The sequence below is a fragment of the Rhipicephalus sanguineus genome, chromosome 6 (genome assembly GCF_013339695.2).
Source record: "Rhipicephalus sanguineus isolate Rsan-2018 chromosome 6, BIME_Rsan_1.4, whole genome shotgun sequence".
NCBI lineage: Eukaryota > Metazoa > Arthropoda > Arachnida > Ixodida > Ixodidae > Rhipicephalus > Rhipicephalus sanguineus.
In genome coordinates, this window is record NC_051181.1 from 143,958,844 (window position 1) to 144,030,932 (window position 72,089).

General features: G+C 44.9%; 1 protein-coding gene across 5 annotated transcripts; it reads left to right on the top strand.

The window, feature by feature from the left end:
• The first annotated feature begins 3,883 nt into the window (after nucleotides 1-3,883).
• Nucleotides 3,884-48,634, top strand: LOC119396623 (sarcolemmal membrane-associated protein-like). 5 transcript variants are annotated; one of them, XM_049417157.1, is made up of 26 exons: nucleotides 3,884-4,075; nucleotides 16,782-17,162; nucleotides 18,511-18,658; nucleotides 19,537-19,603; nucleotides 20,131-20,212; nucleotides 21,056-21,151; nucleotides 21,985-22,056; nucleotides 22,798-22,875; nucleotides 22,979-23,041; nucleotides 24,136-24,273; nucleotides 25,518-25,616; nucleotides 25,940-25,997; nucleotides 26,194-26,280; nucleotides 27,208-27,281; nucleotides 27,853-27,910; nucleotides 28,004-28,069; nucleotides 28,499-28,627; nucleotides 32,535-32,597; nucleotides 33,697-33,849; nucleotides 35,992-36,117; nucleotides 37,388-37,450; nucleotides 38,331-38,393; nucleotides 41,095-41,239; nucleotides 42,102-42,294; nucleotides 43,585-43,719; nucleotides 44,752-48,634. In XM_049417157.1, exons 1-26 carry the CDS (start codon nucleotides 3,893-3,895, stop codon nucleotides 44,854-44,856), a joined length of 2,925 nt encoding a protein of 974 aa, XP_049273114.1. In that variant the 5' UTR covers nucleotides 3,884-3,892; the 3' UTR covers nucleotides 44,857-48,634. The 5 variants fall into 5 exon arrangements, with proteins under 5 accessions (XP_049273114.1, XP_049273115.1, XP_049273116.1 ...); XM_049417158.1 differs by having other exon boundaries at nucleotides 33,700-33,849; XM_049417159.1 differs by having other exon boundaries at nucleotides 28,499-28,615.
• The last annotated feature ends 23,455 nt before the right edge of the window (nucleotides 48,635-72,089 follow it).

Genomic DNA, 72,089 nt, shown 5'->3' on the forward strand with positions numbered 1-72,089 from the left:
TCGACTGCTGACCCGAAGGTCGCGGGATCGAATCCCGGCCGCGGCGGCAGCATTTCGATGGAGGCGAAATGCGAGAGGCCCGTGTCCAGATAGTCGAAATTTCCGGAGCCGCCTCTCGCAATCGTATCGTGGTTCTGGGACGTGAAATCCCAATGTGGTCGTGCGGGGACCCTGGGACGTACGTGTCCAAATCCCTTGGTCAAGTAAAGTTTTACCTCCTCCTCACAACAATTACTGCTATGTGTTTGATGCGATAAGACTTCACCCATTCCGAATGTATCCCGTTCCACTGACGAAAAGAAACACGGGCAATTCGGTTTCAAAGACAGTGCGAACAAACAAAGCGTCTTAAAGTGTCACGCTGTTAAGTTCGAGGGCGCGGTTTTGATTAGCGGCCACGACGACCGCATTTCGCTACCAAATTTAGGTGCACGTTAACATAGGCGTGCGCACAGGGGGGGGGGGGGGGGACAGGGGGGGCGGCCGCCCCCCCTAATCACCTAAGAGGGGGGTGCAAAATCTGCCCCGTACATTGACCGTTCTAGTCATCTACGAGGGGGGGGGGGGGCGCAAAATCTGCCCCATACATTGACATAGTAGGGTGGCGGGGCGCTGCGATGAACCTTCGCCCCCCCCCCCCTGATGGGGAACCCTGCGCACGCCTATGCACGTTAATGTACCCCAGGTGGTCGAAATTAACCCGGAGTTCCCCGCTAAGGCGTACCTCATAATCATATCGTGGGTTTGGCACGTAGCGTTCCAAAGTGCTAGCCGTCAGGAAAGGACTTTTTTTTTTTTTCAGTTTCCCTGTAATTTATCAGTCTGTTTGCGAGTGTATACCGTGACATTAAAGTCGATCTGTGTACGGATCCCTCGTTAAAACGGTTGTCACGGTGCATGGAGTGATTACGGCAACGGTTTTACGACATTGTTTGATGCTCCAATACATACAGAACGAATGCGATATGCGATCAGTAACAACACGTTGACTTGGGGCGAAGCTGTCAATGAGGGCGAAAAGAAATCAGTGCGACACAGTGGTTTGATGATGGACTCCGCCATCGGTGACACGTTTGTTTACCGAATATGAAACTCGAGGTATGTTGAGCACATTCCAAAAGCGCATCACATCGTGCATCACGGCGGGAAGGGGGTAGGTAGTGTTGGTGCGGTTTGAGGGAGGGGAGGGGGTGCATGTGCCCCTTTCGCACCCTCCTGCTGACGCCCATGGCGGCTGCCGTGTCCGGGAGTCGAAGCCGCGCCGTCGTGCCTACCAGATCATGCACGACGGCCACTAAGCTGCAATTGCAGGTGGGAAAGAGGTGTGTACATAGAAGTGACCTGCTATGCAGTTTATAGGACATGTACCGTGGTCGCATATGTGGTTGACGGGGCTCTCAGCAACAGCGCTGTAATTTAATTTATACTAGAGTTGCTGCGATGGCTCCTTTAGGATCCGTATACATTATAATATCCACTGTGTCGTCTTCACTTAAAGAAAACACGATTTCTCTCGTATTAGTACATATTCCGAAAAGACCGCTGTTGTCGCGAGAAAACGTGCCAAAACGAAATGCAGGTCGCGGCGCCACCTGGAAGTTTCAACACCAGCTCGCTGTGACGTCATTGGTTTTAACAGCGCCTGCTAAGGCCTAAAGGCCTACGTAGTTCTCAATCGGTAAAAATGAAACAGATGATCCACTGAGGGGGCCAGAGACATAGCGTACCAAGTTTCCGGAAATTTCATTTAGCCAATGTGGAATATACCGCCACAGAAACCACCGCCAACTTATCGGCGTATCGCTGCAACGGTGCCGGCGAGTCGCGGCCGCAGCTGATTTCGTTCGCTCAAACCACGGCTGAGGGCCACACGATCGCGGCGCGCGAATGTGATGATGATGATGACCTCTTACTAGTGGCGCTTACCCACAAAGGGGGCTGGGCCAAGAACCTGGCGGCAGGATCTTTGAGGTATACTTATGAGGCTAAAGATAAACGTTGTAATTTTAGACTACAAGAGATAAAAAAAACATAGCTAATACTTGAAAATTCTGCAGAGCACACAGTCAGACTATCAGGTGTGATGTTTGACGGATGTAACAACGGTAGTACTGAAAATAAGTCGATATAAACTAGCATGGTAATCTTTTTGTTCCCTGTATGTAATCAAACACTGCAGAGTGGACCTCCCTGTGGCTATAACCTAATGTAATGCCACCAAATGATAAAATTTGCGGAACATTGATTTGTAATCCTAACTTTTGAAGGGGAGCGACGAGGCATATCTTTTTCTCTGATTAGAATACCGCTGACAGAATAAAAAGAAATGCTCTATTGTCTCTGCTTCACCGCAAAACTGACATGTGATAGTCACGTGTCTATTTTTTTTTTGTATTTCGCGGGTTTTCTTTGCAGCTTGGAAAAAATGGTACACGTGAAACTCGTTATCGCAAATAACGCAATACGGGTTTCTGAAGACGCTCTAGAACTTCGAAAATCCCATTTCTTGCCTCAAGTCAATATTTAGCAATTTAGTTAAATAATCATAATTAACAAATTATTGACTTACAAAACAAAAAGATTGTCTAGTGCACAAGGTGGCTGTCAGCAATATGCAACTGATTTCACTCGCCTGCCTCTAATATTGCATTTTTAATCCCTTGGCCCATGTTAGCAGGGACACCCAGTGCGCGCGTGTGTGTGTGTGTGTGTGTGTGTGTGTGTGTGTGTGTGTGTGTGTATATATATATATATATATATATATATATATATATATATATATATATATATATATATATATCACAGGGTTCCTTATGCATTCGCCTAAGACGACCCCAAGGCGAAAGACGTCGTCTTTTTCTTCTTAGTCGATGCATTAGTCTTGCTCGCCCACCTCCGCAAGCTTTCTACACCCACAAAAGGGTACGACGTTGGGCTAGTTGGTGTTGCATGTTTCAAGTAAATGGCAGCGCGTAAAACGAGGACGAAGAGAGAACGAACGACAGCAGCCTAACATCCAACGTGGTTTCGCACTGCCTCCAGGATCGGAGGCATGGCAAGCTTTTCTGCACCTCACCTGGTTTTGCCCTGCCTCCGTGATCGGCTCCCCCTTTGACCAAGTCTTTGTCATGTGCTGACGTCAACATATGGCGTCACGAATCGATGACGTCATCACGTGATGAGATCTCTTGCATAACTCGTGTTGACGCCGACGCCGCGGGACGCTAACGTCGACGGTCAATTTTCGCGTTTAATGAGACATATAAGGCCTTCGCCTTAATATTAAAAAAAAGATCACATTTGTGGGCATTTCATTGTTACACCCAATCTGTATATCATCATCATCATCATAGTGGTTGTATAATCTCATCTTCGCCGTGTGTCATCATCGTGGGTGCACTGCATGTACCTGTTCGCTGCCGAGTCTATGGGAATCCGTGACGTCACGCTTACGTTCATGAGCATGTTCATGAGTGGAAAATTAGGCACGAAAGATAAAAATGAAACTTTGACCTTCATTTTCTCTTTTATAAATAAACCTATGATGGTGCAATAAACGAGAGTTGTTTTAAAAAATAATGGATTAGTCTAATCTGATTCATTGTTTCACTTTAGTGTGCCTTTAAGGTGGGCTGGGCAAACCTTTGCAGTGGGTAACAGCCACTACTTGAAGAACGAGCACGCACGCGACCGAGCGAACAGCCGCGGGCCATTCAGAATTACCAGATCAGGCTTCGCTGGACCAAAAGGATGGCACAGTTGGCTATCTCCGAGATACGTTATAACCACCTGGCACAATCGCTACTCGCACGTGGGTCGTCGGAGACGTGATTCATATTATGTCACGCAGGTGATGCAGCGATAGTGACTGGCTGTGTGGACACGTTGGCGCATGGCAATGGACGACGTCGACGTTACGGTGCCGTTCATCACGGCCAACGCACTGGAGTCCTACTCGCCGGGCATGCAAGAGCTCCTCTCCAAGAAGTACGGCAGTTACGTCCGCTGGCAGAAACGACTGAAGTACCTCGCGAAGTATCCCGGAGCTGAGATGCCAGTGGCGCTTCCACCCCGTGTAAGAACCTTTTCTTTTTGTTTTTGTTTTCTTCTGCTGCGCTAGTAGATCGGCTACATGAATTCCGACATACGGAAGTTTCATCTTTCCCAAGCATGGGCGTTGGCAGGAGTACAACCCCCCCCCCCCCTTCTTTCCAAGCCAACATCCTGCCTACGCCCATTTTCCCAAGCTAGCTGAACCCGAAGAAGGTCGCGGGATCAAATCCTGACCGCGGCGGCCGCGTTTCGATGAAGGCGAAATGCTAGAGGCCCGATTGCTGAGATTCAGGTGCCGTTAAAGAAACCCAGGTGGTCGAAATTTTCCGGAGTCCTCTACTACGGCGTCTTTCATAATCATATCCGGGTTTTGGGACGTAAAACCCCAACAATTAATATTATTAAGCTAGCTTAAGCCACATTCGCCTGTTGGATTCGACGGTAATATCGTTCGCTAGAGAGGAATCGAAATGGAACTTGCCCGATGCATCGTACAGCTAACGCCCACCAATCAATTGGTGCGCCTTAGTCCGACATAAGATGCTATGAAATTTCACTTATGCGTGATGTGGCAAATAAACTCGAGAAATGTGCATCACCGTTAGTGGAACAGAAAACGAAACACTGTTATAAATCAATCGGGGGGTATTTAGTTCTTAATCACTCTAGTAAGAACACCGCTCCAACTTGATCGGCGTGACATAACACGTCTTTCCTCAGGAACACATATTTAGTTCTTAATCGCTCTAGTAAGAAACCGCTTCAACTTGATCCGCGTGACATAACACGTCTTTCCTCAGTAAGACATTTTTCTTTATACTTTTAAACATCAATTCAATTTGCGCAAGTTGCTCAAGTCTTGGTTGATACTCCTCAGTCAGTACTGGATCGCATTGAGTTTTCGTTGCAGCCAGTTTTGTCTTTAGTTTAATAAGGGGGCTGCAAATTTGTTCATCGGTTCCTTTAAAAAGAAGGGGGGGCGGGGGGGAAGTTATATGCTGCAGCCAAGATCAGAAGCGTAGCCAGGAATTTTTCGGAGGGAGGGGGGGGGGGGGGCGTTCAGCCATCTTTTTTGTATGTTGGTGCATGCGTTTGTATGTGTGCGTGTATAATACACATGCAAAACCGAACATTTTCGGGGGGAGGGATGTGGATTTGCACCCCCCCCCCCTGGCTACGCCCCTGCACTATAGGATTGCGCATTTGTACGACGCTGCGTTTTCGTACGCCGCAATGCTCCGCTGCTTGGAACACGAGAACACTTACTCTCTATACGTATACAGTCATCAACGAAGAATTCACATGTAATTACTATTTTCTTTCTCACTCCGAACGCGCTTTTCAATTAAAGCATTTTTCTTCTTATACTTTGTCGAAACCTGTCAGGCGTCGGTCGCTTTGCGAGAGGGCAATGATGCATCACATTTGTCAAGGCATTCAACCCCTCGCTAAGAACACATGTGCAATCTATCCGCCAAGCGATTCCCTATATCGTTAGGCTGAGTCAAGCATACCTCTACATTCTGCCCGCTCATTTTAGTAATTGTACTTTGATCTTTTGCTGCCGGCAGCTGCTGTTGTGTAATCTATCCCGGCTGAACCCCCCCCCCCCTGGCTTTTTTGTTTTGTTTATATTTTGTTTATCTTTACCGGCATGTTGTCAGGTTACTCGAATTCCACGCAGACGTTATCACACTTATCTGGCATGCTGGTAATTACATTGTATTGTAAGATAGTCGGTAAAACATAGCGTTATAGCTTCACGAAAAAAAAAAAAAAAGGAAGCATGGCATTTCAGGTGCCGGTGCTGATGCGCAAATTCGTATACGTGTAGGAAGATGACGCAGTCCAAACTACATGAATGCATACAGCAAAAGGTTGCCGATCTGGTTTAAGAACCTCAGTAATTTTTCCTGCGGCAGCAGCATGCGCTACAACGCAATTTGTACACTTATTTAATGCGCACTGTTTTGTGCCGTCCGCTAATAGTTGCGCAATTTCAATGCGCCGCCATAAGGATCATAGGCGCCGCTTAGGAGGACTGACGTTTGAACTTTCGGTGTATCGCAGGGAACTGACAAGTGAAAAGTGACAGAATTCCATGGACAAGCAAATATATATATTCTTGAAGTCCTTTTTCAGGGACCTAAACCACTTAAGTTTAGTATACGTTCAGGGATAGCGTACCGCTTGTGAAAACGCATCGTGATCGCTCATAAATAGTATTTCGCTATGTCATTATTTGTGACAATTTGCCACTAGGACTTGCAAAAAGGGGGGAGTCCTAGGGGCACGTGCTATGAAGGAAGCTTCAGCGTAGACGGAGGATCGAGGTTGCAAGGAGAGCAGAATTCTCCGAAATGTCGATACATAAAGCTACATGCCTTCTGCGGCGTACATAGTGGCCGTCAGAAGCTATGTGCCCAATTTTTCTTCAGTGCAACGTCCTATGTGAAACCTTCAACTTTACATTGGGAGCTGAGACAGAAAAGATAGAGGACAGATAAGTTGAGAACCTTATCAGTGAGCACGTAAATACGCGCTGTAGCATTCAAGACAGCGCATTATCAACGATTCCTATCCTTCACTGACTAAACCGACAAACTGTCAGTCCAGTTTCCACCGGTGCATTGCTCAACAAAAGAGAAAAGAGGTCCCTCAAGAACGATCGCTCAGTGGCCTCCAAGATGTAAATTATAAAGTGCCAATCTCGGATTCCGCGCGCTTTCCAGACATTCAGCAGGTGACGCCCCCTTCGCTAGCGCCGTTTCCTGTTTCTCGCCGGGCGGGCGAGAGTACCAAGCGAGCACCTTTGGCAAGTACTCTCATCGGGTTTCCGCAGAGGTTTTTCGACTTTTTATCTCGTTCTACTCCTTCCTTCTCCGCCTTTTTAGCCCCGATTATCGGATCCCCGAGAAACCTGTGCGCGTATGTGTGTGTGCTGGCCGCCCGTCCCGCCGCCGTCCGTTTTCTACCTGTTTCTTTTTCTGCTCTTGCTGCGGCTGCCTATTCTCGAACCGGGCAAATGACGTTTTACGCTGGGCGCTACCGTCCGATTCTCCCATATGACTGCTTTTTATAGAAAGTGCTGGCCCCTACGTGAACGAGGTAGGCCTGCCTCGCCGACGCTCATGTGCTAAGTGTGCGTGAAACGAAACGTTACGCACCCGGCCTCGTCCACTACTAGACCGCGGAGACCGTGAGTGGCCGACGTTCGGCCTCCGAAACGATCGTCCAGCTAGCGAAAGAAGACCGCCTCTCACATCGGCAGCAGCAGGGCTCCGAAGTTCTGCTGGCTCGTCGCAATGGAAACAAGCCGGACGGCGCTGTTCGTGTGCTTCGTTTGAAACTCTACCTTCGCTGTGGCTGCAGTTTCCGCGGCAGTAATTTTGCAAGATGTCTTTCGTCCGTGCCGTGACCATGGCTTTGCCGTGCGTTTGCCCACTTACTTGCTGCTGTGCGGTCTACAAATGACTTTGCGTGTGTCGCAGGGTTAATGGTTGTCTACCGAAAGGATTCCGCCAAGGTAAGCAAATTAAATGGCATCTCGAGTGCAGCGACCGAACGCGATTTGGGAGAATTTGTAGAGATCTCGCTTCGAGATAGGCCCGTCGTGAGCGTCGCCAGCACGAATTCGTTTAGATAGATGGCCTAATCGGAAGTGTAAAGCAAAACTTTTCTGTTTTTTTAACCTCGAAATTACTGTCGCAGTATCCACGGCGGCAGAACCGATTCTAGTTGCTTGGGTGGAGCGCTGTCAAGAGCCGATGTGCAAATAGAGCCGAACCGGGCAATGAACCGTGGCTTGCGGAAGGCTTGGCACTCCCTGCGGCCATCGAGTGCGTAGCGCGGTGCGGTTTCGTAAACTTTTCTTCCATCTCGGCATTCGTTGCGTTTTAGTGAACTCGTTGAGCTTGCATAATTGCGAACTGGGACCGATGCCTGCTGCTTTGCGGTCGCGAAGCGTCATTTACTTCAAGGGCGTGTGGTATGTGCATGCAGCCTTGACGTGCGTTTGACTCCGTTTGGCTCACTACTTGTGTTGGGACAAGCAGTGACGCGCGTATCCGCCCAACCACAAATGCTGCTGCTTGGAGACCATAATACGGATGCGGTAGTCTTGACAGCCGGCTCCGTACCGAACCGTAGCGGTGGTTGCCCGGCTACGCTGCTTGCTGCGTCGCTGACATGTAGCCTTTCCGGAGACGATGTATACTTGAAACGCGTATGACTCGAACCAGACAGCGTCATTGAGTGCTTCGACGCAGGGCGTATCATGCACATCAAGGTGACACCAGCGTGCACTCATATCGGCGATTTTCCCGTCTTGTCTCTCTAGCTTTCTATTTTTGCCTTAACCATTGCCGAGGGTGGTTCAGCGTCTGGTGATCTCAGTTGTCTGCACCGCCCACGGTGTTGTAGAAACGTGAGCATTTTGTTGGTGGCTGTTGCACTATCTTCAGTTTAAGCAGTACAACACCAAACACTTCACCATTCGCATATTTGCTCATTAGTCCCTGTGCATTCCTGAAGAACGTGCCCCAATTTGTGGTGGACAACACTGTATAATGGTAGCATCATTGCGTCTATAAGAAAGCGAAAACTTTATGAAGGAAGTGGGAAAGCGGTTTCTTTTTCCCGGTGTCAGCCTTTAAGGGGCACCATTATGTGCACATCAGCTGCATTAGTTGCATGTACTTGGGGTGTGCTTTTATGGCTTGTATAACCATGTTATAAGACGAAGTGTGCTGCAACTTGTGATGACTTGTGATGGCTTGATTCTCCTGAAAGCAGCAACTGTTCACAGTAAGCGACTGACTGCATGGCACCTTTTGCAATGCTTACCTTCCATTGTAAGAAGCATTTCACCTTGTAATCTCGCAAGCACTAGGGTTTAAGGTAAAATTCATTCAGAAAAGCTTTCTTTGCATGTAGCTACGTACTCTGAAGGAAACAAATTGGGAAAGAAGAGAGACATAAAACTGAAATGACTGACACTTTACTTGCAACAGGTATTTCTAATTTAATTAGACATCCTTTCTAAAACCATTCTCCACGCGTTAACTGCAGCATGCATGTCGAGTGTTCATGGATTGAAATGCGACAATTTAGTGCTAAGTAATGCATGTACTTTGTTTCGGTCATCTTCATTCTGTGTCATATTGCCAATTCGAGCAGTTTCATTAGAGCCAAGAATAACAGATAGCTAAGCTAGTTGGTAGGTGTTCATGTTAAAAAGACAGGGCATACAAACAGGGACACAAGAGAGAAGTCAAGGCACCACAAACAAGAGTTGTTAGTCGTCGTTTGTTACATCTTGACTTCTCTCTTGTGTCTGTGTTTGCATGCCCCGACTTTTTAACATGAATCAGAGCCAATATTACCTTTAGTAGGCCAGATTCGTAGCTGTAGGTTGTGGTTATGTTTGAGCAGTTGCACATACCTGTTGTTATGCTAAAAGTTTTGATGTCGTGCTTCTTTTTACATGCTTTCGACACATTTTACTGTACATTCTTGTGACACATTAACAAAGATTTGAAGTACTCAAGCATGTAAATGCTTTTTTTTTTTGCATATCATTTTCAGAATGCATTCTGTCACAAACAAATGGCTTCTTGCCAGAATGAGATTTTCAAAGTGTGTAGTGTGGGATGCTCCTTACTGTCTTAATTTTACTGTTCCCAGTGGATTTGTTGTCAAGCTGCAATGCAAGTCTACAGTGATGAAACTGTGTGCATCCATACTAAAATAAATCCAGTATGTGCAGGTGTGATGGACGAAGCTCACTTTGCACAACCTGAAGATTGAAGTTTATTTTTGCCTACATTAGTGGAAAGTACTACAGTTTACCGGTTAACTAGGCTTGTTTTTAAAACATAATGCAACAAATGGTTCAAACACAGTACTGAGGCTCCAGAAACTGACAACCCATGTACATTTTCACTTCAGTCCTGTATTCGCACTGTTTGCTGCGTTAGTCTCATAGTTCAGCTGTTCTGTCTAAAAAATGTCTGGTGAGGTGGCTTATCATTATTTGAATGATGCTTGTTATTTAAGCCGCCTCGGTGGTTTAGTGGTTATGGTGCTCGGCTGCTGACCCAACAGACGTGGTTTCAATCCTGGTTGCGGCGGTCACATATCAATGAAGGTGAAATGCTAGTGGCCCATGTACTGTGCGATTTCAGTTCACATTAAAGAACCCCAGGGGGTTAAAATTATCTGAAGCCCTGTGCCTAGGTGTCTCTCGTAGCCTGAGTCACTTTCCCCGCAGGAGCGTCTGCGTAAGCAGGCGTTTGGTGTGTAGCGACACCACGGACCCGAGCTAACGGGGGGGTTTCGACCCCCTCCCACGCCTAGCCGTGCGTGGCATTGCCGTGTCCGGGGAAAAGGGGATCCTGGGGGTTGAGCCGACGCCGGGTGATTGGACCTTTAAGGCCCCCCGGCAGAGGCAACACACCCCTTTGGCCCCAGCTTCACGTAGACGGCACCCCTGGGCTGACCCACCCAGGGGAAATCGGCTGTCGCCTTTTCCTATCCCCCTCTCTGATCTTTCACTTTCCACCTTCTTTCCTCGCTGTCCTGTCTTCTAATCTCTTCTGTTACTTCCCCATTTTCGTAGGCGGCTCGGGTTAACCGTGTATATGTGTCCTCTCTTGGACATAATATATTAGGTTATAGCGGCATTGTACGGCTGGCGTCTGCAGCCTTACATGTTAAGTGCTGCAGCGTCCCCTAGTTGGACTCCATGGTGGGTGGCCGCCACTGCTGCCGAAATACAGATACTTACTATGGAAACACCTGCATTTCCACGTCTACTCGATCGTTACCCTCAAAGGAGGGTACGCACCGACGAGCTAACCTCCTTTTGCCGACCTCAAACAACCTATCCGAAATTCCACGTCATTCACAGTGAAAACTCAGAGAAGCAAGCCAGATCCATTTCCCCGTTTGTCGTAGCAAAGTCATTGACAGAAGTCTTTGGACCGGGCTATAAGGTGACCAAAATGGCCCGTGGAGACCTTCTGCTGGAGCTTCCCGAAAGACAACAATATGAAAAACTTGGCAGCCTTGTCACATTCGGCAACACTCCAATATCTGTCTCCCAACATAGATCAATGAACAGCTCACGTGGAGTCGTGTCAGAAACAGACCTTCTTGAATTGTCCGAAGATGAACTGTTAGAAGGATGGAAAGATCAAAACGTGACCAGTGTAAAACGTATCACCATCAGACGTGATAACAAAGAAATTCCCACCAAACATCTAGTACTAACTTTTGCATCAAGCACTCTACCACAAGCCATTGAAACTGGGTACATCAAACTAGCCGTCCGTCCGTACATACCAAATCCAAGGCGATGTTTCAAATGCCAGCGATTCGGCCACGGTTCGCAGAACTGCCGTGGTCAGCAAACATGCGCAAGATGTGGAGGACAAGGCCACCCCTCTGACAATTGCACGAGCACACTTCACTGCATCAATTGTGACGGCGACCATGCAGCCTACTCGCGGTCCTGTCCGAACTGGAAAAAAGAAAAGGACATTATCACTCTCAAAGTCAAAGAAAACATCTCATTTAAGGAAGCCCGTAAAAGGTGCTCGCCTTTTCACACTACACCCTACGCTGATGCGGCGCGCCGGGGGGCAACGTCGCACCGGCCTCCGCCACTCCTTCGGCCTGCGCAGGGCGCGCCGTTGGCTGTGGCGCCTGCCCCTAAGGCGGCAGTAGCTCCGACTACTCCGCCAACTCGCGAACAGGGACCGGCGACCTCAGGGTCGTCGGATCTCAAGGCCTCGTCTCACCAGGCGAGGCCCGAAACCCGAACTGCCAGCTCGCGCGTGCGGGCATCCAGTGCCTCGCAAGATGCAATGGACACGACGTCGGCACCCCTGGTGCCGAAAGACCGGCGTAGCTCCCTGGAGCGAGCTAAGAAAATAAAAAAAACCGATAACGGGGCCCAACGACGGCCCTGCTACTTAAGTTCTAACTTTCCGCCTAAACATGAGCCACTTCATTTTCGTACACACAGCACTATCTTACCTTCAATATGGAAACACAAATCATACAATGGAACGTCAGAGGACTCCTTAGAAATCTCGACGATATCCAAGAACTATTACACAAACATACACCAAAAGTGCTGTGTGTACAAGAAACACACTTACAATCAAAACACACCAACTTTCTACGCAGTCACATTATTTTCAGAAAGGACCGGGATGACGCCGTGGCATCATCCGGTGGTGTAGCTGTTATAGTTAATCAGGGAGTAGCGTGCACACATTTACCACTCAAAACATCCCTGGAGGCAGTGGCTGTTCGAGCGGTTCTGTTGAACAAACTCGTCACCATTTGCTCTCTATACATACCCCCACACTACCACCTTCAAAAACATGAATTTCAGTCCTTGATAGATGAACTTCCGGAACCTTATCTGGTACTTGGCGACTTTAATGCACATAGTGGCCTATGGGGTGACTCTCGCTGCGACGCGCGAGGTCGTCTCATTGAACAGTTCCTTTTCTCTTCCGGAGCGTGTCTCTTCAATCAAAAACAGCCAACATATTATAGCCTCGCCAACAATACCTATTCGTCCATAGATCTCAGCATTACATCCCCATCGCTTCTACCCTTACTCAATTGGAAAGTTATTATTAATCCTTACGGAAGTGACCACTTCCCGATAGTTCTGAGTGCACCAATAAATAATGAATATCTTCCACAGGTTCCCAAATGGAACCTTGACAAAGCCGATTGGGAACAGTTTTGTAAAATGGCTCTCTTGAGCTGGACCGACATGTGTGCTTTAAGTATAGAAGAAGCTGTAGAATACTTTACTGCTTTTTTGATTGATGCTGCAATTAAGTGTATCCCACAAACATCTGGACTGCCCGGCAAAAGACGTGTGCCGTGGTGGAACACTGAGTGCAGAAATGCGCGCAAAAAACAAAATAAAGCATGGAGGCTGCTTCGGGACTCTCCCACAGCCGAGAATCTAGACAATTTCAAGAACGTAAAGTCCCAAGGCAGGAGAACGCGCCGACAGGCAAGAAGGGAAAGTTGGCAGAAGTTTTTATCGGGCATTAATTCATATACACAGGAGGCCAAAGTCTGGAACATGGTTAGCAGGGTAGCAGGCAGACAAGCACATTCACTTCCTCTAGTAAACACAGAAGGCGACAGCTTGGAAGATCAGGCGAACTTCCTAGGTGCACACTTCGAACAGGTGTCGAGCTCGTCACACTACACGGAAGCTTTCCAACGACACAAAACAAAAATCGAAAAACAGAAACTAGAGCGCAAATCCACAAAACACGAGGAAGCATACAATGAACACTTCGGCTTAGCTGAGCTACAGGCATCGCTGAACTCATGCAATAAATCCGCCCCAGGTTCCGACCGTGTTGTATATGAAATGTTGAAACACCTGCCTTCTGAAACCCAAAAAACCCTCCTTTCCCTGTACAATGCTGTTTGGTTTTCCGGCGAGATTCCCTCGGCCTGGAAAGAAGCCATCATAATTCCGATTCTGAAGCAGGGTAAGGACCCATCCTCAGTTTCCAGTTACAGGCCAATAGCCCTAACAAGTTGTCTGTGCAAGGTTTTTGAAAAAATGATAAATCGGCGACTCCTACATTTCCTCGAAGCAAACAAATCACTTGACCCATACCAGTGCGGTTTTCGAGAGGGTAGATCTACCTCTGACCACCTTATCCGTATCGAGGCACAAATTCGCGACGCTTTTGTCCACAAGCAATTTTTTCTTTCGGTGTTCCTCGATATGGAGAAGGCTTACGACACCACATGGCGCTTTGGAATATTAAGAGACCTGTCCCACTTAGGTGTACGTGGAAGAATGTTAGATATAATAGAAAGTTACTTGTCCAATCGAACATTCCGTGTTCGAGTGGGCAATGTACTCTCCCGAACATTTGTCTAAGAAACGGGAGTTCCGCAAGGTGGGGTACTGAGTTGTACACTTTTTATTGTCAAAATGAATTCCTTGCGCCTGTCAATCCCGCGTAACATATTTTATTCCACGTATGTCGACGACGTGCAGATCGGTTATAAATCTTGCAACCTTTCAATGTGCGAGCGGCAGGTGCAACTTGGTTTGAACAAGGTAACCAAATGGGCAGAGGAGAACGGGTTCAACCTTAACCCGCAAAAAAGCACTTGTGTATTATTCTCAAGAAAGAGAGGCGTCCATCCGGATCCGGACATTGAGCTGCACGGTCAGCGGCTACTTGTGAGAACAGAGCACAAATTCCTAGGCGTAATCCTAGACACGAAACTTACCTTCATACCACACATAAAGTATATTAAGAACAAATGCATAAAAACTATGAATATTCTGAAAGTATTGTCACGCACTACGTGGGGTAGTGACAAGAAGTGCCTGTTGAATCTCTATAAAAGCCTCATACGCACACGTCTAGATTATGGAGCGGTAATTTATCAGTCTGCGACACCGAGCGCGTTGAAGATGCTTGACCCTGTCCACCACTCGGGCATTCGTCTTTCTACGGGTGCTTTTCGCACCAGCCCCGTGGAAAGCCTCTACGTCGAAGCAAACGAGTGGTCGCTCCACCTGCAGCGATCCTACATGTCTTTTTTATATTACCTCAAAGTGAACGCAGACAAGGAACACCCATCACACCCTACAATTAATGATTTATCTAGTTCTGCCCTTTTTGACCACCGTCCTTCGGTGAGACAGCCCTACTCGCTTCGCGTGAGGGGCTTAGCCGAGGAAATGGGTGTGCCACTTTTCGAACACTCTCTAATGGCTCCCGCTCCACAACTACCACCGTGGCGGTGGCAGCTCATAGATTGCGATGTATCTTTCGTGGAAGTAACGAAACACGCGCCTATTGCACATATCCGTACATACTTCCTCAAACTACAGCACAAATACACTTGTCCAGAATTCTTTACAGACGCCTCAAAGTCCAATACCTCTGTGTCTTACGCAGCCGTTGGTCCATCCTTTTCCGATTCCGGTATTCTGCACCCTAATTCAAGTATCTTCACAGCAGAAGCTTACGCGATACTTGTAGCCGTTAAACACATTAAGGAATTGAAATTAATACGTGCAGTCATATACACGGATTCTCTGAGCGTCGTAAAAGCATTGAAAACTTTGCAAAAACATAAAAACCCTGTCCTGGTGTCGCTTTACTCCCTTTTATGCACGCTACACACACTCAAACAACATGTTGTAGTGTGCTGGGTGCCAGGGCACCGCGAGATCGGGGGAAATGTTTTGGCGGACCAACTAGCTGCCTCTGCCCACGACAACGTTGCCACCAATACATCAAATGCTGTCCCTGCACTAGACCTTAAACCCCTCGTAAAGCAAAAGCTCAGGGCTTACTGGCAGCGCTCGTGGGACAGACAAACTCAAAACAAGCTACATGTTATTAAGCCGAATCTTGGAATTTGGCCACCAGTATCCAAGTCACGGCACACACAAGTAACACTTACGAGGCTACAAATAGGACACACCCACAGTACACATGCATACCTCTTGTCCGGTGGTGATCCACCTGTGTGTGATAGGTGCGGTGAGCCACTCACTGTACTACACATTTTAATACAATGCAAGGAATTAGATGCTATAAGAAGAAAGCATTTTCCATTTCCCTACCGGCATCAAATACCATTGCATCCATCCATGTTCATAGGTAGGGAACCGCTTTTTAAATACGAATCATTGTTCGCGTTTTTAAGAGATGTAAATAGTTTTCACGTCATCTTCTCTGGCAACCCGTAGCACGACCTCTGAGAAGAGGTTGATGCTGCGGTGACTACATTAAAACAGCACCTGCCTCGCGGCCCTTGGACACAAGGGCTGTTGCCGAGGCATTCGTGCTCTGGCCATTGCTGTATAGTCCCATTATCACGACCCCTTGTCATTCATTCTCACTGCATACATCACGTCACTCTCATAATTTTAATACCTATATGTTTTACCCGCCCTAGGGTGTGGAATTTTAGGCCCCTATACAGCCGCGTAACAACATCATAGCTCACATCTCTTTCAAAGCATTGTTATTTTTTTGACATTTTTCATGGCGCTCTTTGGCCAAGCATGGCCCTTGCGCCATTAAATCCCACATATCATCATAGCCTGAGTCACTTTGGAACGTTAAGCCCCATAAACCAACGAACCAACCAGTGACCAGTAAACTGTACCTACATACCTGGCTTCTGCTTGGCTCCCATATCAGTGCATGGCTTATAATCTTGTCTTGCAGTTGTTCTCAGTAAGAGAACCATTAAATGGCATTGTTATTCTAGCAGCACATTCCAAGTCACTATTCCAGTAAGGGTTTTTACATGATGCATCCTAAATTAAGTTACCTTTTGAAGTTTCATCCTCCATTAAAACAATCTACTCCAGGGTGCAGTAGGCACTTTCTCATCATTTAGAAGTAGCAGTTGATTGGAAAAACCTAAGGCATTGCTCTAATTGTTTTAGCTGTTTTATCCGTAGTGTGGCTTTATTCTAACTATTCGAAAGAAAGTCATTTCATGGCAACAAGGAAAAAAAGTTGCCCGGGAATATAAAAGGATGGACGAATTTCGGGGGGGGGGGGGGGGGGGCCCGGCCCCCCGGGCCCCCTCCCCTTGCCTACGTGCCTGCGGTATTGTTTATACCAAGCAATACTATAATGCTGTATGAACCAGCAGCTGAGTAATAATATGCTCACTCACTCACACAGGTGGAGACCGAGATAGCAGCCGCCACGGCTACGCCGGCTGAAAACGGGTCGGTGACGGCGTCGGATGAGGCCGATACCATGAAGGCTGGTGTCCTGCCCGGGGACGTGACTCCGCCCACGGTAGTGGGTAACGGGGCACCCCCGCAGCAGGCACCAGTGTTTTCGCCGGCGGATGTGCCGCCACCCAAGCCCGGGGTTCCCCGAGCCATCCTCACTTGCCGGCCCAACTCGCACCCGTTCCCCGAGCGAGTGCTCAGCCTGGACCAGCCTGCCAAGGTTGGTCGGTCAGTGGCCCGGTGCCGACAGGCACCAAACAACGCCATCTTTGACTGCAAGGTTCTCTCGCGAAACCATGCTCTGCTCTGGTATGAAAACGGAAAAGTGAGTACCACAACTTCTCAGCATTCCAATTTTGTAAAGCTGTGTATATTGTCACGTGGTCGGGACAGTGAAGGAAGCAGTCGGGCTGTTAAAGACTTAACTCTTTATTGGGTGAACTTTCCCAGGAAATGAAAAATGAAAGTACAAGCAGAACACGCTGTACACTGATAGTGGCAATCGCAGCCATATCGCTGGTAAAGCACATGGGCATTCATACACGTGGCATTGAAGATTCCAGCCTTATCACTGGTGCTGTGTTAGATCCGGAATAAACTCTACTGTTGGCATTGTGCTCTCAAGCTTATCAGAACATTCTAAAATAATCTGGAATGTTCGATATCGTGGCGTGTGCAAAGATATAGGTAACGCATATAACGTGCCGATTACATGAAAATAAAAAAGTGTGCGTGGCAATATATAGATGGCTTGCATGGCACGTCAGACATGCAGCGTCTCACCATGTTGGTGCTCCAACGTGGTGTCTACAGCATGATGCCACTTTGTCATTTTTAATTCCACGGAACACTGCTGGCGTGTGTGCAAGAACTTGCTGCAGAAGCACCACACCTGACCACAACAGATGCAACTGTCCGGCATTGCTGGTTACTCAACATGGCAGCTAATCTGTGAAAGCCATCTACAACATTTCATTATTCTTGAATCTTCGATGCCCATAGGTATTTCTCAGCCTAGATGTTCACATTTATTGTTTGCCTGATTTCTGCATAGCATTATTCATTTTCCTTGGGATGTTTCAGCTTTTCTTTGTGGTAGTTGGTGTCATCTTATCTGATCTGACTTATCTTACCTAATCTTGTCTAATCTGAAAATTAAGTATGAACAGTAAGGCATCATGTACAACCTTCTTGCACGTCCAAACGATTGCTCAGAATCTGCTGTGCTCGTCCACCAGTAGAAATATCTTGTCCTGGTGCCATCATTCTATATGTAGCCTGTTGCTGCAATAGACAGCCTCCACTGCCTTTGTTTTGATATTCTAGCAGATGTTAATTAAGAGGAAATAATGGACCTCGGCAGGTCACGTCAAGAGATGAACAGATAACAGATGGTTGGCTAGAACGTCTGAACGCATACAAACAGATGGGAAGTGCAGCCGAGGACGGCAAAGTGTGGGGTATCGACCAAATCAACAAATTTGGAGTCGTGAAGTGGAATTGGCTCACAGAGGACGGGTGGGTTGGAGATCAATGAGAAAGGCCTTGGTCCTGCAGTGGACAGAAGACAAACTGATAGTGACTATGATGATGGAATATTGTTGCAGTTGTCTGTGGACACAAAGCTTCGTCTCGCCAGATTAAAGTGCTGCTTTATTTTTTTGCGATTTCAGTTTTATCTGCAAGACACCAAGAGTAGCAATGGCACGTTTGTCAACAACCAGCGCCTAAGCAAAGGTTCCGAGGAATCACCAGCCCAGGAAGTCTGCTCCGGTGACATTGTACAGTTCGGTGTAGATGTGGTGGAGAACTCCAGGAAAGGTTAGTCGTCTTTTGAATCAAGTTTCTTAAAAACAAGAAATAGTTTTCCATATTTAATACTCTAACAATGCAGGGTTGCATGTCGTGCAAGACTTGTGAGGCTTATCAAGTTTGTCTTTGTGATAGTACATGAATTTTTTTCATACGTAGTATACAACTTTCATACATAATATACGTACGCATGTAGTGCGAAGACAAGATGACCGCTGGGTATTAAGCGTAACAGATTGGATTCCAAGAGAATGCAAGCATGCAATGAGGAGGCAGAAAATTGGTTTGTCATTTGAGATAAAGAAGTTCGCGGGGATGACGTGACCGCAGTAAGCACAGGACTGGGTTAATTGGCGAAACATAGGAGAGGCCTTTGCCCTTCAGTGAATGTAGTCAGGCTGATACAACTTTCGGCAGTCCCGCTTATGTTGCAACAGAAGTTACTCTGCAGTTCATGCCTTTTATACAGACAGTCTCAAACGGCTTCTGTGTATGTGCATTGAAGATATTTAATGAAACTATGCCTAGGTTGATGAGACAGTCGTGATTTGATAGAGGATTTTTAGCATAAATTTACTATCATCACTTTTGCTATCTGTCATCCGTGGATGGATGTCTATATAAGGCAGTGATGGCTCAAGCAACTCAGCACAATTATGACTGTTAGTAGGCACTGTTCTGCAGATTTTGTTTGATTTGACAGGAAGCTTAGTAAATTTGGGTTACCTTTGTGAGTAGCCACTCTTCTAATATTGATGCTTAAAAAGGTGGGAAATTGCTTCAGCTGGTATGTATTGATTCATGTGCACTGCACTTAGTTTTGATTTGCTTAGATTACTCTTACGTGTTCATTTCGGCTGCTTCGAATAAATATTCTTGCTTTACAGTGACCCATGGGTGCATTGTGGCAACACTCCGGCTTTTCCTGCCTGACGGGAAAGAAGCCAAAGCCAGGTATAGCCACATTGCTTACGTGCACGCATAATTTTTCTTGTAGTGCCTGTTTCCTGGCATCCTCCGAGTCTAGAAATTTGTATCAATCGATAAAGTTGAGGAACCTTTTGATCTGCAGTTCTAAGCAGGTTTTACAAATTGTCTTCAATGTGCTGTTGTTTTAAAAAGTGCACATCCAGACTATTTATTTGGGCATCTGCTTTGCCTCTTCTGTCCTCATCATTGCCCATCCTGTTTATTCCTTCTTTCAATTCTCTCATTGCAGAGTAGCTGGCTAGAGTAATGCAATTCAGGCCAACCTGTCCGTCCTTTGAGATTTCTCTTGCTCTTATCTGCGTACTGTAATGTGCAATGTGTTTGTTGGCATTGTTTTTCACTTTGTGTTCTGCTTTTACCTTGTTACGATGGCATATTGCAATTTTCCATTCTGCTTTCACGGCTTTGCTCATCTCTTTACCTATGTTTCAAGCTGCATGTCCTACAGATGGCGTTCGTAATATTTTTCTATACTTTTCTTTTGTTGCCAGCCCTTCTACAGCACTTATTCCTGCTGGAGCAGGTACCTCAATCACAACTCAGGAACTGTATCAACTGTCCCAGTGTATTCAGGTAGGTTAGTTAATCCAGAAGAACACACTTTTACAGGGGCGTAGCCAAGGGGGGGGTTGGGGGGGTTCAAACCCCCCCCGAAATTTTTCAGTTTTGCTTGCGTATATAGGCACGCACACATACAAACACACGCACGAACATACATAAAGTATGGTTGAACCCCCCCCGAAAAAAATTTCTGGCTACGCCCCTGCACTTTTAGGCCATTTGGTCTGATATATCACTCATGGATAGGTACGGTGCGCTGGTACTTTCAAGACTTGAATATAGTACCACAGCCGTTTGTGCCCGTTGTTTGTAATGGCCGACCAAAACGATATTTTTGATCACATAAGGAAAGTTTGCTTTCATATTGTGCAGACATAAAGTGGCCTCTGTGAAAAATTTTTACTTTTTAAATGCATGTGGTTGCAAGCCCTTTCAAGACCCTTGTTCACAATGGTCACAAATGGTCATTTCAGAAGTTGCGTACCGTAGCACTGGAAGCCGGCCAACTAGTCTGTCGTGTGCCCCCTTTTATCTCAACACCGTGCATTCCTTATTGTGCAGCAAAACAATAAACAAATATAGCATAAATGCTTCCTTCTTTCTTGCAGGCAAGCGACATTAAATTCTTGGCCTGCACTGTCTAATGGCCTGCGCCTCTTTTCAGTCTTCTTGCATCTTTCGTCATTGGCTAGAACAATGTTGTGCTATCGTTATTGCTGTGATTGGCTACTCCACATGACAAATATAAAATGAATAATGGAAAATGGAACAGGTTGTTTCAAGGTTTGAACTGTGATGACTTCATTTTGTTTAGGTCCTTGTGTCATCTTTGTTTTTTCTTTATTTGCTCATTAGGAAGCACTTCACAGGGAGCAGATTATCCAGAACAAGATAGCCACACTTCAGCGAGTTGTCACCAGCACACAAGAAGCCAGCGAGAACAATTGGAAGGTGCGGAGGCAGTATTTTTCTTTGCTTCTATGGGCGCATCCCTTTCTGTAAGATATTCATAGTCCTTAAGAGTCGTTTTGTAACCAATGAAACCAACAGACAAGCCAAGGAACGCATAGAGGACATTATTTGTTGTCTTTGATTATGAACCTTGATAATGATTATGACCTAAATTGAAAGGAATTAAAATGGATGAAAAAGCAGCCTTTCTGTCAGTGGGATCCGAACCCACAACCTTCAGATTACACATCCGATGCTCTACCAATTCAGCTATGATGTGGGGCGCTCTTTGTCCAATTTGTTAGGTATTTATGTGCGTTTAGTGCTTGTGTTAGCAAGTGCCACTCGTAGTCAAGGCACCACTTGCTATGAGTGGCACTGCCTTGGTCATTGAACAAGATTTTGTGCACATTATTCTCACATGACATACTTTTGAAAATGTCCCAAAGATAGAAAAAGAAAAAGCTTTTAACAGAGCATTTGTGATTTCTTCACACACTTTCAACTTTACCTAAGCATAACTCTGGATGGGCTCCAGATTCCCCCAAATTTCATTGTGCTTGCTTGCACTAGTGTTTACCTCAACAAATTTTCATTGGTTCTTGTTGTAGATATTTTGAAATGGGAATTCTTCATTGCATTCTGTCTTGCCGTAAAACCATTACGATGAAGGGTGATGGAATCAAAACTGAACTTAGTCTCTCAAACTGCCTTTTTTTGTTATCTTTACCTACTTATAACTACTTCATTAGAGCTCATATTTTAACGAGTAGCTTTGCAAGTCTTTTTACTAGATCACTGTGATCCAGAAGTTTTTCCTTTCGATGTTGCAGGCCATGATTGAAGAAGACCGGCTCCTGAACAGGATTGAAACGCTTGAAGCACAGCTACAAACATGTGCTAAGGTGAGACATCCAAACATTTGCTATGTTACTAGGTATAACTCAAGCAGAGCTACTCTTTATTAGCAGTTGTGGCAGCAGAGTTGTGCATACAGGCAATACCATACTTTTATTGGGGTTAAACGTTCAGTTGCTGCTTTCACAGCTGTTAAGTGTAGCCCAAATCTTCATAACATCAGTCACTGTATAATGGTGAGCTGAAAGCGGGGCCGTACCCAGGAATTTTTTTCGGGGGATGCTTGTGTGTAAAACGGCTAACTTTGGCAACTGGTGGTCGCTGTGAAGGCGTGCAAGTATATTTTAGTGTCACCCAAAAAGTTCAAGCATGAAAATATTTCGAGGTGTGTCAGAACCCCCTATACCCCCCTTAGTTACGGCCCTGGCTGAAAGTTAAAAGCTTCTGCATCATTTACAAAGTTGAAAGTGCTAACCGGTGGCCAGAGTAGTGCATCTTTAACTAGTTCTGGATTATACTGAACGAAATGCTAGAGGCCCTTGTACGTAGATATAGGTGCACGTTAAAGAAGCCCACGTGGTCGAAATTCCCGGAGCCCTCCACTTTGGCGTCTCTTCATAATCGTATCGTGATTTTGGGATGTAAAACCCAAACAATTATTATTATTATTACTGGTATACTATTGAGTGTTCGTATGATTATTGGATGATATTTATTGGGGGTCTTGCACAGGGGGCTAAGAAGTACCACACATGATTTGACCACGTGTACGGTTCTTGCCTTTTCAGTCAGCTACTGATGATAAGTTAAGAGAAGAGATAGCTCGGCTACAGAAGGAGCGAGAGAGGTATGAAGACACGGCAAAGGTAAAGCATCCTTCCTTCCTTCCTTCCTTTCTTTCATGGAACTTCGTTTGCACAGTGACTGCAGCCGGGAAGGATCATGCTTAACCGAATTGCTTTCTCGCAGGAGTCCTTGAAGAAGGCGTTACAAGAAAAGCTTGAAGCCCTTCGACGTGTACAGGAGCTGGAGGTAATTTACTGTACTATGAAAGTTGAGCTGCTTTCTTTGAATGTGCAGTACAACCTTTTGATAGCATAAATAGCTGGGCGGGTTTTTTGTCTGAACGGTTCATTTCGCGCTATAGCATTGCACTGTAAAGCACCAAGATGCGGGCTCAATTCCCGGCCATGACAGCCGGATTTTGATGGGGGGGGGCAAAACGCTAAAGCACCTGCATGCTTTGACGTAGGTGCACCTTCAAAGAGGCCTGGGGGGCCAAGATTAATTCGAAGTCCCTCTTCAAGGCACGCCTCATAATCATATTGTGGCTTTTACTCTTAAAACAATTTTTTTTTTATTAACCTCAACACATCCTGTTTTGAAATGTTTGAAGATATGATTTTGGAGGGAAGTTCATATGCTTGCTGTGGAAGATTGAATGAGATTTAACTGTGAAGCCTTCCTGATACTTGGAAGTTGATCAGATTCGAGCTTACTGCTATTGTTGAGTAACATCGAGCAATTTTCTTTGCAACAGATTTCAGTGAACCATAGGAGCTAGTACAGTCAAACTTCGATATATTGAATCTGAAGGAGATTACAAAAGATTTCTATATATATATAGGTAATCTGATGTATAAAACATTTTATATATTGAAAATATATACAAGGGGATTTTACAACAGTTCGATATAATTCGTTATGTGTGGGTTCAATATATCTGGAATCGGCTGTATAACAGAAGAATTATGTTCAATGTTTATTTGTATAAGATGGTTGACGGTTGTCCATAGGGTAGGAGTGCTGTTTGTGCTTCAGTGGAAGAACTGCTTCTGCGATAGCCTTATTTCACACATCTTTAAATCAGTGCAGTGGATTTTTTGAAAGGACCTTCAATGTCTCTCCATCACAGCAGGTTCACTTCTTGAGTGCGTAGAGCCTATGGGCAATGAAGAAAGTCCGTCGGGGCTCTATTCAGCCTACCCGAGTAAACGTGTTGACACTTGACAGATATAGCCCCAAAATGAAGTCCTCTGCTTCAAGGATAGAAACATGCTATTTTTTTATCTTGTTCCTTTCCTCGTAACCAAGCACATGGAAACGTGTGTACTTTGTCTTTGCAGTATACTGCCTCCAATACTGAGGACGAGTGTGCGCGACTGCGAGAAGTCTATGAAGCAGCTCAGAAAGAGATTGGTGCCCTGGCAACCCGCACTGATAAGCATCAAAAGGAAATAGCGCAGCTGCAGACCCAGCTCAAGGTTGGTAACCTTGATGGAGGGCTCACGGTCTAGTTTTTTTAGTGTTGAATGCAACTTGACGGAGCTGCAAGACACCATATATCTTTGCATGTGACCATATGTTGTGAGCCATCTCATTATTACTACAGCCTTACACCATTTGAACATACACTCAAACCTCATTATAACAAAGTTGCATCTGCCACAAAAATAACTTCGTTATAGCCGAAAATTCGTTATAAACGTTTATTTGTAACACTGTAGCTATTACAAGACTATTCTTCATTTACTTCGTTATAACCGGTAATTCGTTATATCCGTGTTCGTTATAACGAGGTTTGAGTGTATGTCTGCCATTGCTGAAAGCCATTTTTCTCTAGTTCTGTCTTCCTCAGCTGATTAACTCATTTGTTATCAAAGTTGTCAGAATTAGTTTGGGTCTTGCAGTCATAAATTTCACTGTCTAAACTAAACAACTAGATAACCAAGGGTACACTTCTACATGGTCTTGGCAAGTATAACAACTTATAAAACCTGTTGGTGGTCGTATTATGAATTTGTTAGCTTGTGTTATATGTTTACTTATTGTGCAAAACCAAAAGTGTTGAGAGGGCATTATGGTGGCTGGTGGGGTACAATTGGTATAACAGTCGGGACAATATTGGAACTACTCTAGAGTCTCGATAATACGATTCCGTAAAATACGTTTTTTGGCCTAATACATTTTGCTTTTTATTCCTGGCAAACATCCCTTAGAAATAATGCATTTTCATGCATTTAATATGGCCGCATTTTTGCCTAAGATTGGATAATACGACCGCGAAAGTGTATGTTGACCAATATATCTAGAAATCTGTTTATTTTTTAGTATCGTAGCTCAAACCGCATTCAAGAAGCCATGATCTGCACATTTCCAATCCGCTGAGTTCATGGTAGCGAAGGTGTTGCGGCAAAAAGATTGCTGCTAAATGATCTTTTCGCCTATTTTTGCATAATAGTACATTTTATTTTCTAGTTCCCATGAAATATGTATGTATCAATGAGATACCACTGTAGTACACCGCAAATACTCTTCAAATAATATTCAAATACAACCTTAAAGACAAGTACTAACAAGGCACTCATTTCACTTTTAAAAGCTGGGCTATGCTTATCTTACAGTGTGCATTTCCTGCATTCTCTTTTTCTTAAATGTAAAGTTTTTTTTGTAACTTGTAAGTTAAAATGCCACTACATGTACAAAAATGAATTGTGTGGCTATGCAGGAAGCCGAGGAGTTAAATCAGGCCATGACCGAGGAGAAAACTGCTCTGGAGAATCAAATCCAGGAACTTCAGAAAGCTGAACAGGTTCTTGCAGCAAAAGTGAGTCTTGCACTGCAATGTCCTGTTTTAATAAACACCACAAGAAATACATGCACTAAGTGCATGAGCACTGTTTCAATTGTCATACTAGAGCCATTGCTTGCTATGAACAGTGGAACTATAACTTTGTTCACCTGCATTTTACATTTGTACATTGCTTGCTGTTGGGTGTGTCTGGTAAAAATATATATACAGTGTACTTTAGTAGTTTGTATATCGGACCTGGCCTCCTTGCTAGCTGTTGCATAGCATTCAGGTCAGTATTTGACGTGCAGCTTCCGTTCATCACACAGAGCCTGTCCTATGTTCTCACCTTTTTTCAGATCGAGTCTCTTCGAGCAGACAATGATTTTGCGAAGGAACAATTATCAGCCATGAAAGGTTTGTTCCTAAAGGCTTTTTTCTCCAGCTCATGAAATGTACCTTTCCTAAAACCTTGCAATGTTAGCAGCATCAAATCATCTGTTCACGCAGGGAATTTGAATGGGGTGTTATCCCAAGAATCGCACTGTTGCGTTGTTCTGTTAGGCACTCCATAGCACTAATCTAATTGTGCTTTTTTCTTTCTATGTCACAGCTCGCTTTGATCAAGTGAAGAAAGCGCAGTACATTGAAGATGGCTTGGAAACATTGAATTCCAAGGAAAACATGCCGAACCACGATGGTGCGTTCCTGAAAATGCCCACCTATTGTGGGGCCTTTCATATATTATTTGCAGCTTACATGCCCTAGCAAAGTTAACTCTTTCGCTGTCACTGAAGTACCGGTACGTTTATGAGTTTCCCCCATGCAGTGTCACTGACGTACCGCTACGTTCTCCATTGTGCGTCGAAGCAGAAAGCTGGCGTGTTTCTCCTGGTTGTGCCATCTGTCGAATCTTTTAGAAGCTCACACTTTCACCCCGTGCTATGTTGGTACGTGTATTGAAGAATACAGAGCGACCGCACCGACCCTTCTTTGCTGGGGTAGGGGAGGGGAGAGGGAAGTATGGTCGCTCCACTGGCGCTACTCTCGGGCTGAGCGACCATGCGGTGCGCATGCGAGTACGAGCACAAGGGTGCGACGACGGGTACAAGGGTTGTTCTGCCATCTGCAGCAGCTCTCTCCTGAGCTGTGTCAACATCAGATACTGATGTTGACACAGTGGAGCCGATATCCTGGAAGCGTGCACGGCAAACCCAAAATATGCGGAAGAAAGGTGATTTTTCACCCACGCTGTCTCCTTTCGACACGCCACGTTCCGGACTGTCCGCGAGCACAACTGTTCAGACGGGTGTCCAAGAGGTTGATTATTTCAAGCTTCCCTGGTATTCCCGGAACCAAGCAGACACTGGGGATGCATCATGGCCACAATCGCCCGGCAGTGAAACGGTTAATTCTTGCTCGTGTTTGAGTTCACGAGTTTTGTGAGACTTTAGGAAAAAATGTAGTTAGTACATGAAATTGGATATTTGGGATAGTATTGAATTAAAGATCTTGAATGTTGCTTCTTAGAAAACACCTCTATCTTCAGGCTTTTTTTTTCATATACGGCATTGTATGTGTGTGTTAAAAATGTACCTTCATGACATCTTTTTTTTTTTCTTTTCAGACTCTAAGGAGTCTGGAGGAGAAGTGTTCTTTGAAAAGAGCCTTGCTGATGAAAGCATGAAAGGTGATTGCTTTGTCAGCTTTCATGTAAAGTGCCTAAAGACCTAGCTTAAAGGAACTGTCTTTGTTTTTGTTTTGTATAGGGAGATCACAGATCGCCTCGGTGGATATGAATTACTAGCTCATGCCGCTAGCCATCTGTTATAGTACTTTGATGTATTTGCCACGTTACTTTTCATGCATGCAGCAATAACTACCACAATATTATGCATCTCTTGGAATTGAGGATTGAAGCGCCATTCGGATTGATTGCTTGCACCCTTTACTGCACTTAGTTTCAGAAGTCGCGCTACACCTGACCATTTGCAGTTCGTTTTTCCACCTTGTTTACAACTTGCCACCGCAGGCATGGCGTTCTTTGATCTCATCTGCCACTTGCGCCAATTAACATTTCATATCGTCATCGTTGGTTCAGCAGGTGCAGATTCTGCCTCGTATGAAAATCTGCATCCATAGGTCATTTGCTCAATAGGCAATTGATAGTGTTTGATTCTCCCCCAAAACTGATATTTTTTGCGATTCTAGCTTTGGCTGATGGCCATATGTGAACAGCGCTTCCCGTTTTACATTTCAGAATCTCCAACAGCAACCGGAGAAAGAGTCTGAGCTGTCAGGAAGCAAAGAGCTGGAAATCAGTTTGAGCTGTAAGCATTGGGTCAATTTTAATAAGCTCCTACAGTGAATTCACGTTGATTGAAATTTACATGCTGCATATTTATTCTTCTTTGCCTTGTTAGCCACTTTGGAGACAGCGATAATTGAAAAAGAAATTACTCAACGTGTGCTGTCAAATGAGCTCCAAGGTAAGTTTCAATTCGCATAGATTATAGAGCCTTCATGGGCCTGTGCCGGAGCATATCTTTAGTGGATGGGCAGCTGTCTTGTGAGCCAAGTCAGCAGTCTGTCAAATCAAACATAAGATTTCAGTGGATATATTGAACAAAATATTAAGTATGACTACTTTGCATCACACAAATTTTGGTTGTGTTGAGTCCGTTGCTCAAACGATGTTAACATGAAAGGTGGCTTCTTTTTCGTTTTTTTTTAACTTGCAAAAAGTAGACATAATTATGATTCCTTTAGCAACCAGCATGAAAAATTCTGATGACCTCCTCATCTCCATCAGGTGCTAGATGAGCAATCAAATTTTACTTTTAATGACATGTTAATATACTTGCCTAAAACCTGTCATAATGGTAATCTTATCAGTGCATGCACTTTTGTTTTTTCAGCTAAGGTTTGTGAACTGGAGGAGCAGTTGGAACAGCTGCATAGCTTGGAGGACAAAGGAAGGGATGAGAATCAGCGTAATGTTGAGGAACTGCAGGCCGAAATTGCTCAACTTCGGGGTGAGTTCTTCGGTGTGTATATCTTTGCTAGCATGCACTTAGCACAACTGTTTGCATGGTTGATGTTGTCACGTGGTTGTCATTGTGATTGTAGTACGTATGTAGTCATGATTGCTTGTACAGTTGCCTGCTTTGTGGAAGTATCTAGTGTTGTAACCAACTGCCATAATTCTTACTCAACTTTTGTATTCTCATCCCTTGGAACTATTGGAAGCTATTAGCTCTAAGGAGGTGTTGGGTATTATGAGATATTACCACTATTTGTCTTCACTATTCGTGAAGGATCATGTTATAGGACTTTCCAACTTGCAGGTTGCAATGCTGAGGGAAATAAGGGAAATTGTGTTACGCTTTGTGCAAGGTTGGAAAGCAAGTCGAGAGTATGAGTACATAAAGATTGAATGAATATCATTGATGGGCAAAGTTTGTTGTGACGGTGCTTCAAACTAAAAACTGAAAATTTATTGGCCAAGCTACTTGGCAAACTACTCTTAATGAGTCTACTTTGATCAATCGGGCATATGTTCCTGTGTTTTAATCACTGCTTTTGTACCATCCTTGGGATCTATGTGGTCTCAAATACTGAAATCTAGAGACGTCTGACATTTAAAATGCCAGAACTACGACGTGAGTGTTGCATTGTTGTAGTAGTAGTTGCAGAGCTTGTGAAGCATTGTAGTAGTGGAGTCATAGATTGTCATTGCAACAATCTTCTTCCTGTTGTTTGTGGCACTGCAAACTTTTCCCACTGCATGGGCTATGACTAATTTTTACTAGAAAGTTTATAGTACCATTGACTATGTGCTTCACATTGGTACCATTACTAAAAAAACATACTAGATGGTTTGCCTAAAAGGACCAGACATTAGTAGTAATGCTCAATAGCACATGTAATATTATTCTGAAAATGAACAAAGCCATAAGATCACTTTCTAATGAAGCTAGAGGATTCAGGCAGTCATAACATAGACATCATAACATAGACAGCAGTCGTAACGAACAGTGATGCAATTGTGGCATTCCTTGAAATACTACTGCCTTTTGGCACACTGCACTAACCTCTCAGTACGTGACAGCACTTAGTGATTTACTGTCTGGAGGAGACAGTTGCAAGCTTATATGTTGCACGTATTGCTAGTTGGTGTTCATTTATATAGGCACATCTGTGGGCTTCAGCACCTGGCATGCACAAAGCACATATGTACCATGTTTTTGCATGGTGTTTGCATCATTTAGTTACCCGACTTATGTCCTGTGCAACTTTCACAAATTGTTTTTGTAGGCGCCCTGACCTGTTCCCTTTTGTGAAGTCTTTGCACGTTTATGGGTTGAGCCTGACTCTTGCATGCATATAGTACTTGGCAAACATTGTCACAAGTGCTGTTGGGGATGCGCCGTTTTGACGTGCAAGCAGTAACAGAGTCGTATCACTGCGCAATCTGCTGGTGGCTTGTCTGATTTTGAGACAGCAGGAGAGTGTGTGTGCTTCACTGACACTTCTTTGATACGCTTGCTCAAAATTTGACATGGTTTCCCGATTCAGTGTACGCTTCAGATGTTACACATCTAAGGCCACAGGACAGTTATGCCTTGTAAAATTCTAACAAAAGCTAGAGAACATATATATTTCTCCGATAGTACGTTTTGGCACATGGCCACACCCTTCTGCACTCCTATTTGGTAAGCCATCAGTAGATAGCAAAGTTAAATTGCTCTCTGCTAATGTGTTTTGGAGACTTTTACCTGTGACAGAGCGGAACTGTGATTAGGCAACTTAGATTAAATGCTAAAATCTTTAGTCTGAAGACCTGATAACATTTTAATGAGAATTGTACTTATTTACCTCGTGTGAATATGCAATGCAGAACTTCCAGCTCTACTTGAATGTGAATGTTTTGAATTTCACAGTTGTGCAGTGTAGCTGGTTAAACACTAACAGAATAGCTAAAAATGTGAATACCCCCAAGTTGATAGTTTTCCTGCAGCCTTTTGCACTTTGTGCATCTACGTAGTACTCATTTTTGCCTTCAGTTGTAAGCATGTAAGAAGCAGTTTGTATGCAATCAGGCACTATACAATCTGGACATCTATAGTGCACTTATATTCAGTGATTACTGAGCCTCCTTTAGTTAGAGGAAGATAAACTTGGTCCAGTTTAGCACGTTCAGAGCATCACTAACAAAATGAAACACTGAAAAAAAAAAAATTTGCAGAGTTCATTGGCAAATATTTGGTCTTTTGTTTTTGCGTGTTTGCATTGTCCTAGACATGCCTTCATAAGTCACCTAAAACTTGGGTCACTGAATAAGTGAGGCATGCTTAATCATGGTTCCACTTAAAATGCACTAATCTTTATAGCTACTAATACTACTTGCAGTTATTGAGATCATAGTGCTGAAGAGACAAGGATAAGAGAGACGACAAGGGTGGTCGTCCTTGTTGTCCTCGTTTGTTGAGTGCTATTGTCTCAATAGCTGCTCCTAACCAACTAGTCCAGCAATCCGTACTAACAGTTATGCTTTGTTTGCGTCTGCATGGATTGTGCTTGTCATTCCCTCGTGCCTGTTTAACCCGTACTTGTTTGTTTTGTGATATGTCACACGACCTAACCCCACTGACACTGCTGCTGCTGTTGTGGGTGGCGGGCATGCCGCACCGTGTGTGCCAACTCCCTTCCTCCCCCTGTAGACACTCGTGAGCTCACAGGCCTCTACGAAAGACAGCAGTCGTGCATGTTGATTCTCATGCAAGGTTAGGCTGATCACTGGTACATATTTTACGCTTGACTTTGCACTCTTCCCTGTGGCTTTGCCTTTCTCACTGCAATGTCTCGATCTAAGCGTAGATGCTTCGTTCTAATGTAACTTAATTAGAACAACACATGCAGTTTGTACAAGGCTTTGGTGTTGAGGTTGTCTACCAACTTTGATCTAGCAGTTGAGGATGCCGTTTTCTCGCACAATTTTCAGGCATGCAGCTAATACCTCTTTTGAGATTACTGTAACACACTTTAGGATACGAGGAGTGACGCATAACGCGTCTAAAAACTGTTGCATTGGGCACGTATCACACAGCCATCTTAAGAATGCTTTCTCATGGCAGTGGTTTATCCCTGTCAAGTAGCTTACATTGTCTGCTGAAATGTTATAAAAATATCTTTAAGTACATAGCTGTAATGTGTAAAATAAATCTTTGAATACTCGTAGTGCATAAATTAAGTGGGCTTTCTGTGTGTTAATTTATAGATACATGTCTGCTGAAGTAGTAGTTTATACTATAGTAGATATGCTTTTTTTTACCTTTCTGCAAAAACTTGGCACAATTTGTCAAAGATATGTTCAACAAAGAGCAATGAATGCCCAAGTAGGTCTGACTATTTAGTACTGAAAAATAAACTCCTACTTTGTTCTGTGCATTTTTGTTGTGCCATGCTTTGTTCTAAACTTGCATTTGTTGCTTCTTTTGTACAATGTGCACGGATTTATATTAATATAATGCAAATTTGCATTTCATGCCTGTAATTTTGCTGCGTTAATGCATGATGCATGCAAAGCCATTTCTGCATTCGGGCTGTGGACCAGCACCTATAGGAAAATGTGGTTTCCTGGCATTACTACCCTATCTCTATTGCACTTTTGAGAAGTTGCAGGATTCGCACTTTCCTAAATTAACTTTAAATATAAATGTACTTCATTTGTTTGAGGGCAGTGTCAAGCGAGCCATATCATAAAACATCTAAGGTATCTTGCTAAAATTAGTTCTACATTACTAAGCACGCATTTGTACAATTAACTTGCCGCCAGAATTTTTCGTGGAATGCTTCTTGTGCTTTGCCTTTTGAATCACTGCACATTTGAGTTTCGTTTTGGAGGTCTTGTTTTCTAAGATTTACTTTTTTTGGGCCTTCTGCACTGCACAGAACTATTGACTGAATCTCGTGAGAAGATAAACGCTGCACAGCTTGAGCTCGCTGCTATGAAAGGTGTGTACAATTGTGAGGCTGCCTTGCTCTGACTGTTGTGAATGTTTTCGTTAAGACCAAGTGTGACAACAGCCAGTAATGCTCACTTTATGGACACGCTGGCTGAATAGCATGTCTTTAACACTTGCCTAATGTAAACCGGCATGTGCTACTGGGAAAGTTGCATACGTAGGGTGTGTTCCTGTAGTATTCTCCATTTTTGCAACAGCAGAGTGTATAGTTTCCATGCAAAGTCTCGTTTCAATTCTGGAAAAGCCATCAAAGTTAGCCACATGAAGATGGCATTAAATTCAAGGCCACTGCAGGCTATCTTGTTGTCGAAAAAGTCTGCATCTAAGAATCCTTCCTGAAAGTTCAAGCATGTGTATTAGGTTGGCACATGCACGGTTGAAATGTGCAGATTAAATTGTTATTGTTCCGATGTACTTACTTGTTTTCCCAACATTAAGTGGCACCATGTCGTGGAAACGCACCCCACTGATTGTTCTGAAATCTGCATTTCTAGCTATGAGACTGTCTTTTTTTTTTTGCTAGTGATTACTGTGATGCACCTATACTCATTGAAAAATCGAGCTGGCCGTCAAAACACTGCGAGTTGCAGCATTGCAGATAAGCCGAATAGATGTCATTAAGACTTCGTTGGCTTCTGCCTGTCCCTTTCTTTTTTTCACTGCAGTTTACTGTTGGGAATAGGCACATGCATTGATGTATAGAAAAGGAATTGCTGATAGAAGTAAAGCAGAATCTGTAGACCGGTGTCAGAGTAGTGTAAAAGTATGTTGAAAGCTGAAATTGTTAAGATCACTGCTGTGGCCCTAGTATGAGAGCTGAAGGGGGGATAAAACAGAACGAGAGAAATATGCCCTTCAGAAGCAATCCTCTCTGCTAATTGGGTGTCATTTTACATCTTGCTTCTGGAGAACACACAGGTGATCTGCATATGCCTTCTAGACAGATTAGCCATTTCTTTGGTTCGCAGTTAACGTCATAGTGCAACTGCACGCAGTCTGTTCCTATTGTTTAGTCCTTACAAATGTAAATTCTTTCGAACAATGACACCGGTACTGAGTGGAGTACGGGTGTGTGATCATTTCTGAAGCAGAAGCACAGCAGGCTGCGAAGACGAGGCAGGCTGGCACGGAAGAGCAGCCGCCTGCGGAGCCGTCCGAGGAGATGTCTGCTCTTATGGCTCAACTGACTGCAGCACGCAAGCAGGTTCAGGACCAGGTGTGCCAGATTGCCAGGCTGCAGGGTACGTTTACAAATCTTAGTAATGCAATCTGCTGCAGCGGTCAACATGAGGTTTTCACTTTTTCTATCCACTACGACTGCATTTCAAAGTGGTCAGAATGTGAAAATTCTTGCGTACTTGGCTGTGGGTACACATTAAAGAACATCACACACTACCAGGATCAAACCCGAGCCCATCCCCTGTGGAAGCCACTTCCACAGTTTTGAGTTGTTAGATGGCAGTCTATGCTAATTCTTTTTGTGTCGCACATGAGGTATGTAACTGTTGTGAACCGCTTCTTCAGTTAAACATTATTACTTTCATAGCTGCTTCTATCCATGGCCATTTAGTTTGGCCTGCTGAAGCTTGTTTAAAGTCAAACTGCAATAAATTTTAGGACTTACGTTAGCGGTCTATACTCGGCGACAACTTATCTTGGCATTGGAGCGAAGGCTGCGGAGGCGGGGTATCCGCAAATTTGTGTTACTACGCAAGTAGTTCGGCATCTTGCAGCCGACTTCAGTTCCAGTTTCGGTTTCGCTTGCTCGCATCGCTAGAGCGTTTAGCACCACGTATACATGCAGAATGGGAACATCAGTGTGCGTAGATGCATCTACCTACTGTACTGTATATTGTGACAGGGTTGTTACGTTGACGAAGGCAGCAGTGGGTGTGTCGAAGATGAAACTCTTTATTTGGCCAAACTTGTGGGCGGGAAACGAGTCAGTCAGAGCGTCGTTTGTCAATAATTCTGACAAGTCGTAAAGCGTTTCAGCTTTTATACATGTTCTATCGAATGTTCCAGTGTTATCGCTGGTGGCCACGTAATCTCTGACTATTCGCGTACCGCGCGCAAGCTTAACGGAACATCGCAAGCGCACACCGCAACCTGAATACGGGGTTTGCTCGATTGTAACGCGATCACGATTGTAACGCGAGGGGCGACTTTAGTAGCATAAATTTGGAGATAAAGCTCGCATTGTATTCGAATAAATACGGAATGCAAGCATCATGATGCCGCTGAATTGGGTTTAGATTTAAAGAGAGCGCACGCTTAATTAAAAAGAGACTGACGCAGATTGTTTCATCAAGCTTCGCTGGTCACACACCTTCACAGAGCGTAGTTTCTCGGCCGTAGGTATTTCATTGCGCATGAAGTAGCTGTGCACTTAGCGCCGCAATGCTGCCAACGCAAACGTTTAATAGCACAGCCGCCGCGTCTTGCCGGTGATGCGCTTCTCAGTTTGGCCCGAGAAATTCAATTTCTTGCGCTTTGGGGAGGCAAGTGGGGCACGCAGAGCTTCAGCCTTGATACGCTTAACTGTTCGCTCACTCACTCCGGTGAGCTCGGCGACAGTCCGGCACACTGCACTTGTAGAGAAGTCACGCTGACGGCGCCTCACTCCAGCGATGACATTGCAGATAACTTGCGTGGTCTGGTTTGATAGCCACTTTCTGTCACATTTAGAGTACAGCTTCTTCGGAGAACGAAACGGCGAGTTTGCGGCCGCACACGGTTCAGTCCAACGGTTCAGGTGGCATCGCGGACGCCATGTTTACTGAGACTCTGAGAGAGCAGGCGTGAGGAAAATGTGGTGTAGGCGTGATGAAAACGTGGTGCTGTCCAAGAAATAAAAAAGACAGAAACAAACTTGAAGTTTACAATAACATTTTTTCACGAATGGCTTCCCATACTCGTTCTCTTTTTATAATGGAGAAATCTTTATTTATTCGAGCTAGGTAACTTTTCGAATTAGAAAATAAATATAGGTACTATTTCTTGGCGCGCGCGCATGCAGGCACTTTGGCTCTGTAGCTTCCACAGTGGTGCCAAGAAAAGTTGTCGCCGAGTATAGTTCATGTGAATGTAATCCAAATATGGAGAGGCCTCTGCGCAAAATGCTAAATTAGAAATGGGATGCATCATGAACGGTTTGCTAAAATAAGTGTTTTCGATGCCATATATGAATAATGAGAGATTTTGCAATTATGCCATCCCTACGGCTTTGCCAAGATTTGTTTGTTAGAATTATACCATAATTTCCAAATAAACTAGCCTGAACAAGGTTTTGTTGCAGTAGGCCTCCTCGAGGGCTTTGGTGATGACATTAATTGAAGGTATATGCACCTCAATGCCATTTCTTTGTTGGTGACTCTTTGCAGGGGAGCTGTCGCAGTCTGAACAGTCGCTTTGTGAGCTGCGAGAGCAGTTCAACATCCAGCGACAACAGCTAGCTGAACACGAGCGGCACAGGCGCTTGGGTCAAGAAGAGCTTAGCAGCTTGGAAAGTGAGTTATGGTGTTGATCGCTGTTGTAGCAGTTGCTATATCGTCCTTGACACTTACATTGTAGTTACTCATTTTGCTTCCTGTTTTTCCTTTGTTAAAAATATTCTTGCCAAGAGCAGCCTTGGCATTAACTGTGTCATGGCAGCATCTGAGCCAGTCCCACAAGAGGCAATTTTTTTTTTTTAATGGACAAAGTATGATCTAAAGCTGGCCTTACTAGATATCTAAACTACGTAGCAATGGATGGGCTTTAGTTTCATCGTAGTGGCAATTTGTAACTTAATGCTAATGAAAACCACGGGGCTGCAATCAGGTGCAAGGTTATACATACTATATGAAGTAGCAAATTAGTTCATCTTTTATTCAGTACGGTAATAGTAACTGCAAAAATAGTATGGAAGTGAAACACGTGTAGCCCCATTTTAGAGTTTCTGTCGTGGCTTTTTGCGACGTCATGAATTCCATCATGAAATATTACACTAGGGACTGCCGAAGAGACTGTGAATTCTTGGACACTGCACAGTGGTGTCTCAGTAGTGCAGTTGGGGTGCGCACGAAATTTGCCATTGGCGTCGTCAGGGAAACTCTGCCCTGAAACATTTCTGCCTTGGTAGAACACATTGGGGTCTTTTAGCAGTATCGCTTTACCCTATGGTAAGTACGGAAATTTGCAATACGGAATTCGGAATTCCGTACTTATTGGAATTCCGTACTTACCGTTCGATAAGTATGGAATCGTGCCAACCATGACCATCGGTGTTGCCACTCTAGTCATATAATCGTGTTATTGTATGCATCGAGCAATTCGCGCAGCTAAGTTTTCGGATCGTGGTACAGGTAACATTGAACTGTTATACCTCAGCATAAATGGTACGGTATTGCTGTCACTGCTAAAAAAACCCTGCCAGATCTGTTGATGGTAAGCGAGAGTCAGCTCTGTCCAAACCAAAGTAACACACCTTGTGGCAACTAGTGTCGCAATTATTTTAATTCATGCACAGCTGCGCTGCAGGCTCCCATCAATGATATGACAAGGGTTATCGAGTGCGTTCATGTCATGACTCCTTTAATGGCGAAAAGCTGTCAATTTTAATAATGCCTTGTCACAATTTGGCTACTGATTTGCTTGCAATCAAATGAAGCGAAGTTAGCAGTCACGCTTTTATTCTTGCCCGCAGCTATGTTTCCTCGACCAGTGCCAACATCAAGCCCCTGCTTTGCCTTCTTGGGTTTCTCCTTTTTGTTTATTTTGCAAATGTTTTGCACACAGATCTTCTCGAAGAGGAAAGGAAAGCCCGGAGTCGGACAGAAGCCGCGTCAGAGGCTGTAAAGAGTATGTTTGGTTTGCGCATCACTCATCATTTGCGACGTTCAATTGCTTTGTACTCTACTTTTTGCTCAGTTTGGTTTGCTTCTTCTTGCAAATTTGCTGCAGGCTTTTTTTTTTCTCTCACTGCATTTCTTGTCACTTGGTTGTAAGACTACCCTTGTCAGTCATGTCATGTCAGATTGTCACTCAGTCACTCACTTCGTCAGACTGTCACTCATGTGAAGAGAAACACTAGATAGCTTTTTTGGGTGGAATGTGTAAAGCCTGTTACCTGTGGTAGAGAAGAGTGGCAGTGAAAGTACAGTAGTAGTTGGTTGCGTATTATTTTGAAGGATTGTACTTTTGTTAAAAACTGATATGGCATGCAGAGAGAAACTCTGTACTTACACAACTGCTTCCCAACACATCTCATTTAACCTGAACGAGATAACGGACTTGGTTATTGGAAATTGGCCTCCTGTTCATCGATCTGTGTCGCCAAACCCACTGCCCTCTTGTTCATCCGACCTTTTCGGACTTCTCTCAGCTTTGGCAGATCTTTGTGAGGTTGGTAACCTCAGTTTGGGCAAGTTGTATGTGTGGAAACACCTGCTCAAGAAATTTGGCATATCCTGTGTCTGCTTATTACTGGAAAACTCTCAAACCCTGCATAGCCTACTTAACGAACAATACGCAACACACCTGTGCAAACATGCACTCTGTGTAGTTGTGCATTGTATTCCTCCGTGCCATGTTTGTAACTAAACTCATTTCTACTGCAGAGGCGAAAAAATAGTAAGCCCTCACTATTAATGGTATAAATTTTCTTATTAGCTAAGAGCAATGCTTTTGCACTTGTAAACCATAGTGTTTGGTCTTCTGTACTCTTCTTCTGTTGCAACAGAGCAACTTCATGAAGCCCAGAACAGCGCCAAACAGCACCAGAATGAAGCGGAGCATCTGAGGAGTGAGTATTATCTTTTAAACTGTGTTTTTCTTCCTAGTCTTTTTTCCATATAAACTTCTATGGTGCGCAATTCCTGACAAGTTAAAACATTTACTTGGAGCTCGCAACGTTCATTCAGCATGAACAGTTTAAATAAAAGCTATGCCAAAACTTTCAAACGTTGTCAAACGTACAGGTTAAATGTGAGTAGTTCGTTATTATTTTATAAAGGTCAGATTCAAATGGTTTGCTCATCTGACAGCAGCACAGAGAACAGTAGTTGTCTTGCCTTAACAGCCTTGTACCAAAGGCAGGAATGCCTAACAATGTATTGATATATGCATGGGCTTTGGCTTTTTTTGCTCCATTCTGCAGAAACTGCAATTGAAAATGGGTAAATATATTATATTTACACGAATGTAGGTTGACCCGTTTTATCTGAACTTGAAATCCAAGGCTGGGGGATCTACTTACAATCGAAGCCAAAACTAGTACCGCCAATTACGGGGAGACAAACGAGAAACCAGGGGTGTTGTGGCATGGTAACAACATTACGTTTGCGTTCTGGCTCTACCTTTAACGTACTTTTGCAACTGCCTTGTAAAAAGACCCTATAGAGGCGTTGCATCGGACGAGGAGTCATGTTAGCAGCTGTGCAAATGTTGTATGTAATTGCACCTTGTGCATTACATGTGGAGTGGGTGGCAAAACAAAGGGCTCTGCCATAATTTGTCACCATCAGCCACAGCATCAACAAAACTCACAGGGTTCCTTGTGCATTCGCTTAAGGCGACTCGAAGGCAAAAGCCATCTTCTTCTTCCTCTCGGCCGATGTATTGATGCTGCCCCGCCAACCTTCGAAAGCTTTATGCACCTAACGGGGTTTTGCATTGCCTCCAAGATCGGAGGCACCTCACCTGGTTTTGCATTGCCTCTGTGATGGGTCCACCTTTGGCCAAGCTACGATGCAATGTGATGACATCATCATGTGACGTCACGTGACTTCACACATTTAAATTGGTGATCTGTGACGTCATTGTGACATCATACGGTGACGTCATCTCGTGATGATGGTATTTTGCATCACTCATTCCCGACACCACGGGATGCGAAACGCTGCTGACGCATGACGTCGACGGTCATATTTCGCGTTTAATGAGGCATCTAAGGCTTTCGCCTTAAAAGCGTGCTGCTACTTAGGTGCACATATTTCTTTGCATACACACATTGGGTAACAAGTAGGGGTGTGCAAATATTCGAAATTTCGAATATTTTTCGAATAGTGTTTGCTATTCTGTTCGATTCGCACTGGAATTTTACTATTCGAACTATTCGAACTTCCCAAAAACAAATACAGTCAACGTCAGATTGAAAGTGGCCCCTTCAGATTTTCAATATGCTTCACCTCATTAAACTCTCGTATTGCGGCAAAGCTGCTTTTCAAGCTCCGTTACGGTCGAACTTTGGCAAGACACAGTCAACGTCCGTTTGGAAGTGGCCCCTTCAGATTTTCAATATGCTTCACCTCATTAAACTCTCGTATTGCGGCAAAGCTGCCTTTCAAGCTTCGTTACAGTGGAACTTTGCCAAAACACAGTCAACGTCAGATTGGAAGTGGTTCCTAGATTTTCAATATTCTTCACCTCATCACATCCCAGTATTGCGGCAAAGCTGCCTTTCAAGCCCTGCTACGGTCGCAAATGTACTCACTCAAGAAAACGCTGGTTCCAACATGGAGATGAAAGATGTGGCAGAGGTGGGGGCTTAATTAATGCTGTTTGGACCTGAAATTTGAGCAGGAAGTCCGAAAAATCGGAAGCCAAAGCTTTATAACATCCAAAATTTCAGATGTTCTTATACATCGATGTCTACGAGGCAGATTTGGAACTCCGGACTTTAAGGGAGCACACCCTTGTACGCCGCATCAGTTGGGCTTCCACAGAAGTTCAAAGAGGAGGAGAGGCTGAGGAAATGGCATCTTTGCCTATCACGTGTAAAGTGTTGTCGGCAACACTTTGGTTGCACCAAATCACGTACATAAATACAATTCGGCCTCTACATTGCCTCATTCTTGATAAGACAACTATGAAACACCACCCCGCCAGTGCTTCATCAACCTAGAGAAAAACACTTTCATGTTGCTATCTCATAATAGGCTTAAGAATCCTCTCTAACTTTTTTTCTGCAATTTGGCTTCGAAGTATTCGAAAAATATTCTAGAAATATTCGAAAAATATTCTATTCGATTCGCACTCACACTTCAATATTCGAATTCGCTTCGCACCCAAAATTTTGCTATTCGCACAGCTCTAGTAACAAGGCGAATACAGTGCCTAGTTCACAAAGAGTGACACAGGGAACCCAAGACTCCAGCACTGTTGGTCTTCGTGGAGTGTTCACTGTATTTGCTTTGTGATGATGAACAACCAACTAGCTCGAGATATGTTATTCAAGCATATTGGGTGCTTGATTACTTCACAAAATGATGAAATAGAGTGTAGCAGATATTTTGCAACTATGCTTGCAGTAGGTGCCCTAAGAGAGTTACAATGGGCTTTAAGAAGGATCTCCTCTAGTGTATGCTGTGACGGTACTGCGAGTGCCACAATGTCCTGGAGTTTTTTTGTTTGTTTCTATTGTTTCTATTTATCTCTTTGTAGAAACGTTGAACGATACAAATATAATTCTCAGTGACCACTGTGTTGTATTTCCGTGTTTGCAGAGAAAGTGCGGACTCTCACCGAAGAAATGCGCAATCGAGCCAACACGGAGCGTTCCTTGACTCCTAACCACACCCAGGAGCCGCTTCAGGAGGAATGCGAGGCCCTGCGTGCTCGTCTTCGAGCAGCTGAAGAAGAGACAACCATGTGAGCAGCTGTTTTGCTCCTTTATTCCTCTAGGCTGCTGAGCATTCTGGCTTGTAGAAGCCTGCCATGGAGGCTCAGAGGCTATGGCTTTCTGATACTGAACACAAGGTTGCAGGTTCGATTACCCTGATGCTTGAGCCACATTCCAGTGGGAGCTAGTTGTAAAAAAAAGAAACGTTTGTCCTGTACTTTAGGCGAATGCTAAAAAGTCTCGGATTGTAGGCTCGTTGGCAATCAGCCATTTCTGATATGGAAATGTGATCTTTTATCAGGGTCACTCGTCTTTTTATGTTGCCCCATTTCGTTATAGTTTTCATTGTTGCATTTCATTGTTTCACGCGTGACTGTCATTGTTGCCTGTAGCAACTGAAGTGTTGTACTACTAAGCACCTGGATGAAGGTTCAATTCATGGCATGGAGGAACGAAACAGTTGGGAGGGAGCATTGCACAATGCAATAGAGAGAAAGAAAAATAGTATGTCAGGCATGCAGACACAAAACTTCACCATTTCCCTGATGGGGCAAGGGCTCCTGAATTTTCTAAACACATTTGGCGAAAATGTTTGAGGCCTGTGTACTTTGATTTAGGTGCACGTTAAAGAACCCCAGGCGGTCGAAATTTCCGGAGGTCTCCGCTACGGCGTCTCTCATAATTATATTGTGATTTTGAGATGTTAAACCCCAGATATTATTATATTTTCTAAACACATTTGCCAAAAATGCTACGTTATGTTGAACATTCGGTAGTGAAATCTCAACTTGACATAACTTTTCGTGGTGTCAGTATCAGTTGCCCGCACGGGTCAACATTTTCAAAGTACTTCACGTTTCTGATAAGGTTGTTACACATTGTGTCCTTCAGACAGCGGGACGAAAACGCCAAGCTCCTTGCCGAGTGTGAACGCTTGCGGACAAGTTGCAACGTGCTCGGAATGCAGTCATCCGTACCCTCCGTGCCAGGTGATCGAGGTGATAGGGGTGATCGGGTTGACCAGGGCGACTGGCCGGACCAGCTTGAGAAGCTGCAACAAGAGGCCCAGAGTACGAGGCATCAGGTGAGATGGAGCAGAGAGCTGGTTCTTAAAGAGGTACTGACACAAAAACTTTCCATTTTCGTTTTTTTTTTTTTTTTTTGTCAAATGAAAAACCAATACCTCAAGAGCTGAGAAATTATACTGGTAAGCGTGAGTGCACCCGGAAAAAATAATTACAATATGTTTTCAAAAGCTAGTTTTGGTTCCTATTGTACCCTGACATCATGATGCGGTACGAGCTTCTGATTTCATGCTCGCGCAAGATATTGCGGCATTTCCCCAGCCACTCCGCTCCTTCATTCTGTTGGTGACTTACAAGCAGCCATTTTGGATGTTTGGGTAGCTGACGTCACCACGACTCGCCATACTGGTGCGTGAAGTCACCAGAATTGACACCTGCCTGACGTCACAATAGTGTTGATGTCAATAGGTGCATCATGCGAAAACAGATTTTGATGTTAAAATAAAATATCTTATCAGCATTTAGTACTGAGCTTCACACTTGGTCAGAGCTGTCTCTGTACAAAGGAAATTTCTATGGCAGAGTAAATTCACCTTTGAAATTTTGTGTCCAGTACCCCTTTGAAGGCACACCAGAATGAAGCATGGAGTCGGTTTATCGTGATAAATCATACTCTGACGACTCTACTGCTGTCTATAGTGAAAGTCAGTTTCACTCGATAATTTTTGCACTGAAACCTGGGCACTTGAATGTCAATGCAATGTACCAGATCCACCTTTTTTCGTATTTTGGCTGCATTGGCACAATAAAATTTTCTGAACCTCACTATGTTAAGTCTCTGGCTTCCTTAAAATGAAAATTAACTCATTTTGAATTTCTCTTCTGAATTTGTAGGCCCTTGCACCCACTGTCAAAAAACTGATGTGTAGTCCCTGAAGAAGTGGTCTACGCTTAAACTCTCTTATGTACCCACCATGATAGCTTAGCAGCTAAGATGTCGCATTGGATTTAGTTGCACGTGAAAGAACTTGAAAGTTGGTCAAAATTAATCTCATTACCTTATCACAGTTTTGGTATGTAAAATGCCAGAAATCAATTTATCTTTACTTTTTACGTTTCTCCTCTTTTGTGGTGTTCTTTGTGCCGACCTGTGGTCTTCTTAATTGGTCGCCATATTTGTTATACTCTAATATAGGCATAGACATTCAACATTTACTTTGATTCATTATGTGTTTGTTCATTGCGCTGTGGTTTAGCTTTATTTGTTCATTGTTTACGAGGCATTCCTTGCTCACAGTTTGGTGTATCTTGTGCTTCTTGTCTCGCTCTCTCTCTCTCTCTCTCATTAGCTCCAGGAGTCAGCAGAGGAATTGGCCCTGCTCAAGGAAAAGTACTCAGTCTGCGCTCTGGAGAAAGCGCAGCTTCAGCAGGAGCTCAAGGCTGTCAGTGATGAGCGCCAGTTGCTACTCTACCAGTCCAAGGCAGTAAGTTTTTCTTTAAAACCTTTCCATTCACGAGAGAGTACTGTGCATGCTACCCTGCACCACTGCAGCTTAAAGGTGACGTGAAGTGTACAGTCATGGACAATTGAAGTATGAATGAGTCAGTGTTAACTAAAACATCCTCCTACGCGGTTTGTTTTCACCTACAAGGTTAATGTCTGCACGATTTGGCCTTGCAGACTTAGTGTGGGGCCCAAGAAATCTTTTGCAACTGCATAATTACCTATGCCAGATTATGCGCTTGACTTATCGCTTGTGGAAGCTGCATTTCTCGTTGCGTTTCATTTGTCCGTGACGGTACCTTGAGAATCTATCATCTTGTGCCAACTGTAAGAAACTAAGACACTGAAGCCAAATCGCCACCATAATTGAAATACTTGTAGGTCACTGCAGTCATCATGTCTTCCTAGTTTCGGCTTCTTTCGAGTCTCATTGCATATGCTAGTTTCACCTCGAGCTGCTACAAAGTTGACGTAGCTCACTTCTAAACGTCCTGAGTATAGTACTCCCAAGTATGTTGTTTAGCTGTATGTTCTGTGTAGAACTACATGTGGGCCAACACAGGTGCTACAACTAAGGTAACATTAAAGCCACTTAACTGCTGTCATGTAAAAAGCACTGAACATCAAAATGGTGTGTCAAAATTATCACTAATTATTGCCGATGAGGGCAAACATTAAAGAAAGTCTTCTTACATTGCTTGGAATCTGCGTTATTTTTTTACAGCAAAGCTGTCTTAGTCTACCCTGCGCCAGCATCAATAGTAATAGTAGTAGTTGTAGTAATAGTAGTTGTAGTTGTGGTGGTGGTATAGAGTAGTTGTAGTAGTAGTAGCAGTAGTTGTAAGAGGAGTGAAAAAAACCCACTGATGATGATGATAACACATACTCTGTTGTATGTTATAGTTTTTGCAGCGTAAAAGTGGGGTTTTTTTAATTACTGTATTCATTTGAAAAGTGCACATAATGTTTTATTCAGAACAGTTTGACAGAGTTTGCAGCCTGCTCTTTGCAGACATCGGCCTGCTCAATAATACCGCTGTGCATCCTCGTGCTGGCCGTTCTCTTGGGCTTTTACCCAACGCTGTCCTACTTCACGGCCACGGCCGAGACTCCTTGAGGGCGTCGGCCACCCGGGCTTTCTCGAGTAACGCTCGCATGTGCTTTCACCTGCCTACGTCATTTCCATGAGATGACGACCAGTGAGAGGCAGCCCGAGTCGGTGTCACTTTTCGTTCTTCTGGTTGTGACCTTGCACAGCGAAGACACAGCTTCAAGGACATGCTTCCCCACGGGTCCATAGGCAGCTTCGACGTGCTCCGGTGGTGTTTGCGTGCGTGCGTGCAAATGTGAGCGGTTTTTGAAGCATGTGCTGACGTTGGTTGCTTTCGAAATCGCTTGTCCATCGTACCGAATTGGCTCGCCTACCCCGCCCCTTCTCCATTGTAAGTACAAACCCTTCACTTAGGTCTCGCACTACTAGGTTGTCCCGGCTTTATTGTGTGCCCATTTTTAAGCACCCTCTTGGAATGGCCAGATGAGTTTTTCATTTGTGTATGACATGCTGGTGTGACTTGTCGCCACAGCGGAGACGCTGATCAGTTTGTGTCGTCGCAAGACAGCGCATTAGGCTCGAAGACTTCGATTACACTACGTTGATGTGTCACGTGGAACGTGGTAACGGACTCCCCGAATGTAACAGGCCTCTAGCTTTGCATCCTTGCCCAATTTTTTTTGTGTGTGTGTGTACGGGCAGCCGATGTGCAAGTTGATATACAGTTCATCTCTCTGCCAGTGCTGCTACCACTGTTGGGAAGTTTGTCATTCTGGTGTTCGAGCCACTTACGGGATTCTCCTGTGTTTTTTTTTGTTTCGGCTAGATGTAAGCCGCTGCGAAGAGTCTAAAGAGAACAAAATGTCGGAGTGCACTGCTGTTAACCTGTCTTATCAAGTTTTCTTTAATGCACAATAAATAAATCTTCCTTAAATGTTTTTCAAGCACTTTAAAACCGTACCGAGCCCTTGCAGACAAGACGGGACCCAATTTGTTGTCAAGGTGCTGATGTGTCTTGTTCTAACATTACTGCTTGCTATGTGCAGAGATTTGGATTTATTGCTGTTTACAAAACAGTAAGTGCTGTTTATTGCTTACGTGTTCATCTTTGCACAATCTGGCCCTTATGGAGTAGGTGCTTATGCAGGAATTTTTTTTTCTTTTTGAAAAAAAATTTTTTTTGAATGTGCATGTGTGCGTTTTTTTTTTTTTCGTTTTCATTTTATCTCACTCTCTCTCTGTCCTCTTTCTGACCCCTATATCCCCACCCCTGTGCAGGGTAGCAAACCGGTCACTCGCGCCAGGTTAACCTCCCTCCGTTTCCTTTTCATCTATTTCTCTCTCTCTTTTTTTTTTTTTTGAAGCTATGTTTTTGTGTAGATTATAAAATATGAAAAGAAACAAACTGCATCGGCGAAAAAACAGTCCCTGCTGTCCTCTTCATCATGTTGCCATAAGCTCTTTAGGTTATTTGCTACCACTGTTCTGCGGCCTCATAACCAAGCTTAAAGCTGACACATTCGAGTGAGTTAGGTGTTTAGTTTGCAATGTGCTTTCACTCAGCCGGCCACATCACATTCAGCGTGCGATACTTGCACTCTCAGTGGGGGATTTTCCTGTGCCCTACGATTATGAACTTACTTGAAAGTACTTCACTTGCACTTTACGTAGCGGCTCTGAGGTCTCTGTGCTATCATCAAGGAATGTTCGTTTATTAATTAGTTACCACAGAACAATTGATGTTGCCAGCAGTCCTAGGTGTTTTTCTTTTAACAATGCCTTCATTTCAAGCTTCTAACTCTGGCTGAAAGGTGCAGGTGCCTAAACAGACCCTCAGGCATTCGGGCCCCAGGCGAGTTCCTTAACGAGTACATTTGTGTGTAGAGTGCTGCCCGAATGTTTGGTTGCTGTTCAGCACCAAGTAGCACAATTTCAGTTTCTTAATTTAGCACTGCTTTTTCATGGAAAGGTCACACCCGCATGTAGATACCTATTTGACTCCTCTGTGTGCCTGTACATAGTAATATTGATCTGTAGAGGTGGAAAAGGACTGTCAAGTGCCATCATATTTCTTAGTGCTATCAGTTTTTGTACAGAAGAGAATACAATGCACACACGCGAACTTGTAACATAGAATAACAAAAGCTTTAGTACTAGCCGAGTCTTCTTTTTTTTTTTAGCTGCAGCATTGCTTTGTACCTGGACTTGGAGGTGCAACCATTCTCTTAGGTATTGTGTAGCAGTGTCTGTGTATATCGTTTTTTGGCATGAAGTTGGCCTGCTTTGGCTTACTGGCAGCAAGCCCCCCCCACCCACCACCGAGTCGCTGCAGCTGCATTTGTCCGGTTAGGGTGTAATTAAGACTTACAGCTGTCGTGATTCCAAATTGACGAGGTATTGCTATTGTGGCAGTATTTCAGGCTGGAAAGATTTTTTGTATTATTTCCTAAGCTTTTAAATTATCCTAGGAAAACCGAAATGGTAGAGGCATGGAACGGTTATCGAAAATGTAGCATTGTTAAATGAAGTAAAATATAGCGAATTTTTATAGTGAGGCCGCACTTTTGAAATGCCACATCCACCATTTTAAATTTCATGCCTGCAAACAATGGGAAAGCAACATTCCTAGATTTGCAAGCTATTTCAATAGCAAGCATCAGTGCTGACCGCAGGCATTTTTCACCTTTATGGCACAACGTACTGTTTATTACTGTTATTAGGGTAGAAAACATTTGCATCAAAGCCCTTTTAATGTGAGGCGCTAGTAACCTCAATGGGACCTATAAACAGAGTGAGTAGAGCAGGCCATATTTCCTATTAGCTTTGTCGGTCACATTGCGCAGTTGTATATCTCTGGGTGCCCAAAATTAGAGTTCTATGATAGTCTACTGTTGTAAAATTGCCAAGAATTTTCTTCTTTTGTACCTAAAGGATGTGCAGCACTTACAAACAGCATACTGTGCAATAATTCGAAGTTTCTGCCTCTGCTGAAAAATAGGGAACAAAGCCAGTGAGCAGTCTTTCAAGAGAACCACTGCTGTAGGTGCACGGTTGGCACCAGATGATTTCATTTTTGGGCGAGTTGAATACGCTCGGGTGTGCCGAAACGTGTGGACTCGAAGTGCGGCTGACGAGGCTCGGCGAGTCGGGTGGGCTTGGTGCGGGCCAAAGGTGAGAATGGACAAAGTTTTGTGTGATGCCACTGCTGGGCTCCCTTAGTCACAGAAAGGGGGGAACACCTGTGGCAAATAGTGTAGACTTAACTGGTTGTCATTCCCGCTACTACTACTTCTAGCTTCAGTGCTGAATTCAGCAGTCTGTGTGCTCGCGTTGAGACGACCTTCTACAGGTGCTTTCATTTTTGTTGCTTCTCGTTAATTTTTTTTTTCTAACTTACGCAAATTAACCGAGTTGGATTTGCAGTGTTTCCAAGGTTGCCGTGTTCAAGCACGTGTGTTCCGTTTTGCTCCGTTCTTGCCTGCTCCTTCACTAAAAGTAACTTGGCCATAGGTTGGCTAGCTAACGTAGCTTGACGTCGTGTGTGAAGGTAACCTAGCCGGCTGGTTTTGTTTTTTTTTTACTTTTGTCTGTGATTTCGGTGCTTTGAAGCTGATGTTAGTCTACGTATGTTGCATATTTTTTTTTTTTGGAACAAGAGCAGTATTTGTGTTCCCATCTCCGTTTTATGTTGCCCCTTTTTGTAATATAATGTTCGTTTCCCTCTGTTTTTTTTTTTTGTAAGAGATGTGCACTGAAGAGTTCAGTCTGCTTTAAATGAAAACGAAAGCATTATACATATATTATAATGCAGCCAGCAGGAAAGCTGAATAAAGTTGTGTCACGAACCTGCTTCGGTGTCTTCGTAAAACGGCAAGAACTGCGGAAACTTCCGACATTTTCTTATCAGACGTGGTATGCAGGAAGTCTGCATTATCTCGCTTACACGTCAGCTCGGGAAGAGTGAGCTGGCAGCAAGACTGCAGCACCCAGATGTCAAAACCAGTACTATCTGTTGTATCTGGCAATGCAACTGGGCCAGACTAGACAATGGAATCTTTGCTAGCTGTTGGTGAAATTCTCTGGATGTTGCTCGGAAGTGATAACAGCCTGCATCATATTTGGAAGTCTTCCAGAGACTACGTACGTGCAGAAATAATCTAATGGTATTTTAAGTCTTCCAAAGACTGTTCATGTCAATCAAACAGTGGCCTCTGGGTTTGCACTATCCATTGGATTAAGCTAGTTTAGATGCTACCTAGTAACGTCGTAAGTTTGGGCCAGTTCGTTTTGGATAATTGTAGGTAAACAATGAGACTTCTTTAGAAGGGGATAAAGAACCAAAAAGGAAGGAAAAGTAGAGACTTTTTCATCCCAGTTTCAATAAGTCTCGGTATTTACCTTGAATTATCTAGGAAGACGGGCTAATGGAAAAGTTCACTGAATCATTCAAACATCACACTATGCACAATCTCACACTGATTATCTCAGAAGTAGCTGATGCAAGTTGGCTTCTTGCTGTTGTTTAGGTTTGGTGCTTGCTCTCCACTTGCCTTACAAGTGATGTCTGTTTACGACAGGACACATCTAGGGCAAAGCCTTCAAAGAGCAAGCATTAGCTCGTAGTGGTAGGAACCAACGAGCGCAATGAAATTGCCTGTTAAACTGCTGCGAGGGGTCATCTGCGATTTAGCCATGCAAATGCATGTGAAATGTGTAACTGCTCCTTATACGACTGCTAGACAACTTTGGGCATTTTGGTAAGTTTACAGATTCTGCACTCAGTGTGAAAGAACGAACATCAGACATAAGATCATGAACTATTCTTATGAATTGCACACTTCCTTAGCTCCTATCTGAAGTCTTGAGTGACCGCCGACATTTAATTTGCTTTTCAAAGATACTTTACATATTCAAAAAGTGCCACACAGGTCTAATCAGAGCATTTTAAATATTCTCATTGGTGCTTTTGCTTTTGATACGCAATTTCGTCATGCGCAATTGTGCACACTGTGCTAGAAGAGCATATGTAGGTGTGAAGACGCAACGACATATGGATTCCTTGTAGGCCACTTTAGAAAAAACCCTGGCGAACATGTGGACAAATGCCATGGTGTACCCATATAGTAATTTACTACAGATGACTCATGTGTACTTGTAATGTATTGCCAATACAGACGGAGCATTGCCACGCGTCTTTGAGTACATGCAACCTAGATGCAACCATAAACTGGATTGCACTTCTTTGTTTTTATTTTTGTTCTTGTAACAAACTTTGATGCAGGTCGACTTCACTGAGAATTGAGTTTTCCTGTGTAATGGCTTGCCAAATTTTCCTGGTTTCCAGCTGACTGATTATTAGAAACGTCAGTGAACTACAGAAGGTTATTTAAGCTAGTAGGCTGAAGTATAAAGCTGTCAGTTTTAGAAATTGGCAGTAAAAACTCACTTCTGCAGTCGTGCCATCGATCCAGTTTCAGAAAACGCGATCGCATCGACTACATGAAGATACTGTTCCTGTGGGACATTGGCCTGTAAAAGAAAAAAACTTGTTATCTCGAAAAACGTGTAATGCAGAATTGTATCATTGTAGCAGAATTGTGTAGCAGAACTGTCGACCAAGGAATTCTATCTCTGATAGACGCAACAGTCGTTCTCACCTTGCTATACCTGTTAATTTCTAGTCATTGCTGACTGAGAGATGATAAAAGAATTTCAAAAATATGCGATTTCGTTATGTCCTGTTGTTCGGAATGCAGAGCAGGTCTGACACCCTCCCTGCTTATTTTTTTCTTATTGTAGGGAAGATCAAACAACAGAACACTTTCTGACCTCTTGTCGAAGATTCTCCGCATTAAGAAAGCAATCTCTAGAAACACCGTTCTGCACAACTCCTTCAAATTTGCTATCCCTAGGTGAACTGACCTTTGGGTGCAGTGACTGCAAGGTACGCGAAGCTGTTCAAGATTTGGTAGCACAGTCAATGAGATTTCCGCTGTAGCCAAGGGTCCACATTCAACCGAAGTAGGCTCCTTTATATTTTGTGTTGTGTTATTAAGTTAATTATTATTCGCTAATAATCAATTCGACCCCTAATTCTTTTATTCAAGTAATTCTGATAAAAAATATTCTTATTAAACAAAAGGACACATTATTCTCTCTTTTGTATTTTAAATGATTTACCTTATTTACCCGATTCTTGGCTAATCCCCCAGGGTGGATGCGAGCCAAAAGTTTAGGATCTACATCTACGTGTGCCGTTTCCCGTAGTTCACGCTGAGCACGCCACATTCCACCGTGTTTCCCCCGGTGCTTATTTTAGGGACAAATAAGCGAGCGTGACGGTCGAGCCAAGCGGCGAACGTATATCTCGTCCCGCTATCGTGCGCGCTGTGACCGGATTGAGAGGAACTCTCATGAGGTACAACCGCCCGCGTTACACAGCAGCAGCTGCGACACCGTCTTGTGTGTAGTCTCTTTTGTTTTCTCGCACACACGCGTGCATGCGGTCTCGGTCAAGCGCGCGTGATTGTTCCCTCAGTGACGATAGCGCGTCTCGGCGGCGCCGCGTTGATGGGGCAAAATCGATGGCTGATTGCTAATCGGACGCACTCTCATTGTTTCGGCCGGCGCGTCCTTATCGGCGCGTTTTTTTACGCTCGCGGCTTGCAACGGAAAGCCGGACGGCACATCATGCTGCTGCTGCTGCCTAGATCACGTAGGCATCCGGCACAGCGGTGAGGAGAAATAGCTGCGGCCCTCTTTTTCCGCTGACCGTGCGCGGACAGGACTCGAAAGGCACGCCACGCGAGATCGCCTTTCACAGCCGTCTAATATGCTGATGGCAAATATTTCGTACAGGTGCGCCTTGGATATCTCGGCATATCGGCTGTCAACGATCGCTGCGCATAACTATCGCCAACTGTTGAAATTCTTCGTGCTCGCCGAGATGGCTCAGTTGGCGTTATTTGCTTTCCGCGTGCATTTTGAGCCCGAGGTCGCAGGTGCGATTGTCGACCGCCTTTCGATGAAAGCAGGATGCAAAACGCTCATCTGCCGAAAATTTGGTGCAACATGGAAGAACCCGCTGATGGGCTATTGTTGGTACATGTCTTGATATATACAATGTGCAGCGCAAAGGAACGAATACATAAATGACATACACTGGCGCTGATCCGCTGATCTACACGGTCTGGTAGCGCCAGTCCGTCGTTTGTGTCTTCCCTTCGTCTTCGTTTCTTTGCGCTGCATACATAGGCGTGCGCACAGGGGGGACGACCCCCACCCCCTAATCACCGAAGAAGGGGGCGCAAAATCTGCCCCCTAGTAGAGTGGGGGTGGGGGGCGCTGCGATGAACCTTTGCCCCCCCCCCCCTCCACCTGATTGGGAACCCTGCGCACGCCAATGGCTGCATATAGAGTTCCCCACTGAAGCTTCTATTAAATACTTCTGTGCTGCTGTGGAACATTAATTCTCCCAGCGCTCGGCCAATCGCTCAATCGTATTTTGTCTCGGTGGCGTGGATGGAAGTGACTCTGAATGTTCAGCCAGGTGCTCAAGCAAGTTACTGTGAATCTATGAACAGTCAAAACAATAGAGAACCAATAGCTTCACGAATTTTGCGCTGACGCTGTTAATTGCCGATGGCATCGGGTACGTGACGCCGTGAATTTTGATAGCAGCCAAACCACGTCAAACCCACCAAGCTATTCAATCTTTTGACTGAGAGGCTTCCGGCTCTCTTTCCTCCCGGTCTGAAAGAACGAAATACCTGTAACTGTAGCGTTAAATCAGTCTATGCAAAGCTAAACTAGGGTTGCTTAGAAGAACCGCCCAGACAACATTCATGGTTTTCGCGCGATGTACCGCATTTCATGTCTGCTAAACGCCCTTTAGTCCGATACTACAGCGAAAGTACATCAGAATTTAATTCTTGCGTCTTTTCTTCAGAAAAAAAAGGAAAAAATGTGCTGTATGCTTTCAAAGGGGAGCGGGGAAGGATCAAAACATCGACTGAGAGAAAAAAAACACCATCTCCCACTAAAAGGAACCATGTGGGGATGCGAAGCAGCGCATGGTCGACTTAAAGTAACATCTTGCCCGATGTTAACGCGTCCTTGCAAGTGGAGCACATCATGAATTCACTGTAGTTGCTGTTGCTGTTACTCGTCCCGAACTCTTGTTGGAGCACGCCACGCGGGTTCATCGCGCGTCTGCAGAATCTCGTTCCCCGACGCCATCACATGATTGCTGAGAGAGAGTAAGGGGGAGAGGCTACAGCGTCTTGCCCAGCCCTTTACACAGGCCCGAACGCGCTAGCGCGTGCCAGCACACATGGTTTTGCCTGCGTTACGCCAAGCTAGGACAGCATACGGCAGCCCGGGCACCTAAAGTTCTCTGCACGTATCATCAAGGCGGTCGAAGAACAAGAGGAAGAATTCTCCTTGGCGCGAGCGCGCGCTCATTATGTTACAGATGGCTATGCTAGGTGGTAGAGAGCGGACAGTCGCCGACATAGGCGTGCGCATGGTTCCCCATCAGGGAGGGGGGTCAAAGGTTATTCTCAGCGCCCCCCCCCCCCACCCTACTAAGTCAGTGTATGGGGCAGATTTTGCGCCCCCCCCCCCCCCCCCCCCCCACCGTGCGCACGCCAGAGCAAAAGCTGCTTTGCATCTAAAAGAAAAAGTCTTTGGACACTTGTACGCAAACTGCGCTGTAAATCAAGTGATATCGTACGGAGAGCTCCGGATTTGAAGTTCTGCAAGTGGTCTGTGGTTCGGCCTTCTAACGGTTTTTGTCTGGGCACCAAAATTCAAGTGCACAAGCCTCTTCACACTTCGCTGCTGTCAAACGTTGCACCAACCCTAATGGAGAACCCCGCGCACACCTACGTCCATGACATTCGTTTGATCTATCTTCCAAAATCGGTAAGCAGCGGTCCGACAACCATGGACAGATAACGAAACCGGACACCAAATGCATCCCAGGCTACATTCCGTGGTTTCGTGCGCTGGCAACACTGGTACTGAGGTAAACAAAAGATGGCTGCCGCGGATTGGCAGCATTTCTGACAAGCGCTTAGACAAAAGTTGTGCTCTGCTGCCTTGTGTGAAATTGTTTCGTTGAAGCCGAGGTAGTTTAGAGCAGCGAACCGCCTTAATCGGCTCGAAGGAGGTGAGTACAGCGACACCATGACACGGGTTTCCTTAGTATGCGTTCAAACGTCGGGGCTGCTGACTAGGGTTGCCAGATATTGCAGAAGATTACGAGTAAGAACTGCCGGTCGGAAAGAAAAGAAAGGCGACAAATGCACTTTAAACCTTACAAGCAAGCGTGAGCAGAACTGACCTACTGCTTCGGGTATTAGGCGCACATCCAGGTTTTCTTGTTTTTTTTTTTTCAAGCGGTGGTATGACCATGATTTGTGATTGATGACGATCGCATGAATACTTACGATCTATGATAATTACGTCCTATAATAATTGACGTTCCAGTCAGCGTTCTAACGACACTGTAGCAGCTGGGCAGAAGAATTATGCTTCAGCTGCACGCACACAGACTTCAGTGGGGGAAAGGTCAGGCCATCCGGGTGTACCCCCCCCCCTTTTGTGGATCCGCGCATGCTCATGTCATTAGCTTTATTGCTTTTGTTTTTATATTTATTCATCGACTGCGCAGCAATCAGATTTAGTTAATAGAGCTGTGGTGCGCCGGGCTAATTTTCACTGCTGCTTACCTATTATAACACGATTGAAGTGGCCATGGCCATTTTATACAGATTGAGTGAATACAATGTTGCATTTTAAAAGCATTTTTTAAAGTATTTGCAGCCGCGTCGTATTTCTCACTTTACTTATTTTTTCGCCATTTTTATTTATCTAGTCCTGATTTTTGTTTTTGTAATTTTTATTTCTTGTTATGCGTTATTTCTTAATGTCTGGTTTGTTTAGTTCTTTTGCCTCTCTTGCTGTTAATATCGTTCGCAAAATCATCATCAATGCATGGACATCGTAACCCGTTACAGGACATGGTTCTAAGAGCGCCTGGAACACATTGTTTTGAAAAAAGTGTTTTTGCCTCGAACTAAGAAGACAAGTGATACGTACAATGCAGACAATATTGCCTCGGCCTAACGCGACGGAGTAAATCTTCCGCGCTAGACTCAAGTGTAATTCGCAATTACGTTCTTTCTTTCGTATACCTTCTCACGGCCATTGCTTTGACACAGGCAAGAATAGAGTGCAGGGATTTTCCCACTGATTGAGGCCGTCATAAGGAAACTCAGATACGTCAGTATCGCAGCGCAGTGCGAAACGCAAGCTGAACGCCACGCCTCACTCGAACGCGCTCATTCGAAGACTCCTTTCTCAAATGGTTACTTTCACAGGCAGCGCTCTGGGGGAGATAACTACATATACTTGATGAAAATAGTAATTATAATAATTGAGAAGAAGAGATAACGTTACCTCGGCCGAAGCGTATGTCAAGTCACTCAGGCTTTTCTTTTGTACGCTCCATTCCTAAGCGTGTACTAAGTTGTCAAGTAGGTTTTGTGTCCAGGGCGTCCCGAGCCAAAGCAAACAACAGCAACAAAGAATTGTGTTATAGAAATGCTTCTGATGGATGCCGGTTAAAAAAAACTTAATAAGCGCGAGCGAAGTCTAACACTTCTTTACAGAGTTTCAATGCGGGGGACCTCAAGAGGCTTGCGTACGCAAGCCCCTTGCGTTTTTTTGTACTCTTTTGGGTGGGGCGGCGAACAGAAGAAAGCGAGATGTGCAACAGGATGCAAGAACGCGCTGACCCAACGGCTAGTGGACCCCGGTACTAAAACTCTCTATTACGGAGTTTTAATGTCGGAGAACGCTTGCATTGGTCCCCAAGCTGTTGCCTACTTTTTTACTCCCCCCCCCCCTCGCTTGCTTCTGTTCACCAACCGCCCCCAAGGAGAGTACAAAAGAACGCAAGTGCTTGAGTACGCAAGCCGCTCGGGGCCGCTGCACTAACACTCCCTGCAGACAGGACGATGTCAGAGTTCTCTGTGGTAGCGTTCCTTTGCGCTTGGTAAGATGTCTAAGGTCACTTATCACCGACTAGCAGTGGCGTAGCCAAGGGTTCTCACACCAGGCTCGTGTCCCCTTACCGGAATAAATTTCTGCCTACGCTATAGGTCGGCAAAAATATTGGAGCTCATTCAGACTCACTCAAGAAATATGTTTTGTTCTGAGGGCTCACCCGGACTTAGACTCACCAACAGTGTCCTCAACCGGACTCACTCGGACTCAAACTCACCAACCTATTACTCAGCTGGACTCGATCAGACTCACGGCTTGACCCGAGTCTAAGTGAGCCTGAGTGAGTCGAATCATGAGTGCATTAGCGTAATATTAGCTTTTTAAATCATGGTGTCAATGCTCTTTAGCACCAATATCTCAGATAATCGGTGCTCTGCGATATGCCTTTTGATCTTGTACCTTCAAATACGCCCCGCCACGGTGGTCTAGTGGTTATGGCGCTCGACTACTGAGCCGAAGGTCGCGGGATCAAATCCCGGCCGCGGCGGCTGCATTTTCGATGGAGGCGAAAATGTTTGAGGCCCGTGTACTTAGATTTAGGTGCACGTTAAAGAACCCCAGGTGGTCGAAATTTCCGGAGCCCTCCACTACGGCGTCTCTCATAATCATATCGTGGTTTTGGGACGTTAAACCCCAGATATTATTATTATTACCTTCAAATACATGTTATCAGTGGTTCCAATCCAGTAAACACATTTTTATGAAACACACGACTCACACGAGATATTTTATCAAGAACTTCCCGTGAAAATGTTTGCAGGAGGAGTTCATGGCACCCCCCCCCCCCCAGCTCACGCCTCTGATAAATAAATATTGAGGTGGTGCATGAACGCTCGTGCGTTGAGATATGTTTGAATAGACTTGAGTATAAACGTAAGCTGATATAAGACTGATAGTAATGCTGAAGATGAGTAGATAGGGCCATAGGTCGGCAATATAGGAGCACACTCAGGCTCACTCAAGAAATATATATTTTGCTTAGGACTCGCTCGGACTCAGCCTCACCAATATTTTCCTCAATTAGACTCACTCGGATTCAAACTCATCAAAATATTACTCAGCTAGACTCACTCAGACTCAGACTCACGGCCTGATCTTAGTCTGAGTGAGCAGACTCACGAGTCGGAGTTTGCCGCCCTATGGCCTACGCCATTGCCGACTAGCCTGAATTTCTGCGTCGTAAAGAACTCTGTCATTAACATCACTTCTCGATTTTCTAAAAGTCTCTCATACTTGCTTTCCTCACCTAAAGAAATTGTTGGGCCAAATTATATTGTTCTAAGGTTCGCAAAGTCTTTTTTTTTTTTTTTTTTTGCTGCGACAGGTTTTGTTTAAATCACTCTGGGGATTAACTAAGGAACAGATACCACTGCCATGTGCTTTTTCAATAGGCTAAAGCTTCCTTGTAAGATAACTGCAGGTGACGTACCATTCAAATGTGTGCTGCTATAGTGGCGACTTCAGATGTGCGCTTTGCCGCATACGCACTTACACGTCACCTAGGTGCATTACAGCGGGTAAAATAACTTTCCTCGGCGCTGACGCCGACGCGAAGAATCCGCTCGCTTGTTTTGAAACTCGGGGAGAGATCACGTTTTGCACTGCGCGTTCTGAAATTTCATGCGAGCTAACGGCTTCCGGTTCTCTCCGAGCTGTCATCGTCTCCCGGGAAGCCATTTGCCGACGTCAAGTGATGCGCATTCATCCGCGTGCTCTGGCTCACTGAAAACTTCGCAGCGCTGGCCGAGATATACGGCCGGGATTCGTAGAGGGGTCGACGGTGTAGTATACTCAATTGAATGTAGCGCCGTGCTTCTGTGTTGCTTGGAAGGGACCCTGAAACGCTTTTCTGTTAGATGCGAAGCATCTTATGGCGGAATTCAAACCGGTGGTGTGCGGCGTGACCAACCTTACTGCGCATGCGCAATCCCTCTCCACAAACCTCCCCTCTCCACTCACCCTCTGAAACGTGGGCTCGACATGCCGAAACGCTGCTTCGCATCGCCTCATGGTCCCCTTTAGCGGGAGATGGTGTGATTTTTATAACGGCAGGGCTGTTCTAAGTCGAGTCTGCGCTGTCTGCATGCCTGTCCGGTGTCACGCTGGTCACGTGACCAAATGGGGCAGTGAATAAATGCGTTTCACGATTTGCACGTTACGACCTGTCATTATGTTCATAATGAACACTTATCACGCTATTCCAATTTTGGTATATACGAAATTAACGGAACGGCAACAAGAGCCCCAAGGCCGTGGAATGTAAATCATGCTGTTCATGACATGCATGTCTTGACTGTCATGTTATGACCTGTCATTTGTGTTCGTAATAAGGTCATGTTATGCCACACCAATTTTAGTATAAATCCGATTAACGAAACAGCCAGGAGAGCACAAAGTCGTAGGCGGCTAGATAGATACGCTCAAAGTCGCAGAAGTTCGCTAAGAAATGCTTCGCATTTAATAATAATAATATCTCGTGTTTCACGTGCCAAAGCCACGATATGTTTATGAGCCACGCCGTAGTGAAGGGTTCCGGAAATTTCGACCATTCGGTGTTCTTTAACGTGTACTGACATCGCACAGTACACGGGCATCTAGCATTTCGCCTCCATCGAAATGCGACCGCCGCGACTGGGATTGAACCCGCGACCTTCGGGTCAGCAGCTGAACACCGTAACCACTGTACCACCGAGGCGGACGAAAAAAAAAAATGAATTGATGACGATTCTAAATTATAATGACCATGATGATAATGCTCGAAATGAGACTAAGCTTCCTTAAATACACTCGCGCGCATACAGCATCGCTGTACAACTCTTTTCACTGTGTGGAACTGGCTGAGTTTTTATTTTATTTAATTTAATTTATGTAGGCGGTTATGCTATAAATAGAGTAAAGCACTAGCTCAGTTACTCAAGGGAAACACCTTGTATCGAGGGAGATGCGGGCGATTAAAGGTTACCCTCCCGCCAAGCAGTGCGTATCCTCCTCAACCTCATCGCAGAGCAGTCGGAATTGAGCTTCGCTTTCCGCGATTGTCCTCCGGCACGCCCAAGATCGCGGAGGCCACGCTTCGTGATTGTCTGGTATGCCTGGTTGCGCCACCAAATGTCGCCACATAACCGGCCGCTCGCGTTTTCTTCTCCTGTACAAAGGCTAAACAAGTCAGACGCAAAACGTGCCACGTCCTAAATGCAGCAGCGGCTGAATACGATGTTGTGGAGCCGCTGGGATCTGTAGCAATGTGCGTGTTAAAAAAAAACAAAAAAAACCTCACAGGGCTTATTATGCATTCGCCTAAGAAGGACTCGAAGGCGAAAGCAATTGTTTTCCTTTGTTTTTCTTCGCAGCCGATGTATTGAAACGTGCGGTGGATCTTATCCCGTAAATCACACTCATTACAAGGTTTCCGAGCAGAACGGTGAAATCGCAACAAAATGTAATTTGTTCGTCACTTCAATACAGGTGCCTATTTGATCGATATGCTGACATTCAAAATCGCCGTGCGGTTAGGGACATTAAGACATAAGACAGTCGGCGAATACGCCTTTTCTTCTTCGCAACGCCGTTCGGCCAGCGTAAGCGGCCGTTATTGGGTAAGGGAGATGCTATTCACGATCACCGTCGTTGTAAATCAAGCCGTGAGTACGCGAGCGGGCCAGAGAAGCTGACTCACCCTACCGTCACGGATGATGTCGACAACGAAACCGAAGGCGGTTTCGTTGTCGTATATATGCATGCGGGCTGCAAGCTCCCCAGGCCAGACGCCGCGCGTGGAGCGACTGTGCGCTATACTTGCGTGCTCCGGCGATCAGGTATTCGTTTTGGCACCAACGCCTTTGGCGGCACATTGTGTTTATCCACTGAAGGTCCTTCCTTGTCGTTCATCCCCGCTTCTGATATTAGACTGGAGCTATGCCATACGTAGAGTACGTGCACGAGCCTCTGTAAATCAGGCGAACGACGCCGTGTGACGGAAGAAGGTCAGACACAGAGTCAGCGTGGTGCGCAGTAGGAAATGCCCGGAAGCGAGTCCCCACGGCTGCGTTCGGGAAGAGCTGGGACTTATCCAAATGATTATGACCGACGAGGACTGCAAACAAGAACTTACCCGAATCTAGCGCAATTGAAACACCGTTACCCGGATATATACGCGAAAGACAGATGTAGAATATGTCAGACTGTAAGAAGCTACGCTATCGAGCACATGCTGTGGGTGCGTGTGGAACACACAAACTCAGGGGCAGTCTCTGCAGAGGACCTCCGGGCGCGGTGGCTGACCTTGCTGCGCAGCTCAGATATCCAGGACTAAATGTGGGCTATCCAGCGAGCCCCTGAGGCTGCAAGGGCACAAGGTCTCCAAGCTGAGTTCTAGGTGTTCTGGACCCAGACCAACAATATGGCAGAATTCTGTTTCAATAACGTTATATCACCACCGCAAGTATGCTGGTCATGCTACTACGCCGCGTTTGGGACGGCCTCTCTCTCTCTTTCCTTTTGCTGTCTATAGGCTGACGTCCTTACGCAATGTATGTATGTCATTACGCCAACCTTTACTATTCTGCAATGGGGTCCGATTTCTGACAAACAATATCAGTCGATCTCGAAGGCAGTGCAGTCTAAACAGTCTCTCTCGCTAAGTCACGTGACTTGAACTACCGTATTTACTTGCATACTACCAGCACTCGTTACCACTAACTAATGTAGGCTTATGTCGCCTAATGCTGGCTAAACGATTTCTCATGCTATGACACGTGCGCATATATCATCTGCTGTTATAACACCTACATTGTCTGCATTCTGTCTCACTTTATGACTCACTTTTCTACCAATTTTTCATATTAACGCGATGGCGTTAAAGAGCCCGTGTCACAGAAAATGCGGCGTTGTCTTTGAGCGAACAATCCAGACGGCTGCAAAGAACAGAAATTGGAGTTCGAGCCGTAATCGAACTCTGACATTCTGCGTGGCCGTCAAGTATTCTGCCACAGAGCCACACCAGTGCTTGAAGCTGCTTCGGAGAAAGACCCTGTACAGTCGTCAGTCGGGCGAGGAATCGCGTTAACAGACGTAACATTGATTGGCAGAAACGGAGAATTGCACCAGGCGTCACACTGTATGAACTGCGTAACGAGGGGTTGGTTGAAAGCCGCCAACCCATTACAAAGGACTCAGCTTTAATTGATAAGCAGCAGCAACAGCATAAACAAAATGTGCGGCTACGTAGGTGCGCTTATTTCCTTACAGGCGTGTGATGGATACTTCGCAACTGTAATTGCAGTAGGCACCCTAGAAGAGCTTACAACGGCCAATGTCACGCGCACAGAGGTAGGTTCCTTACCTCACGTCACTGTTGAGGTATCCACCAAGCAGCGAAGCAAGGCAAGCGAAAGAGAAATCGATGCGAACAGGGCCCCATAACGCTATCTCGTTTATCTTCCACGCATGCTCCCTTTCCGTCTTTACTATATTTACGTTGCGAAATAAATAGTACACTATATGCGCGTGGCTGCTTGAGAGAATAGACATTTAGTTGTTAGTCAGTGTCATTGTGTGTCTCTTTTCATCTCTACGTTGCGAAATAAATAGTACACTATATGCAAGGGAGCCTCAGCATTTCGATCGATGACGTTGAGTTCGGTGGTGCATGTCGCAGTTGCAAAAATGGCGCTGAACTAAAACCATTTGCGGTGTTCTTCTAAGGTGAAACACGATATATAATGCAGGTTACAACCTGTGCTTAAGAACCTCAGCGCAATTTCGGGGGTGTCTGGGCGTGAATTAAAAGAAAAAATTCGCCGAAGTTGGCTTCCCCGCGGTATGATGCTTGTTGTGGCGAAGCCCGCTTCTGGAATTGCACAGGACTGCGCAGCCATCCACGGAACAACACGTGATATGTACGGTACGGTCCGCTTTTAAAGGGAACACCCGAATATGAGCCTTCTGTATTTCTCGTTCCCTAAGCGCAAGTTTATGTGGAAACATCGGTCATGCACTGTACAAGTCGAAAGGAGTCGGAACTGTCAGCCACCAGTACTCTTATGCGATTCTATTGCCCCTTGCTTTTGCAAGAGAACAAATTCTGGACATGGTCGGCACGCAAGTGCTGCCTTTAACACTGAATCTGTCTGTACGTGCAGCGTTAAGATGGTGCGGATTGGAGAGCAAAGGGTTGTAATTAATGTTACAGTTGAACATAACAGGAACACATTGCATAACGTGCGTAGAGCAGATAACCAATGACATTCCAGACTGTGTGGAACATGACGTTGTGTAACATGATATTGTCACGGGTATGGAAAGGTGACTCAGGCACGGGCGCTGAAATGACACCTAATGGAGGAAGACGACAACGTTGTTGTGGGTTTGAGTCTGGGGCTGCCCTGTTGCCTACGATCCTCTCCGCTCTGTGCAGCATTAACTCGATCAGTTTTAACTGAATAAATCATCCCCGTAATAATATTGACTAAATAGCTTTCTAGAATGGTGTGCTAATGGAAGATGAATGCAGTACAGGACGGCTTAATATCTGGTAACGCGGCAGAGGAGAGTATTAAGTTTGCACTCACCGGAGTAACGTCGATCGGCTTGTACAAAGTGGTGGATTGCTTCGAAGGCTTGCTTCCTGCATTTGCGATAAAATAGACTGACGGTGTTGACTTATGTGAAACCGGGCATATAGAAGACAAGACGAGGAATGCGAACGACGCGAGTGCCTAGACTGCTGCGAGAATAAAGGTAAATACCATGCATATCGTAAGCGGCCCGAAGGTTGCCGGAGGTACGTGCGAAAGGCTGTCGGCGGCGAGCAGAAGGTTATCGAAGGCTTTGGAAGGAAGCGATATAGGCCCAGGCACGCACTGTTTCGAAAGGTCACGCGTAGATTTCTCGCATTGCATAGACGCTATGCAAATTTGCAGCCTTTGAAGCAGGTATGGAAGGGCTCGTTTCACGGGCGCTGCCATGTAAAAGTGTTTCTTCCTTCTGCAGGTTCTGGCACCGAAATGCGTGCGAATTGACGTGCATGCGTAACTCGAAAACAGGGAAGAAGAAGCTGGCATCTCTAAGCTATTCTTTGATACTAACCAGAACTCAAGTTGCGTTTTATTTGTTTTACAGATTGAAGTAAAAAAAATCCAATTTCTGCAGCTCGCTTATTGGACAATCAGCCGTGGAGTTTATGCGCTAGTGACATTTAAACGACGACTACTACTGCTACTGCTGGTTTCAGAAGCTTTACACTGGACCCCTGCTGCGCTTTTTCGATAGTACATAGGGACATTGTGTAAGTGGCATAAAAGAAGCAGTCGTTTGTCTCCGAAGCTCTCTTGCACAACCGCAAGCACAAGACACCGCGAGAACAATACCTGACTTGAGTTTGGGAAGCCGTTGCTCTGAACCAGGGGTCTCATACACTCGGGCTTCACAAGGAATAAAATGTATGTGACACTTCTGAATGGTACTCGCATTATTTACTCGCCTGTTGCGATTAATAACGCTTTGTTAGGGTAAGCCGCAGAGACGGGACTGGTGTCAAGTATACTTTTTCGTGGGGCACTCCATGCGGTCACTATGTGTTGTTACATTACCGCGGAACAAAATCTCTATATTTAATAGTCGACGTCCAGATTTGCGTCATTCTGGAGATGAGTATTAATGTGTTTCTCGAATGCTGACGCCGAATCTCCTTCAGAAATGATCCATATATTAGATACGGGAAATGCTTTCTTTCAAATGACAGCTTTGCAGGTGACACTTCGTTCAACACACCCGCTTTGACAACCTTCTTCACTGTACCGGCCCTTGCGGGACTAAATTTCGTGACTGCGGCCCGCTAGCTGAGGTGAGTTTGAGGCCCCTGCCATAAACTGTCCCGCTCAAAGCGAATACCCGCGTATCATCAGGGAAACCAGCGCACAAACGCACGGTGCAAGATGAGGGAAACGACGCATTGCTGGCTTTTCGTGATGCAATGGTACCAACTCGCCCAGCTTGATGTGTTTCAACGAACGTCTGAATGTTCTCCTCGAGCGGGGTGATGAAATGCGCTGGTAGTGGCAGCAAGCGCGCGAGAAATGCCTCGTGCGACATTGCCATAAAGCCCTAATATGCAGGCCGCTGCGCTCTTACGAAGCTGTCAACCTTGAAAGTGGCGGACGGTTTCACGAGCGGGCGTTGTTGTTTTCCGTCCTCGAGGCTATTTGACGGTGGTCGCATTCACACACAGTTGAAAAGTGCAACGCGATACGACGAAAAAAAACTTCTGGTGTATTTTTGGACATCGCATGCTGTTATTAGGCTGTCTTCTGTCGAGAGGCTCTGTTGGTGCCGTATGTTGTGTCAACAGGTATCTATGGTGCAGTGGCGTAGCCAGCAATTTTTTTCGGGGGGAGGGGGGGAGGGGGGGTGTTCAACCATACTTTATGTATGTTCGTGCGTGCGTTTGTATGTGTGCGTGTATATATTCACATGCAAAATCGAAAAAAATTCAGGGGGTGAAGGGGGTAGGTTAACCCCCCTCTCCCTCCAACTCCCTGGCTACGCCAGTGCTATAGAGGTACAACAATGTTTTTGAGTTGCTTAAGGGACATGCGTGTTGTGACAATGCGGTACCGGTTGCGACAACATATTTTTGAGTCGTACTACAAAAATTTGTTATAGTACTTCAACTATGTTGTAAAAACACGCGCGACAGACCTCACCGCCGGTGTTACGGCAGAAGATATGTCAGTAGCAGCACAGAAAAGTGTGTTACTGCATCAGCAATCTGTTATAACTACAGAGAAATCTTGCTGTAACAACATCAGTTTCCGTTGTCCTAGTGGCGAGTTCTGTTCATTTTCAACTGGAGCTCGAAGCGATGGCGTTCGAGAGGATATGTCAATGGAGTAAGAAGCGATGACGGCCTAGCGTTTGTTGTTCGCTTTCATCGAAAAAGAAAATTTTAAAAATAGTCTGACGTGTTATTATTACTTTTAACGCGAGCATTGATTATGACTAATCAATTCTGCGGAAGCCCACTATGTGGTGAAAGCCTCATGAAAATGAATTTTTATCCATCCCTTTGTAGCATGAAGGTTCGACGGAACTCCATACGGATTTTCTGTAGTAAACTTTTGTAGCATTCTAGTTTTTAAAAAAGAAAAAAGAAAAATGAGGCGGTGTCCAGTAGTGTTGACCTTCTCAAATTTCTTTCGCAATTCGATTACTGCTGAGCGTGTGCTGAAAGAGAACTTTTACGTTCTTGCACCGTGTGCATTAACACTGCAAGACCTTTCGAGCAGGTTGATGTGCTCTTTCGTGATCAATTATATATGTCTCGTAATCCGCCTTGACTGTCGATACCGCACCTTTGAAGTACGAATTAGTGTTTGAACTCTTTTTTTTTTATACTTTGAAGTCGGATAATGTTAAACCACATTAAATAGAAGTTAGAGTTGAATCTGCTACATGCGTGGGGAAAAAAAATGCCACTGCTATAACCCTAAAGAACTGAAATTGCCTGCTTTAATAAAGTAATCCGGAGGAAAGCTGTTCTTGACGATTCAGCTCAATGAAATGTTGGTGAGAACACGTGACAGCGTGTAATTAGTCGAGCAGCGCTGACACAGCTTCCTGCCCGCTACGATATCTTGTACAACGTAATCAGTGTAGAATGATTTCGCGCTTACGCCATATTGTGTCGAACACGTGTTATTGTGCACGCCCTGACCGATAAAGGAGAAGGTGACATGTGTAATCACAGGCTCATCTGGCGTTCTTGATAAAAAGAATGATGGATAAAAAAAAGTACAATCTAGGACATATTGAGGACAGCCGCGCACGCATCCATGAAAAAAAAAAAAAAAAGAAAAAGAAACCCACGAATATGGGTCAAATGCTGTATATAGTGCGCGATTATTCAACAATGAACACTTCAGCAAGGCTGTCGTTGCAGGTTTAGATTGCAGTATCGTGAGACGGTGGGTATGGCTTTCCCCTGGCATTGAACCTCACATCAGCATTTTCGCCTCGCGCTGAATCACAACGGTACTCGTCGGGCGATTTGAGCATCATCACATTAAAATAAAGTGCACGCGGCTTTACGCGGGCTTTTCTAACTTCTAAATGACAGTTACTGTGCAAACACTGTCGAAATATTTGAACATTGCTCTGATTGCACATATTGAACATTACAAAGGGACCTGAGATTTGCGAGTTGACGTTTTATGCACGCACAACCATGTCCCTGGTGTAGCGCCAGGACTGATTGAAACGCGAACAGGAAATAACTAATCAAGGTGACTGTGACGCGTCGTTCCGTGGAATTTCATCGCGTAGTCGCTCTCTAGGCGGCTTCAAAAGATGGAGAAGCTTCAAGTGTGTGTTTCGGAATATGAACTAAGCTACTGTTACAAATGCTTGTGATCTTGGAAAAGGAGCATAGCCCTGGAGCCGACTCGCGGACTTGTTAGCGCTCGAACTTGCGCTGGTATAGTACGAGTTATGGTTCATTAATCGCCACCAAATGTGCTCGTTTACGAAGCCAGCAAGGGGCAGAAAGTACGCACCTTGGTGAGGCCTGTGGGGCTGCATTGCACACGGCGGAACGGTGAGCGGTTGTTGTCTCAGATATCTTGATCAATTCGCAAAGCCGCTTGAAGAAGGAAGGACGAAGTCTAGGCAAGTTCATAACATAAGCACGTCTGTATCTTTTCTTCGTCTCTGTTGACTTTTCTCTGTGACTTTTCGCCGACCCGCTCAGTTATAATCCCGTGTACTACCCGTCTGTTGCTGTATGCTCTATTGGAGAGGCTATATATTTGCATTGCCAGACTAATCTTCAATAAAGTTTAGTCGTTCATTGAGACGCTACCGCCAGAGCTTCCTCTATAGCAATTTTCTTAAACCCACGCGTTTCTATCTGCGTTGTATTAAACTGGAAACATTTTAGTTTCAGCTGTAGTGTGTAAGAAGCACTGCCCTAAGACACAATTTTTTAAGGCCTCATCAAACGCGAAGATTGACCGTCGCCTTCGGCGGCGTCAGCACGATCGAGTGATGAAAAAAATCATCACACGATGACGTCACAGATAGTAAAAAATTGTGACGTCATCATGACGTCACTATGACGACACATAACGTGACGTCACGTGATGTCGTAATCAGATGACATTCTCGCTTGGTCACAGGTGGGCCGATTCCGGAGGCAGTGCAAGGCCACGATAGGTGCAGAAAGCTTTCGGAAGGGGGTTGACTGAGAAGAAAAAGAAGAAATTCGCCTTCGAGTCATCTTAGATGAATGCGTAAGGGACCCTGTGAGTTTCTTTACAGATGCGTGGAAAAGATGCGTGCTGTAGCAGTGGTACGCCTACTTTGGCATTTTATTGAGGCCACTTGCAGCATCCGCAACACAGTTGTAGCGTGATCGCAGCACTTTTCAAGAGCGGGGGCGCTTGCTTGCGCAAGGCAAGGGCCGGCACGCAGATGCAAAGCCCGATTTTCTTAAAGCACGAACGGCGACGGCGAACTCAATCACGCACTCTGCCGTATGGGTTCAGGAATTGCAGGACGAGGTGCGTCTACTGCAGTATCGTTCACTTTTGTACGTACCTTCCATGAGCAGTGTAACTCAAAGCTGGAGTGTGTTAGAATTATTCTAGTACACTATACTCAATGCCGCAGTTATGCCATTCAGTTGCTGGTTTTATGGCCAAAAGCTTATAGATGCCTCATCAAACGCGAAAAGTGACCATCGACGTCAACACGAGTGATGCAAAAAGTCATCTAGTGATGACTTCACCCCGTGATGTCAACATGACGTCACATGTCGCAAAAGTTTGTGACGTCGCCGTGGCGTCACATAAGGTGACATCGCATGATGACGTCACCACATGACATCGTCGCTTGGTTAAAGGTGCGCCGATCACGGAGGCATTGCAAAACAACGCGAGGTGCCGAAAGCTTCCAAGGTCTCCGATCCTGGAGGCAGTGCAAAACAACGTTGGGTGCAGACGGCTTTCGAGGGGGGATCCATGCAATCGACAGAGATGGCTTTCGCCTTCCAGTCGTCTTAGGCAAATGCACGGGACCGTGTGATTTTTTTCCGACTAGGAAAAGAACAGAGGCTATTATTCTTGAGTGGCTGCGACTGTATGGCAGCTGTCTAAACGCGTACCGGAATTTCAGCGCATCCACAGGTGGTCAAAAATTAGCCCGCAGTTCATCACTACGGCGTTCCTCGTAATCATATCGTCGATCTGGCACATGAGGCCCTATAAGTTTATGATTTAAAAAATGATGTGGCATTTGTCTCTCTTTATTGAATATTTCGCGCATTACGGCAGTTCCGCTTAGGGAGGACTTCCGCAATCTTTTTTTCTTCAAATGTATTTTCTTGTAATGGACCCACGCTTGAACCATACCGCCAATCTTGTTCAATTTTTTCTCGTAAAAGTTTACGCACGCCGCATACACCTAGCAACCAATCCGCCGCTCAACAGAACGCTCGGACGACGCTGACACAACACGGCGATGCGTGACTAACGGCGAAGGTCAAGTTTCTCTCCCGTGGACCGCATGCAGCGCTCGGCAGCTGGACACGCACGTTCTGAACACTGCGTGGTTTAGGCCGAGCCGCAGGACGCCTTTCTGGAGAACGCCATATTCGTCGGCTTCTTTCCAAACTTTGTGTGGGTGCGATTGTCCGTGGTGTCGCGACTCGCCACCGACCCTCTACCACATCTCCTGGTGTTGCAGTAAAAGACCAAATAACCTACACTGCTTACAGCATAAGTATGGAAATTGAAAACACTTTGGAGCAATGGGAGGCACTCCTCGCTAGCTCGGACCCGGAGGTGCGACTGGCGCTTCTGGACCGAGTCCGGCTGGCGGCACAAGCCAGTGGAGCCCTGGACATGAGGCCCCACCCCTCTAGCCCCTTTCCTTCAATAAAAGTTATCCTTCTTCTTCTTATTCCAGCAAGAGGTCCTGGCACAGATCGTTTATCGATGCGAACTGAGCTTCTTGCCGAGTTCTTTTTCTTAATACGAAACTGTATATTTATTTATTACTTTATTTATTACAAATACTTTCATAGCCGAAGGGGATTACAGAAAGCAGTGGTTAATGCATATGCAAGTGTGCAATAATACAATTTATGAAAATACAAGTTAACAAAATAATGTATCTTGAATACCCGCCGCGGTGGTATAGCGGTTATGGTTATGGTTATAATGGCTATAGAATCCCGGCCGCGGCGGCTGCATTTCGAGGGAAGCGAAATGATAGAAGCCCGTGTACTTAGATTTAGGTGCACGGTAAAGAACACCAGGTGGTCGAAATTCCGGAGCCCTCCACTACGGCGTCCCTCATAATCATATCGTGGTTTTGGGACGTGAAAACCCAACAATTAAGGTTTCTGAAGTGGCGCTTCTGAAGTTGGTGTCAAAAATTGCAGCGATGGAGGCGGGAATGTGGTTCCATGCTGTGCTGGTTTTGGGGATAAAAGAGTCATTATATAGACTAATTGGGCAAAATTGCGCACCAAGCTTAAACTTATAGTCCACACATGATGAAATGTACGTTGGTTGAAGGAAATACTCAGTTTCGATGATAAATTTTGTGAAAGAGACGAAGACATTTACGACGTAAAGCACCTGCTCACTCGCAGCAACAAGTGGGGCTTTTGCGTGCACCTCTTGCTGCAAGTGAGCATGCTTTTTTTTTTTTTTAAGAGCGGAGCTCCTGAAGCTTTTCGTTGTTCCGGGTAGTGCGAACATAAACTATCATCATCATGAATCGGCACGCACTCTCGTCGTCCTCTTCTTCCTCTCAGTGCTCCTCTTCATCTTCTGCTTTGCTCGCAAAACACGTGCGCCGATTTCGCTGGCGCAGATTGGGATGACTCTGATGGCTGGGAGAACGGGTAGAGAGAGAGAGAGAGAGATAAAGGAAGAGAAAGAAACAGAAAGAGTGGAAGAAAGAGAGCAATTCTTGGCGAGGCGAGATTCGAACCCGTGTACCCACGATCCGGGGTGGGCGTCCTAACCACTCGGCTATCCAGGTACGCTAGCAGAGCATAGCATATCCTTGTATAGTACAGTATAGCAAGGTGTCGGGAGATGAAAGTCAGGGCGAGGAGGATAGAAGGAGGAGGGGAGAGAGTAAAGCATAGCATAGAAAGATAGACAGAGAGAAATAGAGAAGAAAGGGAAGAACGACAGAAAGAGAAAGAAATAGAAATTTCTATTTCTAGAAAAAAGGCATAGAAAAAATAGAGATAAGAAAAAACACCAAAGAAACAGAGGAAGAAAGAAAGAGAAAAATAAAGATAAGAAAAGAAGGTTGTACCTGTCAAATCTACCCTTGAAACAGATAAGCTCCCGGTCGACGTTGAATAAATTTACATTATAAATTACATTGAACAAAAATAAATTTACATTGGACAAAAAAGTTACATTAATGTAACTTTGTTTTTGTGCGTGCGCCTGCACTTCATATTGCACACACACACACACACACACACACACACACACACACACACACACACACACACACACACACACACACACACACACACACACACACACACACACACACATATATATATATATATATATATATATATATATATATATATATATATATATATATATATATATATCATACCCCTTCCCCCCTTTCGCCTTCTGATAAAACTTCTTGGCTATGCCACTGGGCACAACCGCAGTGTTTGGTTTACTAATACAGGAAGCTTTCATCCTAACGGGGTTCTCTATTATCACCCCAGAATCGCCGACACCTGCCGCAAGGGATCCTAAAAATATATCCTCACTTCATTCCAAACGACAACTAGCCGGACCTCGTTTCTCGTCCGAGTGTTACGTCATCGAACTTTGCCGAGCTCAGTGATGCTCCTGTTTCTAATCTCGGTAAGATGGTCTAAAATAACGTATATGCAGAACGGGCTCATTTCGACACATTTACATATCTGGGACACTCCTAATTACCCCGTAACGTTTCGTATTTGCCGCCTTCACTAAATTTCTTATCTAAATTACTGTTGCCGTTGCATTTTTCTCTGCGTGTATGCGAGCTATCCTGATTTTCTTCCGCTACGATGTTTCCTGCGAGTTATTTACGCATTTTTGTTCACTTTTAGATTTTTAAATTTTACCTACTGTCGCCGCTCCTTGTCTTCTGTAGTGTATATTTAGTTATTGTGTTTAATTTCGTGTCAGTGCACCAATCGTTGTGTTATTTTGTTAAATTGTTCTTGTTTTCTCTATAATCTTTATGCAAATCATTTACTCTACGGCCCAGTTTTGTATAATACCCCACAAGTGCTTTTAAATAAATAAATAAATAAATAAATAAATAAATAAATAAATAAATAAATAAATAAATAAATAAGCGATCGTAGGTGTCACTGCTTATGCTTATCGCGTCACTCTGTTTTTGCTTTCACCACTCGCTAGGCTGTGAATTCCTGCTATGCTGAGTTTATCTGCAGCAATGTAACAATGCAACAGCGCAAGATGCCTATTGCCCCATTGCAGTGTAGTCCAATGCGTGCAGGCATCACTGTACAATGAGTCTGCATCACTGAAGGCAAAATATGCGGACAAATTACTTTTTTTGAAAGCCGTAGCATGTCTAATGCGCTTTCTTCTTAGTGCAATATTCACCAGAGTGCCGCCGGATTACACTTTATTTCTTTGCAAAAGCATACTCATGAACCACTGCTATGTGATGACAGATCGCTTAGCTTTGCAAATGCGTCGAGAATGAGGTCAATTCGACCTATGTACTCGCGTCAGTCATTGTCGTTTCGATATGCTGACGCACTCACCTGTTCTCATTTGTTCCTTCTGTTGCTTTTCGTGTCACGAAAAGTGCAGACCGCCGCAAATTGTTGAATGCTGAACGTTGCTACATGTTTCTCGATAACTCGCACCCTGCTCCGCAGCCATACTTTGATAAACTATTGCAGAACAAGCGGTCTTCATGGAAGCATATGCGCTGCAAACGTTTCAACACTCTTAAGGTTGTGAATGTATTTGTCGTTGTCATGCGATGCTTATGAGGCATTATTCAACGAAGCAATATGAGAAGTATCCCCTTCATTTACTGGTTATAATAGGCTGTCAAAAGCGTGTCGATGTTGCACAGTTTTGTTCCAAGGGGGTGCGGACTTCACTGAAATAAAGTCAAGGGCCTCGATTGTTCATTTCTTTAGTGAGTCG

Coding starts and splice junctions, on each gene's coding strand:
- LOC119396623 (XM_049417157.1), top strand. CDS start 3,893: ATGGCAATGGACGACGTCGACGTTACGGTGCCGTTCATCACGGCCAAC. Junction 19,604..20,130: donor GGGAAAGAAGCCAAAGCCAG/GTATAGCCACAT, acceptor TTTTGTTGCCAG/CCCTTCTACAGCACTTATTC. Junction 28,070..28,498: donor GCTGTCAAATGAGCTCCAAG/GTAAGTTTCAAT, acceptor TTGTTTTTTCAG/CTAAGGTTTGTGAACTGGAG.